General features: G+C 30.6%; 4 protein-coding genes, 1 long non-coding RNA gene and 2 pseudogenes across 5 annotated transcripts; 3 read left to right on the top strand and 4 right to left on the bottom strand.

Annotated features, from left to right (window-relative positions):
* Positions 1-1486: 1486 nt before the first annotated feature.
* LOC100813405 (ubiquitin carboxyl-terminal hydrolase 8) lies at positions 1487-8382 on the bottom strand. The gene is made up of 12 exons (XM_006577039.4): positions 7854-8382; positions 6664-6805; positions 6490-6549; positions 6300-6395; positions 5716-6060; positions 5458-5598; positions 5088-5258; positions 4442-4699; positions 4167-4318; positions 3099-3653; positions 2624-2897; positions 1487-2100 (listed from the first exon to the last, which is right to left on the bottom strand). Exons 1-12 carry the CDS (start codon positions 8336-8338, stop codon positions 1993-1995), a joined length of 2787 nt encoding a protein of 928 aa, XP_006577102.1. The 5' UTR covers positions 8339-8382; the 3' UTR covers positions 1487-1992.
* Positions 8383-18973: 10591 nt separating this feature from the next.
* Positions 18974-22970, top strand: LOC100812878 (uncharacterized; annotated as a pseudogene).
* A 1447-nt stretch (positions 22971-24417) lies between these two features.
* Positions 24418-27433, bottom strand: LOC100812335 (uncharacterized protein At5g39865). Its single transcript, XM_003520672.4, has 2 exons — positions 26418-27433; positions 24418-24746 (listed from the first exon to the last, which is right to left on the bottom strand). Exon 1 carries the CDS (start codon positions 27234-27236, stop codon positions 26442-26444), a length of 795 nt encoding a protein of 264 aa, XP_003520720.1. The 5' UTR covers positions 27237-27433; the 3' UTR covers positions 24418-24746; positions 26418-26441.
* Positions 27434-29362: 1929 nt separating this feature from the next.
* On the bottom strand, positions 29363-31789 carry LOC102660650 (uncharacterized; annotated as a pseudogene).
* Positions 31790-31995: 206 nt separating this feature from the next.
* Positions 31996-33013, bottom strand: LOC100811799 (RING-H2 finger protein ATL70). Its single transcript, XM_003520671.4, has one exon. It carries the CDS (start codon positions 32884-32886, stop codon positions 32371-32373), a length of 516 nt encoding a protein of 171 aa, XP_003520719.1. The 5' UTR covers positions 32887-33013; the 3' UTR covers positions 31996-32370.
* Positions 33014-39176: 6163 nt separating this feature from the next.
* LOC106798339 (MADS-box transcription factor PHERES 2) lies at positions 39177-41264 on the top strand. The gene is made up of 2 exons (XM_014774311.3): positions 39177-40653; positions 40885-41264. The coding sequence occupies exon 1, from the start codon at positions 39424-39426 to the stop codon at positions 40630-40632; it is 1209 nt and encodes a 402-aa protein (XP_014629797.1). The 5' UTR covers positions 39177-39423; the 3' UTR covers positions 40633-40653; positions 40885-41264.
* A 4662-nt stretch (positions 41265-45926) lies between these two features.
* Positions 45927-49012, top strand: LOC121174612 (uncharacterized). The gene is made up of 2 exons (XR_005890800.1): positions 45927-46539; positions 48570-49012. It is a non-coding gene; the product is annotated as an uncharacterized lncRNA (long non-coding RNA).
* Positions 49013-51090: the final 2078 nt, after the last annotated feature.

Raw genomic sequence — 51090 nt, 5'->3', positions numbered from 1 at the left:
GGCCTAGGATCTTCTTCATCAATGAATTCCTTTGCTTCTTGAAAGATGAATGGCAGCGGAATGGAGAAAGGAAGAGAGAGATGAGACGCCACTTCAAGGAGAAGATGAGTCTAGAAGAAGCTCACCACCATAGGAGACCATGGATAAGAGCTTGGAGGAAGAAGGAGATGAATGAGGGGAGAGGGAGAGAAGAGCACGAAATTTTGTGCTCTAAATGAGCTTTGAAATCTGAAGTTTAATATTCAAATGATCAAAGTTGAAAAAAATGCATACACATGACCTCTGTTTATAGCCTAAGTGTCACACAAAATTGGAGGAAAATTCAAATTTCACTTGAATTTGAAATTGAATTTGTGGAGCCAAACTTTGGAGCCAAAATTTCACTAATTATGATTAGTGAATTTTAGTTATGGTTCAGCCCACTAATTCAAGATCAATTCCAAGATTCTCCACTAAGTGTGCTTAGGTGTCATGAGGCATGAAAAGCATGAAGGACATGCACAAAGTGTGACTATATGATGTGGCAATGGGGTGTAATAAGCAAATGCTCACCTCCCCCTCTAAAATTTAATTGGATTGGGCTTCTACCAATTCAATTAAATTTATTTTCAACCACACACATCAAATATCCACTTAGTGCATGTGAAATTACAAAACTATCCCTAATACAAAAACTAGTCTAGGTGCCCTAAAATACAAGGGCTGAAAAATCATATATTTCTAGGGTACCCTACCTACAATATGGAGCCCTAAATACAAAGACCAAATATAATGACATTCTAGTCTAATATGTACAAAGATAATTGGACCCAACCTTGGCCCATGGGCTCAGAAATCTACCCTAAGGCTCATGAGAACCCTTGGGCCTTCTCTTGCATCTTTGGTCCAATCTTCTTGGAGTCTTCTATCCAATGCCCTTAGGGGATAGGATTGCATCAGCACAGCCCTTTTTTGTTGGACAATATGATTGTATGAGATGAGATTAACCATAACGTGCAAGATGGTTATTCGATGAAGTTCTTAAAATGGTGACTAAACATTGGATATAAAGTTCGTAAAAAATCACTACATTTCTGCTGTGACCCATCGTTGTTCGATTATTTCTTCAATTAATATGTAACTTGAATATTTTATTTGAACAAAACACAAACTACATAAGCGTAAATAATTTATTAAAGGTTAAAATAAGACATTTTTTAGATAAACAAACTCCATTGCAAAAACCTATGGACTTGCATTTCTAGAAACTCGCTTACCAAACTGCCAGAGGTGCAGTTTCTTCACTAGCGTTGTTAGCAACCACCGTTTTAGTTCGGAAAGAATCTACTACTCCCACGTCATATTTTGAAGCGTATGAAAATTGCAAATGACCACACAAACACTATTGACCAAAAAATAAACCAATAAATATTTCTCAAGCATTTCAGTTTCAGATATTGCTAATTCAACACTTACAAACAATTGTGAGTAAAAAATTGAAATACAATATATCGACGTTTCCCTACCGAAGATAGGAAATGTATAGCATTAACTGAACAAGTCAGACATACAACTTGAAAGCACGGGCAATTTTGGCCTAACCAAAGAGCACCAAGAAGAATGGGATTGAACCACGGAGGCAAAAAAATGTGTAATTTTCCATATCTAACATAATCATGACTTAAAAAGAACCCAAGCTACATCTGCTTTAAAAAAATGGTTAAATATTTTCAGGATGCATATATACATGTCCGACATATGTAATAATCTATCCTTCCGGGTTTAAAAATTGAAGTCCTACCCTCTTTTTTTGCCTGTAGCTTCTAAAAGCTGTACAATCTTAAATTCTTTGCATTTCTCTTCACTTGTCTCAGTAAAACCCAACTGGTACCCGCTTAAAGCAGCAATTTTGAGGAAATCAGACAACTGCATGTATAGGCAAAAGGTCTGAAAAGCCTCAAGCATCCCATGTTGCTATATCACTAATTACACAATTGCATCTAAAATTTCCATCTAAATTTTCCTGTAGAAAAGAACATAAGCAGCAGGAGTCTTTATCATGTCCTCACTAATAGATTCGACCCTGCTGTCATCAAAATCATACCATTTATCATAGCCATACTGCAAGGGGAAAAAAGTTGGATAAGCATAATTATAACGAATATAATATTGTATCAAGAGATTTAGTTATAGCAAATAACCCGAAAAACACTAAAATTGTATCAACTAAAATATAAATCAATAAGATTAAGGATGGCAAATAAAAACTACATGAAAGTCATAAAATTATATGGAAAGCTAATGTGCGATAGCATCCTCTGGAACAAACTTCTAAAAAACTAAACTACCAAAACATATTTCACCGCCTCTGTTAGTCTGTAAAGCTCTCTTGATATCTAACATATTACATTTGTTACTTTTAAGTAATAATAACAAACACTTTGTTCCCTGATTTTAAATATTTGAATTAGAAATGGTCAAAATTTAGGTAATTATTAGTAAAAACAGAACATAAAAAACAAATGTCTTCTCAAACCAATCAAGCTTAGTTTTTCTATCCCCTAATATTATAAAAAGAAATAGAGAATAATTCATTCTAATGTTTTAACAGAGCAAGAGCCATTACAAATTGTGAGGTACTTACACGGACAAATGCTGTATAGTGACCTCCTCCTAACCCTCCATAATGACAACTAATTGCATATAGCACATAGCGGTTGGAAGACTGGTTATTCCCGTGGGCTACATATGTTGACAAGTCCAGATCATTAATTGGGAAATCAACAAATGTTTCCAGCTTGTTCTTGAAGTATCGGCTGAATGAGAACCTCTTCAAATGAACAACAAGAATTTCAGGCAATCTCCAAAGATCTAGTTTCTTAGATGCTTGCTGAGGATTTTTGCAGTTAGGACAGTACCTTGCGAACACCAAATTGCAATATCAAACATCAGAAAAACTGTAATAATATATCTATGCCCATTTAGAAGATAGGGACATTGATCTTGATTGACATATAAAACATGCTGACTAATATTATTGAAGATATAATGTCTTAAAACAAAAAGAAAACATCTTCATAGATAAAATAACAGACTTGATTTATCATATATCAACTAACCACATGTCTTCTGGCCCAAGAGGTTCCTCTTTCAAGAAAGCTTCAAGGCACTTGTAAATAGAAACTGATTCTTGCATTCTCTTGGCAAATAGCTGGGGCTTGAAAACCTCAGGCAATGAATCAAGCAGGTATGTATCATACATTTTAAGCATCTTATCTGACCACAAGACAACTACCGCAGGCAGCCTTCCAGACGACATTGTGACTTGTGGTAATGGTTTGTTCACTATTATCTTGGCCCTCTCTAATCCTTGCAAGTAGAATTCAAAGTCAGTTGAAGAATGAATGTCATCCTCTGTTCCACTGTTTGAGTCTGCATCATTTACTATTGCTGCAGAGTTAGTAGCATCACCCAATTCATCATGTTCACTTACTCTTTTTTTAACACCATCATTCTTATCATACTCATCTAATACACCTTCAGTGCGCATCAGAAATGGATTGATTAACTTCAGAAACTCCCTTTCAACATCATCATATCCACAGGAAATACTGGACCACCTTGTAACAAGGGGAATACCAAACAACCTGTTTTCTAACCTCTCCTTCCCAAAACTGTAATACATGATACATAAACATAAATTTAGTGCACCAAATAAAATCAAACAAAGGTATTAAGGTAAGAAAATTGAGAAACAACCAACAGAACAACTTCAAAAACAGACTCATCTACCTAATACACATGACATTTAACACCAAAACATGCCGATGTAACCATTTCAGAAGCAAAAATTATTGCAGAAGTCCTGAAAAATGTGTATGTTTTATACTCAAGGCATACAAGCCCAACTTGTATAAATCAATCAAATTAGCAAGCTTAGACAAAAAGGTAGGTTGTTTGGGTATTTGCAAAATTATATGATGACAGAATCTAAAGTTCTTTTTTATTCGAATCTTGGAGTGGTAAGGTGCTCCCAACAGTTGAGGTCATGGCATGATGGCCACAGTGGGATCAGTACGTATTTCAGGTCTTGGGGTACACAATAATTATTCATGACATACAGGTAAGAGTATTGTAGGAATGAAACTGAAAGGAAAGGAATGGAATGGGAGTATAGAAAAACTTACTTTTCCGCCAAATGTTCATGCAGAAAAACAACCAAGGGACTAGGCTCATTACACTTCTGCATTCGGTAAGCGACAAGTTTGTCCTGATCTCTAATTTCAACTAACAAATCAGATGGATCCTCAAATACTCGAAAAATTTTATTCCTGTATATCTGTTTAAACTCCATCAAGTCATAATTTTAATAAGAATACACACAAAAAGTGTTTGCATTAGATAAATTATAGTTAAAATATCTTAATAACGTTTTATTTAATTTCTAACTTTTGCAACATACCTCAGCCACCAAGAGGGTTTCATCATCTCTCAGAGAACAAGAAGCACTTAAGGCCCCAATAAGATCCTTAAGTGTTCCACTTTCAAGCACTGTTACTGTAATTGCGGAAGGTGATGTATTCCCATCAGTGCTTATGACTGTCAAAGTCATGGTCCGTATCGTAGTAGAAGGTAAAGGAAGAGATAGATACATAAAAGGGTCAAATGTGATCGAAACCTTCTTGCAAATAGGGCAAACCAATGTCGACCGAAACTGACCCTACAAGATAATGGAACAAAGTATAGTGTTGTTATAGCTTCCTAATTACTGTATTGCTTTTATCTCTTAAAAAAAAAAGTAATGAAATAATTGTTTTAAACCTCATATTCAATGTGGATGTCAACCAGTCAATAAAAGTGAGCACAGTGGCAGGTGGCAACTAGTAGCCACTTCACCATAACAATATTATGCCAACTCCTTTAATAAATAATATTATAATCTGATATACAACAAATTAAAATATCTCTTTTGAGATATCTATTTGATTGATTCCATCAAAATTTCTAATGCATCTCTGGTACAAAAAAATAGAGGGTACTGAACCCAAAATCATGTTAAAAATCCAAATGATATTCTCACATCACGGGGAGGGTCCTATAAGACTCACTTGGCATAAATCAACTACAATGGAGTCATTGCGAGCAAGGTGATTTCGCCAATACTCTTCTGCCACTTCTTCATCTGGACGACCATCTGCATCCTTAACTTCATGATATGGTTTGCGTTTTACACGATTAAGGTCTTCATGCAATCCATCCAACAAAAAAGCAAGAAGTTCCTGCATGCCGGAAACTTCAATATTTTATAAAATTACTTCCTTTTTTGAGAGGTTATAAAATTACTTCCTCTCATCAAAACAAAGGAAAATTCATCAATGATAAGAGATGCCCATGGAAACCAGAATTGTTTTAATGCATATTTTGCATTACTACTACTACTACAACTATTATTAATATAAAAAGATGTAAGGTATTAACTTGAGAGTCATGCTGGCTATAACCACTAAACTGAGGAGCAAAATTAGCTAGTTTCATCTTAAACGTTCTTGGTGCAATGGGTGCTGCTCCAGGAACCCACAGCTTTCTAAGCAAGTCTCCAAAAGCTAGAGCAAGTTCTCCCTGAAAAATGTTTTTACAAAAAATAAAAAAAGTAAATTAATAAATAATATTACAAAAAAAAAAAACTGTTTAGAAATGAGACTACATAACTTATAAAACAGAAAATAAATAGCATACATTCATTCCCAACGGATTTTCATAATTTATCTCTTTACGATAATCTCCAAGGAAAAAATCAACAAGCTTTGGGGTGTGAGCCAAACACTGAATGGCACTATTCATAAAACATGTATTTCCAAGATTCTGTAGTCCTGTCAAGCCCAAAGATCGAATTGCTCTACAGCTACTGCCTCGAAAATGGTTGGTCACTGATACGCAGGGGATCACATTGTCAGTGCTTCCATTCACTATAACAGAGCCACTATGTGAACATTCCATCTGAGACCTATCTAAAATCATCTCATTGCGCCCATTACCCCCCATAGAATCTGGAAGTCCATGAACTTGTAACTCCAGAACAACCTGAATAGACATGGAGCATCAGAAAGCTATAAACAGACAGAATAACCGTAAATAATAGATAGAGATATTAAAAAAAAATGTGAAAAAAGTTCAAATTTATCAGGTACACACATTGATTTCAACATCCCACCAGTAGTTATCAAACATCTAGTTCCTTACTAGACCGCCACAAAACTGATATTTCTTTAAAAAGATATATATCAAAAGAAAACAAAGAAAAATAATGGATCACCAACTACCTCTTTTCTAGGTTGACCAGGAGAATCGTTTGGCAACCTAGATTTGTCATTCAAGAAGAACTGGGTTGTCTGCCCGGAAAAGTCCCAAATATGCACCTGCAACATCAATAAAATAGAAATATATGTAACTAAGGTATGATAGAAATTAGAAACCTATAAACAAAATAAAATCAATAGATAGCTAACTTACAGGGTTATATGCAGAATTGAAAATGTCACAAGCTTTCTCATAGAAGGCAGCCACATTTTCCTGAAATCATGCCACTTATTATCAATTCGAGCAGCAGGAGTACTGTTTATACAAATCTACTTTAAAATAAAATAGAAAATACAATTCAAGCAACAAGCAAATCATTAATTCAACCTTTTGGCTTATCTTTGCTACCAGTAAACTGGTTTCCCATGAAACAAATATCTTAACTTGCAAGGGGAACAAATCTGGCAAACAGTCCTCTTCATATGGGATGCTTCCAAAATCTTTCACTGCATTATTAAAATCATTATGCCTACAAGAAGAGTGAGATGAATGATGAATCAATTTTCTACTTCTGCAAACAATATGTTCTTCTTAGAATATCTGGCGGAAGATCTTTCATCAGTAGAAAGAAGACTTAAAATATCATTCATTGCTGTTAAATCATTATGCCAGTGGAAAAGCAACAATAGAATATAAATCAATGTTTATAATATACGCATAGAATGATTGAGAAAAGAATAAAATCACTGTTGCCTCCCATTCTGAATAAAACCTGATGGCTAATGTCACATTGGCATTAAGAAAAGACAAGCACACCAAGTGGGATACTCCTAGCAAAGTCCATGACTCGTTTACTGCACCCTGTTGTTCTTGTAACCATTTCTGTCAACTGCCAACATCATATGATAATAACCAACAGGCAGAGTTGGAGGAACATTTATTAGCACCACACCACAATCTGATCCTTAAATAATTATCCACCACTTCCTTTTTTTAGGCTCTTGGTATTTGCTTACCAGCTGCCAAGTGCCAAGGCAAGTGCAGGCAGGTGAAGTAATGCACAAACTATTTGGCCTATACAGTTCCTAGTGTTGAGTTAATAGTTAGTACCAGACATGCCTGGTGCTGTTTCAAGTTTCAACCATGGTCTCTAATGTAAACTTAATAGAGCAGGCACAGCCTGGGGGACACGACACACGTTTGGGCCTTATGGATGGTGACATCATCCATAGAGCTGCAATTAAAACAAAGAGCATGACCATCTCCAATTCGAAATCCAAACTCCATCATCCTTCTGTGCATAACCTTGTAAAGGTTAGAACTTGCAACAACCCCTTAACATGGAATTGGAAACAAAGACATTAACACATTATTCTCGCAACTGCCCAATGGACTTCTTCAATACCACACACACAAAAACAATTATCTAGACTACCCCATTACCTATTTTGCAACCCTAAGAGGAACAACATGCCTAAAACACAACAAAAATTCCTACGAACACATCAAAATTTCAATTAAAAAAAATGGCAGCAACAAGTTAGAACCACAATAACATAATTATTGTGGTGACTCACCGTTTGAGAGCACGCAACCAAAGTCCCTCGGGAACCAAGGCATACTGACGCGCAGAAACCCCAATGTTGTTGTTGTGTGGGTCCTCTTCCTTCCTGAGATGAAGCAAAATCTCGGCTTCGGAATCGGAATTGCACGACACCGTATAAAGCACGGCCTCTCCTCGATGATCAGCTTCTTCATTTTTTTGCGCTTCTTCGAGCCACCAGGTGTAGGGGAGGAGGTAGAGGCGCTCGAGGGCGGCGAAATCGCGGTAGTGGTCGTGGTCGTGGTCGCGGCGGTGGGGACGGTAGGGGGAGGAATCGAGGTCGTCGGAGAAGTAATCGGAGAAGAGGTTGTTATTGTCCATGGTGGCGGGTAGGGTTTGTGAGAGTAGGAAGCGAGCGAGGGACTTGCAGAGATGATGGAGAGTGGAGAGAGAAACAAGAGCGAGAAAACGGGTCGGTTTCGGAAACAAACGGACCAGCCTCTCGGATAAACGGGTCATAGAATAGAGTTCTCCCTTTTCTATTTCTTAGCTACGTCGTTTTAAAACACACACACTTCTTAATTCTTTCTTTGCTCCCTTTTTATCTTTTCCAAAACAAAAACATACCCTAAACTGAACGATTAATAATGGATTAGTCTGTTCAGATTTCTCATAATCTTTATATAATTACTATTGCTTTGTGAAAAGAATCTCTATCCGGAAGTTAAAAAGAATTACCCCGAACTGCTATTAAAGTTCATTGATTATAAGACGAAATCTCTACCAACAAATTAACTTTTAATGTCATAAAAAAAATAACTTTTAAAACAAAAAATGTTTTAACGGTTGGAAAATATTTTGAGATTATTTCTATTTTTTTAGAGGAAGATTATTTATGTGTTTTTAATTTTAAAAAACGAGTCAATATAAAATATTTATATTATATTTTTAAACTATATGTAAATTTTCAAATAATTGCTGAAACTATTTTTTAAATTGAATCCTTAAACTAAAAAAGTATTGGGTCGTGAAGTTACTTTTGGCGGATTAAAATTATTACAAAATAACAAATTGTGTTGATTTTTAAATTTTAAGAATTTAATTAAAAATTTTACATGATCAGTGACCTAATTAAAAAGAAAATAGTTTAAAAAGTTATTTAAAAATCCCAAATAATTCAAGAACCTATTGAGAATAACTTAGCCTTCAATCAATAACCATTTTTATAAAAATTTGTAAGAGGGTTCTTATCTAGAGTTTAATTATCATTAAATGTTAATATAATGTTTCTTTTACATTAAAACAAAATTTGAAATCATTCTTTGAAATGATTTTGAAGATAATTATGTCTTTATCCTGTAATATATATATATATATATATATATATATATATATAAAATAAATTGTAAGTGTATTTAAATTAAATTTTATTATCAAATCAATAATCATATATAATAATAATTTGTGAATAAATAGTAATGTTTTTTTACATTATCAATGTATTTAAATTTTTTTAAAAAAAATGTGCAAGTATTACACAATCTTTCAATTAATAAAAACCTTCTTTATTAAAAATAGTGAAATATAAATTAATGAAATCTTAATTTTATTAGTGATTTTTTAATTATTTAAAGGTAACTTAGTTAGGATAAATAATTAAATTTAAATTTTTTTTAGAGATGGATTTTTTTGGACTGATTAAAAAATGGAAAATATTAATTACTAAACAATTTTATTTAAAAAATTAATGTATCAAACTTGCAGTAAAATTTTCTAGTGGGCAAACATTAATTAATGTAATTTCATTTTATGAATCGTTAGGATTTTACTAAAAGTTTCAAGGTTTGGGGAGTTGTGATAAAGTATCGGTATCTGGATGGTTCCAGCGGACCCTCTTTTCTTTTGCACTTGTTTTAGCAAAAGAAGCAATGCAAGGCCCCTCTTCCCTTCACCTTTCAATGGTAGGATCCATTTTAGCTGTGGACCAATATTTTTTAAGTAACTTTTATTTTTCTGATTGGTCAAACTCGATCTGTTGCAATAGTATATGCTGCTTATGCAGACATGGATCAACTTTGGCGTGAAGAAAAATTATATACTATGAGTGTGTTTGGTTTACATTTTCATTTTTTGTTTCTACTTCTTATTTTTATTTTCTGAAAATTATTTTCATTTTTAAAAGATTAGAATTCTGAAAATATGTTTGGATTGACTTTTTGTTTTCTGTTTTCATAAAATAAAAATATTAAAAATTTATGATATATTGACTTCTTGTCTTTTTGTATTTTTAGATTTGTTTAAAATTACATTCATTATCACCGCAATTTCATTTTACCGAAATGAAATGTTTGTTCTCAACTAAAAACACTGAAAACGAGAATTTATTGTTTTCATTTTCTGGTTATTTCTTGTTTTCATTTTCATTGAAAATGTTTTCAGAAATTCAACCAAACACATTTTCATCACCATTTTCTGTTTTCAATGAAAATGAAAATAGAAAACAATCAAACCAAACACTCCCTAATATTTTGAAATAGATTATCCCATTTATTGAGCAACAATAAAATGGAAATACTAGTAAATTTAAACCCCTCCCTTTTGTCGTTGCATCATACTCTGAAATTAAATTAATTAAAGTTTGCCCACTAGAAAATTTTACTGCAAGTTTGATATTTTTTAAAATAAATTGTTTAGAAATGTTTTAATTAATATTTTCCATCTTTAAATTAGTCCAAATTTTTTTTTGTCTCCATAAGTCCATGGCCCAATCTTTTGAGGAATAAGAATAAAAAAAATAAAAGTTGCTACTAAACCGTTGCCAAATTAAGTTTAGTCCTGGCCCAACAAATTCTTTATTGTTTAACAAGTCCATTACTGCCCTGTTTTCTTTTGGGTCAGACTCATAGTGAGAGAGTAATTATTCAACCCACCTAATTATTTGATTTGGTACACTCCAACTCCAACTGCATTATAGGATTTACAATCTGTAATACAACATGCATCATGGATTGCTCAATCCATAATGAACAAGAAAGCATTATTGTTCTTCTTGGGATTTATTATATTTAAGTTCAGTAATATATTTTAATTATTTTTTTAATTTTTTTAACTAAAAAATTTATTTGATTGTTCGATAAATAAACATTTTTTTAATAATTTCTCAATAATTTCTAATAACTTTTAGAACTTTATTTGAAATAATATTCTTAAAATAATAGTTTTAAATTTTTTATATTTTCTTTTATTTTATCCTTAATATATTTATCAAATTTTATGCTTATCATTTTTAAATAAACCATTATTTTATTTTATTTCAATCATTTTATATTTTTTAATTATTTCAACAACTAATTTTATTAAATATTTATAATTTAATAAATTAATTTTTCAACTAATTTTATTAAACATGCCCATAGGAGAACAACAAACGTTGAGTTGTCAAAGATGTGATCAATTGACTTTTAAATACTCATAAAAGCGAAGGGGAACCAAAAAATTAAAAGGAGCTGTTGTCAACAAAACTAACTAATGGGCAGTTAAGAGAACAAATAAGAAAAAAAATCTATTAAAAAATCTATTAAAGTGAAGAGATATGTTCTTATAAAACAAAAGTGAAGAGAAATGTAAAAAAAAGTAAAAATCGTTAAATGAGTTGTATTTATAGTGTTTTTAAATTAAAATAGCCAATGAACTTAACTTTTAGTGTAAATACTTTTAGTGATTAAACAATTAAAAATCATTTTAGATATAACTTTTACAATTTTTTTCACTTGTTTGTAGTGTTTGGTTATCTCAAACTTATGTTAAAGACTAATTTTATTTGTAGTATGTGATTATTGCTAATACAAGAAAATTGAATATAAATTCTTTTGTTAAGTAAATATTCTCTAACATGTGTCCATAAAGAAACTTTATACTATTGTATCAATCTTATGAGTCAAAAAATTATGCATAAAATAATATATTAAATGAGAGAGTAACAAATATTATTGGTTCTCAGTGATATTTGATTTAATATTTTTAAATAAGATTTTATGTTTAAATTTTATAGATGAAAAAATATGAATAGAAAAAAAGATAATCGATAAAAAAACAAAACTGATAAATATTTAGTACTAATTCTAATTTTAAAGAAATAGTAACAAATAGTTACTTTATCACTCAATTATAATTAAATTCATAAATAATATATATTTTTTAACTTATACACCTGTTGGTGGTTCTTAAAAAATGTAAATTTTTTTTAATAAAATCTCACTTTTTTTTATCACAGCGAAAAAAGTGTCAAAGATGGTGTCATATGATATAATATAACACCTTTGACTTTGAGGGATATTTGATTATAATGACAAATTAGACATGCACTTTAACTAATCCATGGCTTACCCATCTCTTTAATAAAATAAGTCCACAGAGGCACAGCCAATCATGAAATTTCCCCCACGAATGTTGAATACGCTTGTGAACCTCAGTCATCTCCACTCTCCTTTCAATTGGTGCCCCCAGCTCAAATATTCCACTCTAATCAACAAAAAATAAAATGCGTTCACACATATTGTCAACTAATCCCTCCCTCCCTCTCGATCTGCCACGGAAAATTCCTATAGAATCCTACTCCTCTAAACAACATATTATTAAAAGAAAAAAGCATGAATATATATAAAAAATATTTATTGACTTCATTAATGAATAATCTTAATTTATTTTAAAAGAAAGATTATTTTCGTGATATTTAATCATTTTTTATCTATATAAAGCTTTAATATAAGATTTTACTTAAAAATTCAAACACTTAATTTGACTCTGACTAACCACATATTAGTATCTTATTTTCTAGAAGATTTTGAAAAAATGACCTCCTTTTTGCATTTATGACATGGAGAAAAGCGAGCTAACTATAACATCCTTCTTAATTATTCCGACACTGATGGAAGTTGAATTGGTTGATTACCTATATATATAATAATACTTTTATAGCAAAGGAATACAAAGAAAATGGTGAGAGGTCCCCTCATATGTTCTTTTCGACTAAATAACAACCATTACGGCTGCATTTCATGCTTTCTGACTTCTTTTTTATTTTTATTTCTCAGAATTCATTACGGGGAGTTTAGATCCTGTGAAGTGTGAGCGACGATTGAATTGCAAGTAACAAAGCATAGAAAATTAATTAATTAAGTGAAGAAGTTAAAGAAGAAAAGAAGAGTGAAGAGAGCCACAAAAATGTTGTTACCACTACTCATATATTATATATTATCCAATTTGGTGCACTTCTTATTTCAAAGTTTCAAATTACTAACACTGCTTTGCTCGTAGGCAGCTCTGTTCGATTGCTTGCATGATTTGATGGTGAATAATTGCGCCTCTATGTTGAATGCAATAATAACAGTCTCATAACTGGTTAACTCAATTGATCATCTTCTCATTTTAATTTATTTGACTGGTTTTTATTAAGCTTTAATTTGAATTAATCAAGGAAAAGAGAGACACTATGTTTTTAATAACAAAAATAAAATAAGAGAGAGATGGATAGAATTTAAATAGAAAATGAAAGTGTACAGTTAATTACTATGTTTTAGTGTTAACTAATCTTTGCTTAAAAAATTGACTGGACACCCTCATTGAATATCCCTTTTCGATCGGCCAAGTTTTTTTTTTTTTCTCATTAGTAAATTTTGAACCAAATATATTAAGGGCGAGCACATTCCATTCAAACTTACTAATGTCTGTGGTGTACTATTTATTTGAAATCAACTAGACATGAAGTTCAAAATATTTTTTACTTCAATTTGATTATGATCATATTTCCCAATTTAGTGTATCCTTTCGACTTCTATATACCAAACTTTGTTGATTTATCATTACCATATGTGATATTTGGCTTGACTTGTAAACACATTGTACATTCGAAGATGAGCAAGCAAGTTAATTAGCACATGCACATTGATGATTTCACAATACATGACGTACTAGCTAGCAGTTTTATTCGTGTAAAGAATATGTTCCTCTCTTAGTCGACGCATTCCAATTTCCAATAATGCGGGCGTGCGTGTGAATCACTCCGTATACGCCTTTGTCTTGTTGTCGTAAGGCTTCAGAATAAACGACCCTGATTTGAAACCGAATTAAACTACACATTGAGTATTCACCATAAGCATCACGATGCCACTGTTTCATGTTCTATAATTTGTGTTACATTTTAAATAGTAATTTCTTCCTTGACAAACTCTTTATAAATATACAAACAGAACCTAAAAGGAATTAATTGCAATTATATTTTGAAGACAAAGTTATAATTCAACACTTCAACCTCTTTGCTTGTTTTTTTTTCTTTAATTGAACGAGAGATTAAATTGAGTATGAATACTTTTTGTTATAATATACGGAGTATTTTCTCTCTCTCATACACTAATTAATATTATCTATGGATGTGTTTGATTTAGATAATAAAAATAAAGATGATAAAAATAAAATAAAAATACAATGACACCTTAAGAGGGTAGATTAACTTATATGTGGGGGCTTTGGCCCACCTGATATATATATATAACATTTTAATATTAAATTAATTATTTTTATTTTAAGATTTTGATTATAGAAAAACAAATTATTTAAGTTGTACATTAATAAGTTGTTGGTTCAAGTAGTAGTGAATTCAAGTAAAATCTTTAATTCAAGTTTTATGGATAAAATCAAAATGTGATTGAAAAGAGAGACACAATAAAGGTGTACAGTTAAATTTTTGATAAAAGATTAATTTTAAACAAAATTAATAAATATTTCATTTCAATAACTTGATATAATAAAAAGAAGGCTAAAATGCAGATTTCACCCCTACTTTTTAAAATCTACAATTTTAGTTTCTCTCTATTTTTAATTGAGACATTTTATCTCTCACTTTTAAAAATTTTGTAAGTTTAATTTTCTTATTTTTTAATTGAGATATTTTCATATAAATTTATAATCTTAGTCTCCTTTTCTAGTTTTAAACTTGACCGTGTACTTTATTAATTTTTTTTAATAAATTAAGTTTATTAGCAATTAAATAATTTAAAATAACATTTGTCATGTAGATAATAAATAGACACATGTTATTTAACGTTAACATAATACATATTTAAAATTGGTCAGGACTAAATTTGCATAATTTTTAAAAATGAATGATGAAATGTTTCAATTAAAAAATAAGAGACTAAAATCGTAAAATTTTTAAAAATAGAAGATGAAATGTCTCAATTAAAAAAAAGAGAATTAAAATCACATATTTTAAAAAAATAGGGAATAAAAATTGTCTTTTAGCCTAAAAAAATATTAAGCTGTACGAAACATTCATCGATATTAATTTTAATATATTTTTTATTTTTTCTTATAAATAAATAGTTAATGTTATAAAATTATGTAAGTTACCCTGATTTTTTTGGCTAGGTCCACCCCTGCACCTTAGAGTACTTTACATAATATAAAAACTCATGAAGCGCCATCTAATATTTTTTTTGAAATTAAAGTCGAGTGTAAAATTGTGGGTTCTAAAAAAAATGTACAAAAATTCTCTCTAATATTATTTTTCTCCTTCAGTCCAAACACAACTTAAACGAGAGATCATTAAATATGTGTGGATTAATCTTATTTAATTTTAGATTTTCAAATAATATTGATTATGAAATTAATGTTCTGTTATTTAAATTATGTTGATGGATATTTGTTTAAAACTTATAATATGTGAACAAGCCTATATGATGAGTTAAACTCTCACTTGATAGCGGATATACAAATGAAGGGTCACTAATCTTATCTAGAAGCAATAAAATTATCATTTTTTAAAGATAAAATTATCATTTTTTAAAATTAGAAGAAAAACTCTAAGGACCAGATAAACAGGAGTTTTTCATCATTTGGTTGTTTATGATTTTCATCAAAGTAGAACGTATGGATTCAAATTCGTAACTCTCCTAAAATTATTTTCTTATCATTAAACTCTCCTAAAATTAGTTTATATGCTAGTATAAATATATTGTAATTGTACAAAATTATACATATATATATATATATACATATATATATATATATATATATATATATATATTATAAAATCCATGTAATAATATCCCAATTTCTAACACAACCATAGAAACAAAAACAACTCATAGTCAGGGCCCACTAGTGGGCCTACGCTGCATAGTCAAATGCATTTCCTTCATCTCCACCAGAAAAAAAAAAAAAAGATATCCAACAAATATTGCTGCATTTATGATTTTTATAATTTCAAATGCCGAGTTATGAAGTAGCTGATAAATACGTATGGAAACATTAATGCAAGTTCATGGTACCACTCAAATTCAAATTGTGGCCAACATTTTATACGACGTTGGCTTTAGTATTTTAAAAAAAATACTTAATCGGATTGATTGGGTTCATATTGACTGATTTTTTTCTCTCCGAAACATTAGTAAATCAATCCAATTAAATACAGTTAATTATATTCAATTTTATCCTAAACTCGAACCAGTGAAATCCACAAACACAAGATATTTTATCATGATTTGTTTCCTTAATTGACTATAACTATGATTACTATTTTTTTTATCATTGAATTATGATTACTATGAATAAAGGTACCGGAAGTTATCTCTTAATCATAATCCTAACTAATCAAGGAAATAATTATTTTTTTTGTAAAGGAAGAAAATAAATTATGACAATATAAAAAAATATATGACAATTAATCATGAGAAATAAAGAAAAATTATCTAATGAGTGTAGCTCGACAACACTATGAATTTGTCGAAATGACCCAAATTCGAACCCCTTAGAATATATTAACTCCAAATCGAGTGATTTCGGTTATTGTTAGTTTTAAAAATAAATAAAAAATAAAGAAATTAATCATAGAATATTTTTTTTTTGTGCAATTAGAATATACTCTAAGATGTACATTTTGAAATATGTTAATATATTTCTTATATTTTAACATTTTCCTCAAGTTAGAACTTATTAAACTTTTATGCTTGTTAGAAATAAATGTTTTTTTAGGGAATAAATATTTGTTCTTTGGTACAATAAATATTTTTTGGTACAGATTGATACGATAAATATTTTTCTAATACACATAATACAACACAATTAGAAAAATAATAATGTAATTATATAAATTGTTAACAAAAAATAATCTTAGATATTAAAAAATATGACAAGATATTTTCATATACTAGTATTTTAATAAGTGCGTGCTTGTTTTAGTAGTGTGCGCGAGATTATTATAATCTCCCTCACAGTTCAATTTGAATAAAACAAAAACGTATTTGTTTTGACTAGTTATGATTCTTTATTTTGAGAGTTGAATTTTGGATGGGAAAAAAAATGAGGGAGCCTTTACTTTTTCCATTTCTAAAAGACATTTACTACTTTAAATCCTTTATCATTTGTATATAGAAATTAAAATAATTTACAGTGATTTTAGAAGCTATTTTTTTCTTCAACAAGAGCGTATTTTCTCTCCCTTTTCTATCTTTCAGTTTATCCTTTAAATTTTTATCTTCATTTCTAAATTAAATTCTATTTTTTTAGAATAAATTGTCAATAATCGAAAATAATCTTATATCAAGAGAAATGTATACATAATATTAACTATTAAATTTTTTATCATCAATTATTATTATTATTGTTTATTTTATTTAAAATTAGTCTGATGATCTGAGTTTAGATGATTTTAAATTGTTAGGTAAAGTCTCACATTTAAATTTTGTGATAAGATATTTTTTTATTGCGACATCTAATTTTTTAAGTATATAATGTATCACAGTTTAATAATAATAATAATATTTATATACTTTGACTTTAAATTTCAATTTTATTTAAATGTAAAATAGTATGTACGGACAAATTGTTAATATTTCCAATATATTATATGTGTTGTGCATATAAGACCACCAGTTAAAATAAAACTTAATAACTTTGGTTTGGTCAACGCTTTTCAATCATACACTTGTGCCCCTCACTTGCTTATTCATTTGAACCCTTGTTCATGTACTTGTGAATATTAAACAAGAACTTCCATTTCATCCTATTTTGTTTTCTTTTCCTTTTGTTTTCATTGATTCCTGTCATTTCAAAAGAGGCTTCCAAAGCTAAGGTTTATAATTCAAAAAGTCTTTATTTCCTATGTGCCAGTGTTAATATTCATTAAGTCAATGGACTAAATAAATAAACAACTCTTTACAAGTTCGATGTTATCAAACTCGGTTTGCAAAATGTGAATAAAAACAAAAGCATTACTAATTATTTTTTTCATAATTTCTTTATAATGATTTTTCTAGGGTTTAAAGTATATTATGTCTGTCTATTAGTCCCTCCGTGCCTTATATAAGCTCTTTTTCTTATGATAATATATTGTGTTTCTTTTATTATGTTCTAATAGTATAAGATATGATATAATTAGAATATCATTGAAATATGATTAGACATAATATACCTGAAATTTCGGAATATTATTATTCAAGTGGGTAAGTTGATGGATGAGACAAAAGACATTGATTTGAATCTGTCTATCATCGACTGAGAGAATACACAAGTTGTTAAACTCGATTGCATAAAAAAGAATAGATTAAACATAAGATAAAAAAAATGCTAAGTATATGTATTTTTATTGATGCTACAGATAATTGGAGTAAAATGATATTTTAAAAAAAAAATACTCAGACCCTTCTTTTTAAGAAATTGAATTTGTGAAACATTAAATTTATGTACAGTGCATTTTGAACCAAAATTCAAACATAACCCAAGTCATTCTGTCCATCAAGAATCGAAGGGTACAAAAATCAATTAAAATATTTGACATTTTGAATAATGAAAAATGTTTAATATAGTATAGAATTAAATTCATTTTAGGATTTCAAGATTCTCCCGCAGATCGATAGAACGGATATGCTACTAGTTAGATAAAAATATATAAAAAAAAATGTAAATGTAATGTCTTGCATATCACGGAGAAAGGATAATCTATATTAATCTTGTAACAACTTACAAGTGAAAAAAAAAAAAAAAACAAGATAGAGTTGAGTCAACCACTGCTTATCATATCATATGACGTGGTTACTGATTTAACCTTAATCCGTTCAAAGTAGTAACGAGTAACAACCAAACCAACAAACCCCTAACTCTCTTAACCCCAAAGCACACGGTTTGTAACCCAAGTTAACTTGTTAGAGCCACCCACGCTTTCTCTGTCTCTCTCTTCTTATAACAAGTCTCTAACTAACGGCATATTCTCTTTCTCTCTCCATGCCGCAGCGCATGCTTTGATCGACCAAGTCACCTCTCTCGCATTCTTCGTAGTTCCAAGATCCGAACTCCGAGATTCCGGTGAACCCTCCTTTCTCTTTATCCTTAAATATATCAACAACCACGACAACAACCTTGACCTTTTTTGTTTCCACCAAACACCATTTTTTTTACAACAGACTCTGAGAAAACGAGTAATGGTGGTGAAGATGATGAGGTGGCGGCCATGGCCGCCTCTCCTCTCGAAGAAGTTCCAAGTGAGGCTGCTCGTGCGGAGGCTCCAGGGCTGCGATCTGCTGCGGAACGCTGCACGTGAAGGTTCCAAATTGGTTCTTGAGATTCGCTGGAAGGGTCCTAAGTTGACCCTTGGCTCTCTGCGACGGAGCTCCGTCGCGAGAAACTTTACTAAAGAGGCGGAATTTGACGTCGACGGCGGTGGCGCCGCCGTGGTTCACTGGGACGAGGAGTTTCCGACGTTGTGCAATTTGAACGGTTACAAAGACAATGTTTTTCACCCTTGGGAGATCGCTTTCACTCTCTTTAATGTCAGTCTCTCCCTCTCTCTCTTAACCTTTTTCCCCCTTACAGCGGAATTTGTTTCAAGAATTTAAAAATTGGATTGTCAAATAAAAGAACCCATATTTTTTTATTTTTTTATAAAAAGACTATTTGAATTGGTGCAATGTTGTTCCTCCTTGAAAATTGGGGGATTATTATTTGATTAAAATAGAAGGATTATTGTTCTAGGTTATTTTTTTGATGGGGTATTGAAATTTTGGATGATCGGGTTCTTTTGGGTTGTCACCGTCCTTGTCTTTCATCTATTTCTTTTTCTTTGTAATATTTAGGTTTGCACGTTTCTTTGTGTGGGAGTATTGTTCTGTCTTATCTTTTATCTGCCCATTTAAATGAATGTCATAATATTGAATAGGTGAGCGTTCATTTGTGTTCCGCGTTACCAATAATGGTGTTGACTTATTGTTTTCTGACCCACTAATAGGAGATTTTTTTTTTTGGATTTTTCCTTCCACAGTGGAAACTTTTGTGCAGTGGTGGACTTTTTTGTCCGTATGATTTTTGTATTTTATTTTAGTTTGTCATAGGTTAATTAAGGACCAATTTGAAATGTTTTTTTTTTCTTTCCAGTTCCATGGGTTAATAGGCATGGCATTGTGTCATTTTTTTTTTCACTGAACAGAATTTGGATTCATTCTATATTGCAGGGATTGAATCAGAGGCCGAAAAACAAGGTTCCTGCAATTGGAACCGCATTATTGAATATTGCTGAATTTGCATCTTCAACTGATCAAAATGATTTTGATTTAAACATTCCACTCACACTAACTGGAGGTTCTGGGGAGCTTTCTCCTTTACTCTGTGTGAGTCTCTTTCCTGATTTCTTTTTTCTCATGCCATATAGGCATCACTGTATATAGGCTGGTCCAATTTCCAGTCTTTGTATTTGTTATAATAGATTTTGAATGTATGCAGATATCAATAAGCTTGACGGAGGTAAGCGTAGCTCAAGAAAGCGTGGAGCCAATTCAGAGATCTATAGTGCCTGGGCCATCGCCCTCCGCCAAGTCGGGAGAAACAGCCTTGGTAGAAAAAGATGAGCTTTCTGCTATTAAAGCTGGTATTAGGAAAGTAATGATTTTGACGGAGTTTGTATCTTCCAAGAAATCAAAAAAGGGATGTCGTGAGGAAGAAGGAAGTGAAGGTAGGTGCTCTAGAAGTGAGGATGGTGAATACAATTATCCTTTGGATTCTGAGTCAATTGATGATTCTGAGGAAGGTGAAACAGATGAGGGGAAGGAGGATTCCAGCATTAGGAAGTCATTCAGTTATGGAACACTGGCCTCTGCAAATGCTGGGGGATTTTTTCATTCCAATATGAGAGTAAATTGTAATGATGAAGACTGGGTTTATTACAGCCATCGAAAGTCTGATGTTGGGTGTTCACGGATGGAGGATTCTACAACTTCTTCTTCTGATCCATATTTACAAAGTTCTAAGCGCAGCATACTTCCATGGAGGAAGAGGAAGTTGAGTTTCAGATCTCCTAAAGCTTATAAGGGAGAGCCGTTGCTAAAGAAGTCATATGCAGAAGAAGGTGGTGATGACATAGATTTTGATCGCCGTCAACTTAGCTCCGATGAATCCCTTTCTTTGACTGTAAGAATTCTTTCTTAAAACTTGTTTCCTTCTCATTTGAGTATCAGTCCATGCCTTGTTTGCAAACCTTCACAGTTGATTTTTTCCCGGGGCGGTTTTAGCCTAGCCCTCATTTGTATGGTAATGATTGTAAACTAAATCTAGTGTGCATAAATCTCTCCATTGTTCTATGAAAGTATGATACAAAGCTATTAACTTAGACATAACTTCTGAATACTTTTGAAACTTTTGTTGCACACTTAGTTTATTTTATTCATGTTAATGGCTTTATATTTTTTGCCAGTGGTACAAGACTGAGGATGACTTGTCTGCACATCGATCGTCAATCTCTGAATTTGGGGATGGCAGTTTTGCTGTAGGGAGTTGGGAGCAGAAAGAAGTCATGAGTCGTGATGGTCATATGAAGCTTCAAACACAGGTCTTCTTTGCTTCAATTGATCAACGCAGTGAACGTGCAGCAGGTGAGAGTGCATGTACAGCTCTTGTTGCTGTGATTGCTGACTGGTTTCAAAATAATCGTGATCTTATGCCCATAAAGTCGCAGTTTGATAGTCTAATTAGAGAAGGCTCCTCAGAATGGAGGAACCTATGTGAAAATGATGCCTATAGAGAGCGGTTCCCTGACAAGCATTTTGACCTGGAAACAGTCATTCAAGCAAAAATACGTCCGCTTACTGTGGCTCCTGGGAAGTCCTTCATTGGTTTTTTTCATCCTGAAGGGATGGATGAAGGCAGATTTGACTTTCTGTATGGTGCCATGTCTTTTGATAATATTTGGGATGAGATTAGTCGTGCTGGACAAGAGTGCCCTAGCAATGGTGAACCTCACATTTATGTTGTTAGTTGGAAGATCATTTTTTCATCCTCAAAGTTGAATATGATTGTTATTACATCATTGACACTTTGGGAGAGAGACTTTATGAAGGGTGCAACCAGGCATATATCTTGAAATTTGACAGCAACACAATGATGTACAAAATGCCAAATGTTGCTCATTCATCAGATAACAAGACATCCAATGACCAGCAAACTGTAGCAGAAATATTAGATCCTAATAATAGTCAAACCCAACAAGTAAATAGCAAGGAGGTGGATTCTGTTGCAGGGGAGGAAGAACAGTTGAGGAGTGAGACAGAAGAAGTTATATGCAGAGGGAAGGAAGCATGCAAAGAGTACATTAAAAGCTTCCTAGCTGCAATCCCTATCAGAGAATTGGAAGCAGATGCCAAGAAAGGCCTCATTTCTTCAGCATCCCTTTACCATAGACTACTACAAATTGAGTTTCATTACACCCAATTGTTAGGTGAAACATCAATGGCTGAACCAGAGACCTTAGCTCTTGCAATAACTGAGGCTTCTACCATAACCAAGCTGTAAATTGAAGAAAATGCGTCTATGCTAACTTATTTTACTACTTTAACCATTGATGTTCTTCTGATTTTGAACTGAATTTAATTATAACATATGGAGGCTCGTATAAGCTTTTGGTGCGAGCAAATGAGTGAGCTGAGCTTTTATTTGCGCAGTTCTGTTTGGCACTTGCCTTGTTTTATATTTACCTGTAATCTTTCTTGGGAAGGTTATTCTGTAAATGGCTATGTAGTTTCCTTTTCAAGTCAGTGCATACGTTTGGCATCTGAAATGTAAGTTCTAAACAGATTCTACTCTTAAATGGCAGATAGCTTTTAGTTTTTACGGACACCTCAGACTTGTTACTTTAGTTTTGCACTCTGATTCTTGTGTTTTTTTTCTTCCTTTACCGTTTGTTTATTATTATCTGCTTATTAGTATTTTATTATTTGATGTAGATGTGGTTTTTTCTTGCTTTGTTACTCAACAATGAAGTCCAAAAGAGAAAACTAATAATTTTGGGCACAGAAATGAGTTGTAGTTCACTTTTGAATCATAGGAACATAATGAATCATAGTCGTAAATTTGAACTAGAGAAGATTGTTCTCTATCTCCTTAAATTCCTTGTTGACTTAAAGACCATTCTCATATTCAAATGATTAACCATACCTACTGAATTATATAGTATAGTGATCTCTGGAACACATCATTCCAGAGAATCCTACATCAACAAAACGTTATATGGAAGGTTTAAGTGATTTCTATTTTGAAGTATCAAGTAGCCCTTATGTTAAAACCCCGTTAGTTCAATGGACAAGTTTATGGTATCGTGAGAATGAAATCAATGATTTTCCGTCTTCTCTCATTTGCATATTTCTTCGAGCCTTCCTCGATCCTCTTGTATCTGTCATAGGCTCCTGACTAAAATAATCCCACATCCATAGCTCAGCACCCACCATGTCCAACTTCAGTAGTCTTGGGGTTGAAGTAGGGATGCTAAAAAAAATTAGTTTAAAAAAAATACCTGTAACTATAACTAGCTTTATATAACAAGTTATAAAAGTAGGTATGAAATCATAACCAATTTTATAATTATAAGTATTTCAAATAATTTATTTTTATTTAAAAACTAGTTATAATTATAAAAATATAACTAGTTGTATAGAAATGGATATTTCAAATGATTTATTTTTGGTCATCCATAATTAGTTATATAATTGATTTTAGACATAATTAGTTATATAATTGGTTTTATAATTAGTTTATTCATAATTAGTTATATATCCATATTTTAAAAATAATAACTAGTATCAAATTACTCATATTTTAAAAATTAGTTATAATTATAGTTATAATATCCACTTTCAATCTAATTATTTATTAGATATGATTATAATTATGTAAAAACCCAAATTATTAACATCATGGGGGGAAGGCATCTCCAGCAACACAAACGTTCCTTGGGATTCCTATGCGTGTGTTTGCGAATACGTTCGAAACATGTTGGATGGGAAAATTAGGCTTTCCAATGCAAAATTCGTAAAGCAACAAGACTTGCTTTGGCGTTGCATCAAAATGAACGCAAACACATACATACGTTTTATCTCAATGGGGCTGATAGGAAACCTTGTGCGTGTTTGGACTGGCGTCATTGATCTACGTTAAGCCACTTTGTAGCTTCTGCTTGATCCACGCTCAGGAACTGCAAACGTGTTACCAAACACGCTATTTATCTAGTTCAATTTTTTCTATGAAGGATCTAACATGATTCTTACCAACACATTATTTCTGTTTGAGTAAATAACTTTGCAGTTAAAATTTTCTCTATTCACCTAGCATTGTGGTATTTAAAGAAAAAACGAGGAATGAATTCCTGATCACAAACATTCATAGACAAACATTTCCCTCATGTACAAACAAATCACGGCTGAAACCAGTAAGACAAACAATGATATCAATAGCCGCAAAAATTTAAGAATTCCTGCATCTACTCTCCGCATAGCCCCAACATCTAGCATAGAATTTTCAAACTATACTTCATCATCATTTGCAGATAAAATCTAGCATAGAATCTTCAAACTATACTTCATCATCATTTGCAGATAAAATTTTGAGTCTTGCTCACCTGGAAAAGACAAATAGGAGCAGCAATTAGCTCAGAGCACACTTCTCTTTTATTTGCTTTAAGTTATTTAAATATTTGAAACCTCTTTTATGAGTGCTAACTGTAAACTTTTATAGGCTTCAGAAAGTACGTAGAAATTGTCATCAATCATAAAAATTTACATTTACTCTTTCAATTAATAATACATCCCCTAAAATTAATTAAATAACAAAATGGAAGTTTATCTTACTTTGAAGTCATTTCCATCATACCCTCTATGCTTTTGTCGTGGGAAGATCTTCATCAATAGATACGAGCGTGTGTATATATATATATATATATAATATTATGTAAAATAAATTTTATATCATATTTTAACCCAAAATTTTAACACATTAGGCTTGTAGGTCTTTGTTATTTATATGTTATTCAATTTGTAAATTTTTATTTAATATGAAATTTTTATATTCACACTTGCATTTTAATAATTTCTTTTTTTTTATTATAACCCAAAGGAAAAATATATTTGACATAAGAGATAGAAAGAAAGAATATATAACTGATTAATAAGATTGATGATATAATATGATAAAAAGAAAGAAAAAAAAGATAAATGAGATACATTGGTGGAGAGTGTTTGTAATTTTTGGGTTCAAAATATCATTATTCTAACTCAAAATTAAGACAAATTTTGGATAATAATACATGAATACCCTTTTATAATAAACACTTATTTCACACTTTTCTTTTGTCTGTATCTTGCTTCTTGTGATATCCTATCTCCTATAAATCCATCACTTTTTTCTTTATTTATTCATCTCTCTAGGTGTTGATGGGCATATCAGTGTCCATCAAACATTTTCCAATCATTTTTACCTGAGCTTCTGTTGAAACTACTTCTGCTCACTGTTAGGCCTAGCACACTGGAGTCTGGAGGAGTTTCCTCGTAACTCTGTTGTGTTTTTTGTGGAATTGGGGGTTCATCATGTGAGGATGAGTTTCCTCGGTATCTCGAGAAGAGATCAATTCACAAGGATAATACTACCTTTACACAATTGATAGCACACCTTTTCCATTTCATATATTGTTATTTCTTCAAAATTGTTTCTTTTCTTCTTTTATTTTAGTTTCTGCATATAGTAGTAGTTAAATCTCCAGTAGTCTCTTCTATATTCTAACGGAATAACTTCTTGTCCAACTACTTTTTACGAAGTTTGGCTTCAAAAGCCATGGATCCTAGCTCCACTTAAATTAACATTTCTTTTAATGTAAACATCGAATTCAATTTTCCCATTCATCAATCACTGGACAACACTAATTATAAACGAGCAACATGTTTACTAAGGACTCTACCAGATAGACAAGGCTGGTTCGTTACAAGCCAAGAAAAATTAAGACTAAATAGAAGAAAAATCAATATAATACAAGAAGAATCATATAATTATGGCCACCATTGATTTGTTTTTTTTTTCTTTCTTTTCATTTTCAGTTGATACCAATAATTATAAAAAATAAACATCATTTTATTTCTTATTTTCACAAATTTATAAAAAAAAAGTGACAACAAAACTAGATCAAATTTGTTGTCACCTTTTCTTTAACAAATTCCCGAAAACAAGATATAGAGTAAAAATAAAAATGAAGCCTTTGTAATAAAAAATATATCAACTGAAAAATGAAAACAAAACGCACCAAAGGTGAGATAAATATCTCTTTCTAGCAGCAAACGGGGCATTTGACAAGGCCGTTCTCGTTGCACTGAGAACATCTAACGAAGCATTCATCGTTGTTGTCAGTGAACACTTTGCAACTTCCACAACAGTTGGAACAAATAGCGAATCTCATGTTGGCGCAGCCAGAACATGGAGAATCACTTGAGTGAGTTGGTGTTCCTTCAAGAAACTTCCCAAGCCACCCCATCTCATGCAACCCAACCACTTCATCAGCTCCTCCAATGTACCTTCCCTTGATGAAAAGCTTTGGAGGAATCACTTTCCCTCCCAAGATTTTCCACAACTCCTCTCTGAACTCCAAGTGAAGAGACACATCCCTCTCATGATACATTATCTTGAAGCTCCTCAACAAGAAACGGATCGTGTTACATTCCTGAAAGGTTTTCCTTATCCCTCTCAAGCTTGTTGTGTAGAGAATGATTGAATGGTTACTCCCCCCTGGTGGACATAACTCTTTGAAATCACTGAGAGATGGGTATTCATTATTATTGTTGCATGATGGCATTTTAGTTCCCACTAACTTTTCTTCTGCGACTTCTGTGATCTTTTTGGACCCTACGGTGGTTTCTTCCTCCTCAAAATGATTATCATCCTCAACTACTAGCTCCGACAGGTTGTTTCCTTTGTAGTCATCATATGGGGTTGGGAACTTTTTTTGAAGAACTAGGCCTTGTTTCTTCAAGTTGGTTATGGTTGGGACGAGTTTTAGTTTTCTCACAAACCTTCCTCTCACCGTTATTCCTTTTGTGTTTTGTAGGTCTAGAAAATTGGATGGCATGTGATTGGTGTTGGTGTTAGTCACTCAAAGATTCAAGAAAATAAGAGGGTGAGAATGAATGAGCTAGCACTAGCTCAGTGGGGTTCACGATGAGTTTTCTCTTTTGGTTTCAAGAGAGTATATAAAGTGGAGATTGTAAAGCTGTGATGTTGGGTTTGCTTTTGAATGAGAAAAAATGATAATGACACTCTCTATCTGATAGTCTCTTCCTAAAATTTTCTATATATGATTGTTTAAAATTTATTAAAAATTATCATTTTTAATAAATATTATTTTTTAATTTATATTAAATGAACAATAAAATCTATTAAATTTAATGATTTTTAATAAATTTTGATCTGGTGTTGGTGTGGGGGCAAGTCTATACCCACTCCCCATCTTTTATCCGGTTAGAGTGGGACTGACCCTTTACCTACCAATTTGGTGCCTCAATCACGGTGTGTAATATGAAGGATATTTGTTAATTGAAAACTATAAAGTGGCTAATATTCCCTTATATCATTTGCCAATTTGATGGGGGAAACTATACCAACCTTATGTAATCTCAATTGGGCACATGATTCAGTTGGTTTGATACCAATGTTACTTGGGGTGCCCTTGGACCACACTAGCTTCTTTATTTGCCGAATGCGAAGGAGACAAAGTGTGCCGGTGATCATGATTCGACACATTCGGGTAAAAGCCGCGTTGTCCTCAAACTGTAACAACCTTTGGGATAAATATTTAACATGACTATGACTTTGTTGGAAACTAAATGAGAATAAAATTGAATATTAATTTACATGCATACGATTCGTAGCATCTCTAATGCTGCAATCATGATAGAGTTGCTTAACTCACTTTTTAATGAGTCCTACAATTATATCACGCACAATTCTTAATAACCCTTAAGAACTAGTACTTGTATAAAAACTGCTATATATTGCTCAAACGATGAAACTAAATAATAATAAGTTCTCAAGGATAAGAAACCCTATATGCAACTTCCATTACAGTACGTATGATCTGACTGATAATCTTGTAGTGACTCCATTTCTTTGTTTTCTTTTGGTTAGTTACTTGTTGCTAATAACACGGAAAAAGACACAAGTAATGGAAAAGGATTGAACATATATAGGGCGAATTCTCAAATTTGCTGATAAAAATTTAATTAGTAACCGACACGTTAGTCAGTAACACTGTAAACGACAAACTAATTAGACTATTAGTCCTTTTCGAGAGAGCAATATCTGTAGTTCCTTGAGTCATGATAGAGGTTTTGCATTAAAGTAATGCCTATTGTGAAATTTCTCCTGGACAAATTTAAAGATTTATTATTGATTTTAGTAAGATCAAGTTTACAATTTCTTCTCAGTTTCGTTGCCTTTCATCCTTCCCAACTTTAACTATCATCTACAATTTTTTATTACTCCAAAGTCAAAATATATTCATTTCATCTCCCTTTTCAAACAAAGTTTACAAGACTGGACCTTTTCTGCACAGAGACAACATATTTTAAATCCTTTCCCATTCGCAATCAAATGCTGTTATCACGCACATAAAGTGGCACACTGGAAAGACCTAAAGATTAATTGATGCAAGTATAAATTAAGTAAAGCACTAGACATTGCAACCGATGATATGTCCATTTCCAAAAAGGTGCATCTCTAATTTGTCCACCAAACATGTTGAAAGTTGAAACACGTACATTTGTGGCTTTGCATATAATGCACCCTTATTAAGTCCTTGCATGATCTATAGACATAGGTATAAGATTCTCTGGATGCATTTTATATATCAAGTACATGAATGCAACTCACCTTGATACTCACTCACACCAGACCACAGAATCACCAGCAGTAAGCTTTAAAGCAGAGTACAACATGTGTGCCAACTTTTCCATGCTCCCTCCTGCAAAGGCTAGTCCTTGCTCGTGGGTGTATTTATTATATGCAATACAAGTTTAATCTCTGCAAGTACTAGAAATATATATATGTAGTATATGATTTGTGTACTGTAGCTCAGAATACTGTTCATCAGGTTGGTACAATAGAAGGAACTAAGTATTAAAAAGATTCTTTGCAGTTTGTACAAAAATAAATAAATTATGACTTATGAGCCTGATCAAGACCTATAAGTGAGTTTACTCAGCTATCAGCCACAGTGGAAGTAAACCCAACACCAAAACCAAATCCAATTCAAGTCAAGTCTCGTTTGTTGCCATCAAACATCTTCATCTTCAAAGAGCAAACGTGAAACACGGTGAGAAACGTGACACCGCAAATAAAAACTAACACTAATTTTGCAAGAAAGGAGACATTATCTTTAAATTTAAACGTCTACCCAAGATGTCTTTAATTTGGCAACTAGACAGTTGAAAGAACTGAACATGCTACGTCAAAATCCAATTACCAATCCCCTCCCTCTAGTGTACAGTCATGGAAAAGGCCATGAAAGGTAACAAGGTCATGACACTAGTTAAAGACATCAAGACTTGATTCATTGTGCTTTTGGCAGAAAGAATTAATTTATGACAAATGACTATTGTGGTATTAATTAATCATGGATTTAAAGTAATTAACAAGAAAGAACAAAATATGATTAACAGTGAGAGTTGGAGTGTATATGCGCATGAAAGCGAGTACTCAAACTAATCGTACACACACAAGGGGGAAGATATGAATAAAGAAACCTTGTCAAGTCTTTTGGGCAATATTAACATGTATGCAGAAAAGGATAATCATATGAGCTAGGAATTCGTCAACTTGGATTTGACATTTGAAAAAACTTGTTTGTATGGTTGTTGCTGCCTTGCCGGATTAGGAAACAAAGCTGCGATAGCAACAAAAAAGTAATGTAGTTTTCTAATGGCAGTAAGCACGATTTCAACACACTAATAGTGTTTTTTGTATTGATTGTAGTATTAGTCTATGCATTCTTATCACAAAGTTAACTACATATATAACTCACCTCAATTGTAATGAATTACCCCTCTAATTGCCACATATCAATGAAAAACATTGCTAATGATAATACAAATTAAAAAGTACCATCCAATAAATAGGTAATTAGTACATCAATACTAATAGCCATAATCAATTTCATCTGTCTTCCAAATTCCAATTATTATTAGAGAAGAAACCAATAATTTAGCTAGTAAATTTGGGATCAATTGAAAAGTCTCTTAAAGAAACGAATAGAATAATAATGAGTTACAGGTGGAGTGAATCCTGGTGAAAGTTGTGTATGAGCAACCACAAAGTCTCCAATTGAAACAGGGCAAGATGTCTCTCCACAAAGGCAATGCTGCCCATAAGATGGAATAGAATAAGATGAAATTACTTATTATTCTGTTGATTTATTATAAAATTACTTTGCTACCCCTAAACTTGACATATATTTTTCATTTTTACATAGAAATAAGAATAATATAAAAATAATAATTAAAATTATAAATCATAGTATTCTTTCTAATTTTAAAAATTAAATAAACATTTTATTTCCTTTTATTATAAAGTATTAAAACAAAAGAATAATAACTTTATTTTACTTATCATTAAATTTCTAAATATAACTTTTTCTATCGCTAAATGTTGGTATGTTCAGTTGTTCACCGATACTTTTATACTCTAGCCGTTGGCTTTTCGTTGTTTTCGGATGATTGTATTATATTGGCCTTTTTTGGGTTCAGTCACTTATCTTTTGGCTAATGCAGAGTTTTGTTAACTAATTATTGGGAGCTTTATGAATTTATGATATAATTAAGCTGGTTGAAATTGATGCTAGCGGTGGTTTAATTTGTATTTAGGATCATATAAGTTGTCTTTGAACTGGATACGCATCTACCTCTTTTAGTTGTTTTGGCTTTTCAATTAACATTGAAGTACAAGAGCTTTTCAATTATTGGCAACTGTTTTTATTGAGGTTGTTTAGAATTGCATCCGTTCTTTTTGTTCCTTGAACTTTTATATTGGCTTCTTAGTGCTATATTTGAAATTATTTCACCTTTTTTATTTTTTTTTATTGTGTGATGTTCACTTTTCTGATTTCCTATTTTGTGAGACGTAGGATAAGAGAATATTTCTTTAAGTTAATTTGATATTGAGTTGAATTTTTTTTTTAAAGAAGGTGAAATATATTTTTGAGAATCATAAATCACGTATCAAATAAAGAATGAGTTTTCTTATATTTATCTTAAACTTGAAAAATATAATATGTTGGATTTTAAAAGACGACATGTTTTAATATTAATATGGTTATTAGGTTGAAATGTTGAGCTATGTATACGAACAAAAAAATATACAGGTTGTGGAAAGAATCTATTTGCTCCTCGGTGATAAATGCTTAACCGCCAACAAAAGTAACAAAGCTTAACCATCAAGATAATAACTAAAATATGAAGCCTAGTCACTCAAGACAGAAGCATTAAAAAGAAAAGCTTTACCAGTTAAAGTTGATTAATGTTCATTCTATGAATCGAAGAACTGTACTACTGTTCCATTATAAGCCTTACCGGTTACGTACTTCAGATGCTTTCTCCAATTGACACTATGATTTAATGTTTCTGCAATCATTCTGGAATTTTTAGGCATTTTAAATAAATATATTATAGGATTTTTCTTTCGTGTAAAAATAATAAGTAGTTTTGAAGTTCTATGAATCGGATATAAGCTTCGCAAAGGTTGTAGCTTAAATCCTTAGATAGGCTTTTTAAGGTGTCACGCACGTTCAAGTATTGTGTATAAAAAAAAAAATCACAGATATAGCTAATTTTACCATATTGTAAATGAAAAACTTGGATTGAATTTCCTCATGTTACAGATATTTTAGGTTTTGAAACATGAAACAATTGGTACGCTGGAGCAAATGGTGACTCAGTTTTCTATGCAGACCCTCCTGAAAATTAGAAAATGAGGCATCCCCAAGAGTTTGTACTCTTGATAGGCCAATATTTGAACAACAACTTTAACTTTTACCATACGAAGGGTATACAAGAAAAAATTAAGTAAAGGATCAAGCAATTGACAACAAAAAAAATCCCCTATGAATACAAACAAGCACCTTTATCAAATTGCCAAATCTGATATATTTTGTGAATCAATGATGACTTGTGATGAGGACATCAACTTGAGTCAAAATTATGCTATTGCCCTACCTATGAATCCTGTCTGCTAGCTAAAGGAACCACTTCAGCAAGAGGAGTTGAGAGTGGTGTTGGAATCGGAGAAGTTCTGCAAACTGGACAAGTAGGATGCAACCTCAACCATGGATCTATGCACTTGAGGTGGAATTGGTGCCCACAATCTGGTAGCATCCGAAGCATATCCGTACCCTTGTAATCTGCCAGACATATGGAGCAACATGTAGCAGTGGAATCAGATTTCTTGAGCTTGGCTTCAGAGTACAAAAGGGTTGGATAACTCAGAATTGTGGCTTCATCTAAACTTACATCAACTATAGAGTGCTGTGGTTCAAGGACATTTGGGGTGCGTCTCCTATTCCTAGTGGCTGGAGCAAATGACACCTGTGATCTGGTGCAGAAGTAGGAAGTTAAAGTGATGGTTATAATGAGCAAGAGAATTCCAATGGAAATTCCTATGCCATAGCTATAGCCACTGATGTTGCTTGAGCCAAGGAATCCAGGGGAATTAACTGTTGTGTTGCTACTCATCTTATGTATGGAATAGTAGTGGCTTGTTCTAGAGTTTAGGAGATCATAGAAATGGTTATGTTATGTCATAGTGAAGGTTAGCGGTTTGGAAGATTATATGAAAGTCAACGGTAAGATAAAATAGAAATAGAGATTAGAAGATAAGTAACCATGTTAACCATCAAGGTTGATACAATTGGATATCTCTTAATCAAATAATTTAAGGTTTCAATCCTGATTAATTTTTAGGTATAAAATTAATTTTGTTGGTATACAATCCCAATAAAAATCAATTTTTGCTTTCCACAAAATTTCCTTTATACCAATACATCATCAGAAGAAAAAAAAAGTATTATGGTTGTTAGATGCTTACGTCTGAATCAAGGAAAATTGCATTTGGGATAAATATATGGAGACAAGGTAATGAGGCATTGCATGTGGAATTCATATAACTTTTCTCGACCTAGTTTATGGTTACCCTCTTGACATGCTTGTGCAGGTCAATGATCCTTGTAATAAGCCACATTAATATACTCCTATATGCGTGCTGATATTTCATGATTTGAGTTGACGTCTCTCTTTCAACTAACGTTACTAAATTTTATCTCTTCCAATCCAATCAAGTGTGTTGATGATGTGCGGGCTCCACATGATGCTATTCATTTTTAATCTCACTGAAATTAAAATCAAATGTACAAACAAAAATATTAGCAGTTACACTCTTGTCTCTGTAAAGTTTTTCCAACAAAATTTTTTAACATAAACATTATTGACATGGTAATGCATTATATTAACATAAACATTTATTTATCCAAACCCTTATTTTTTTGGATGGAGAGGAGGGGGGAGAATTGAAGACGGTTAAATTTTAGAAAGAAAAAGTAGTTTGTATTAGATAGAGAATAATGGTTTTTTAATTTAATGTAAAATCAGGTTGTTTCTGTTTCGTCCTCAACAAAAAAGTAAAATTCGTTTAATAAAATAATCATATTAACTAACTTGTTCAAGTAAACTACAGTACGTGGGTATTTGGTTCAAATATTTTGGTGCATATTATTAGCATGGGTAAATTAAAATTTGGATTGAGTCATATTAACAAAAAAAATAATTAATATTAATTTGCTGATAAAAAAATGTGTGTGCGCAAAGGGATTAACTTATATTAGTACAAATTACACTCACATTTTTATTTAACATCTCATTTATGTATATCAAAATTAATGTAATAAATATTTTTGAAATATATAAAAAATATAAAAATTGAATCAATCAAAATTACATTTTATACAAAATTATTGATCAGGTAAGACTAAGTGTAACTTCCAATGCTACAAGTCAATTCTTCTTCTCTATGTGTATATACATAATTGTGTTGGCATAATTAAAATTTCTGTTAGACAAAGTATATATATCGATGAGAGCATACTAACAAATAACAATTTTTTTTTCTATACAGATTCTAGCTAAAGAGAAATTTTTATATCTAGTAACAAGAAACTTCTTGTTTAATATTGATTATCTCTTACTTTTAGCAGCAATCTACATTTTTAATATTATAACTACAAGAACACTCCAAAAACTTGTTAGAATTTTTCTAATTCCACATTGCGCAACTTAAAAAAAAGAAAAAAAGAATGGCAAGTGTAGACGTCGTCTCCTTCCGTCTTTCTCATTCTGACACACACAAACAGACATATAAATGTATAATTAACAACGAGATGATTGTCTGCATTCACTTGTTTTGGGTTGGAACCGCCACCAATCAGCTCTGTACTATAATGTTTAATTATGTAAATATATATGTAATCAATTTTAGAAGCATTAGAAAAAAGTCAAATTCCCCTAAAAAAATAAAAGAAGTCAAATTAATTATATTAAAACACTTGAGATTAAATAAAATTGCGATTGGATAATCTATTGTATTCTAAATTAAATTAGAGAAAAACCTCGCTAATTAATGCACCTTGCGTTAATAATCCTGAATCAATGCATGTTTTATTTCACAATTAGTTTTTTTTTTCAAATGAAGGTGGGAGTCCGAAGTACCTAAATAACAAAGGAAAATAAATAGTATAATTTACTAATAACCCTATCGGAAAGTACTTGTTGATTACAACAAGAAGGGACCATCCTACAACAAAGATCATTTTTTTTTGGTGAACAAAGGGATCATCCTACAACAAGAAGTCATCAAATATAAGAATTATAAGATTAACTTGATGATTAAAGAAAAAAAAGAGAAAAAAAAATTATGTTAATTTTTTTTAATTAAATACTAATAATTAATAACTAATATTTATTGATAAAAAATCAAATTAATGTCGGAAATGTGAAATGAAGTAAGAAACTTCCAAATGAAAACAGGATCAGATGGTACTCAATAACGTTCAATGTCTTAGTTAGTTGGCCTGGTATATATATCTATATATAGCTACTCCGCTACTAACAAGTACAAGAGTTCAGAGGTCTACCAACATGCATGTTTGGAATCTTCAAGGAGACAAGGATCATGGAAGGTCATCATTTGGTTTTCAATCATTTGTTTTATTTGGTCACGAATCTGGTAAATTTAATTTTCCCTTAAAGAAAACAGATAATAATATTCAAGATATCCTCAAGTATGTGAAACTCATGAGCTCATGGATCTAACCTATTCTACCTAGCTATGAAACTTGCTATAAATGATTGAAACTCTTTTTCAATCATTTGTCTTAAAATTGTTACAATCTAACTAACTATTCTATCTTCCTATGAATGGCTCCTCCATCTTGCAACTTGCTTGAATATATGTATGCGGTTTATCAAATATTTAATTTATACCTTCTGTCAAGGTTTTTAATGTGGTTGCATGCATGTGATACATTATTATAGGCTAAATTAAGCTGGTGGTGAGAGAGATGTTGATTGGTGAACCGACCTTTAATTTTTGTATAGATCGGTTCAGGAATTGATTAGTAGAGGTGATATCAGAATCTAAATTGTGATATCTCTGATTCTTAATTCATTCTTGTTTTAATGAATTTCATTTTGATGGTATAGAAAAAAAATCTCATAAGTTGTTAAATGAAATTTTGTATCATTTTTACACCTTTTTTAATATTATATTATTATTTTATTACCTTGAATAATTCAAATAACTTTTTTATTTTTACTAAATAACTCTAAAAATATTCTTAAATAAATGACATAATCGATACGAGTGTATTATCTAAAGAACAACTAATAAGAATACAATTAAACCTTTAGCCTCTGGAACATATCAAAAGTAAAAGGGAGAGTTAGTACTATTTTCAGTTATCATTTTTCTTGCCCTGTACGAAATGAGTTCAAACTTTCTCAAATTATTATTCAATTAGAGTTGTTTATAAGCTAAGATTTAATGAAAGAGCAATTAATTTCTTTTGGAGATAGATTAATGCCAGAGTTGTTAAAGATAACATGGATAGTAGTAGCATTTGTTATTGGTGTGAATAAGTACTGAAAAAAAGTAGCCTTTGTAAACCCTTTGATCGATGATTATTCTAGTCTTTTTTTTTTTATTGATTATTTGGTCTTAAATAACTTTCATTTGAAAATCAATTTACTATCTACATGTTTACAAATTTTATGCAAATCTAATGGCTCTTAGGTGTAATTATTCACGCGTAAAAAAAGTGTAATTATTCATTATATATGAAATTTAGTTAGTTGTCTTTTTTTGTTGTTAATAGAATTAGTTATCTTTTAATTGCCTTTTTTTTTTCTTTCAAAAATTGGAATGTATTAACCTTATTTCTTCTTCGTATGTTTAATTTAGAAATTCTATTCTAACATATAAGCTCAAATTGCTTCTTTTGTGATCTCATCAATATCTCTTAATTTTGCTAAAAACAAATTAAGAAAGTGATAATGAGTGATGTTTGTTTTATCTTGGCCTTTTTATTACTTTTAGGTTCATCTAATTTTAATATCATAAATATATTTAAACATAAAAAATCAATAAAAATAGAATTAAAAGTTAAAACAATATCGTTCATCAATTTTCTTTAAGGAAAAATGTGTAAGATTTATAAATTAAAAATGTTAATTTCATTATTATATTTATTCTATAAAAATAATGTGACTAAAGTTATAATATACATACTGATAAAAAAAAGTTATAATATGCATATTATACTAACAAAATGTTTTTATATAATTAATTAAATATAAAATAAAACACACACTCACACAATCTTTTTATATATAATTAAATATAAAATAAATTATGATTGCTTATTTTAAATAATAATTAATGATATAAAATAATTGGTAAACTATTGTTAATTTTCAATATTTATTTAATATATATGTGCGTTAAATGTTGTATAAATACCAATAATTAAGTCATTGATTTGAGTAATATCAAACTCGATCCGTTAAGCAAGGTATCAAATTTAAGTTTTATGAATAAAAAAAAGAGTAAATCTCACTAAAGGTGGACAACTTAGATTTTTGAACAAAATTAATAATTGATAAAATCAATAAATATTTCATATAAATAACATGGTAATAATCTTTTATACAAATTTATTTTTATTTATTACTCTTTTTTAAATGCATGTAGATTCACATAAAAAATGTAACATATTTAATAAATATATTGCATTTAATAAATATAGTAATTAACAGTATCATAAAACTTATTTATATGTTGTATTTCATAAATAAATTATATTTATATAAAAGTTACTTTAATTAATAGCATTAAATATCCATGTTCAAGACTAAGTCTATTTTACTTGTCAATAAGTCATAATAATTTTTAAAATAATAATTGAATTGATGATAGAAAATATTGATAAATTATTATATTTATATTTCAATTTTCATATATTAAATGATTATTAATTAACTAAATTTCATTTAATAATATATTTTAATGTATATGCATTCACATGAAAAGTTATACATTTAATACACAGAAATTGCATGTATTAAAGTTATTAAATGTATTCTATTTAATAAATTCATTTTTCATATATTAAATTATTATTAATTAATTAATTTTTATTTAATAATATATTTTAATATATATGCATTTACATGAAAATTTATACATTTAATAAACATAAATTACATGTATTAAATTTATTAAATATATTGTATTTAATAAATTCAATTTTTTATATTAAATGATTATTAATTAATTACTTTTTTTATCTAATAATAGATTTTAAAATATATGCATTCACAAATTAATTTTTAGATTTTAATTAGGTTTTTAATTTTTAGATTTTCATTAGGTTTTTAATTAATAGATTTTCATTAGGTTTTTAATTTTTAGATGCCAAAATTTTCTATTTTAATTAAAATTTTCACAAATTATCAATATATTATTATCTATTTAACGCATACTTATGGGAGGGGATAAAATGAGCAATTTTCATCATTGAGGAACTAAAGAAAAGCAAATTTGAATTTAGGGACAAAAAATTAGGATGCCTGAAACTGTAATTAAGTTTATTTAATTGTTGCTAATAAATGAAATATGATGTTGAGGTTTTTTCACACACCAAAAAAATTCACACAAATTTATAACTAAAAAAAAAGAGCATCTTTAGGTCTTCATATAAGCAATTTTATGTCACCTTAATTTTAAATAACTCGACTAATTTTCTCTCTAATAGAAGTTAATTTTTATTAATAAGTTATTTAACTCATGAATATTTTATTTCTGTTTCTCATATTTAATATAAAATTAAACAACTAATGAGCAACAATTATTTATATAAATATCTCTCTAGTTTAAAGTAACTCAAAATCACTTGATACACCAAAATATTTTGAATGCTCTCTATTTTTTTTAAGGAACTCATTAAATAACTCCCATTATGAATGCTCTAAGTATCATTCAAATTGTTCCTATTGTGATTTCGACAAATTAATATATATCAGTTTAACTTTTTTGTTTATTCCAAAACCAATTAATACTTTATGTATCTTGATCAAATTCTGATGCATCCTACATTTAAATTAAGAAATTTATATAACTTACCAAATTATCAAAATACTAAAATATATCAAAAAGGTAAATTATTAATATTTCTTTATTTTCTTACTTTTAAGTCCTGAATTTTTGTTAAAATTTCCTTGATGTCTCTCCTCTTTTTTTAATCTCTACACTGACTTTTTTTTTTAATGATTTAAAAAATATTACGCTTACATTTCTTATATATTCCATAAATCTCCCATAATTGATTTAAAAACGTTATACTTTGTACCCTATAAAGGGATTGCTATAAACGTTTAAAAAAGCATGAGACCATGTGAAATCTCAAGATACCTAAAAGAGAGTCAGTTTATGTACTAATTTTTGTATTAGCACCTCCTTAGTTCTAAGTTTAGAGTTAAAAAGAACTAATGAGAACCAAATCATCACCAAACACCCTTTCATTTTTCTTTCCTTTTTCCCCCATTTAGTTTACTTAGCTTATTTATACCACTATTATCTTCAAGTTTAAAGCAAGAAAAGTCTCTGTGTGTGTGAGAGAGAGAGAGAGGAGAGGAGAGAACCATCACCATATCAAAGCCATAGTCATGCCTAGGAGAAAGAAAATTACACAAAAACCGATTGAGGATTTTGTGAAAAGAAAAGCTTGCTACAGAAAAAGGCGAGAAATTTTGTTGAAGATGGTGGAGGATCTTACCACCCTTTGTGATATAGACGCATGTGCATTCATCCTTGGTCCAGGGGATGATGTGCCTAATGTGTGGCCATCCCATGACAAGGCTAAAGAGATGCTCGATAAGTTTGAGAATGCTCCATTGTCGACTCGACTGAAAAAAAACATCACCCCACAGGTTTATATTGAGCGAGCCAATAACAAGGTTGAAAATCAACTTGTCGAGCTTAGGAAGAAGAACGATGAGATAGACATGTCAGATTTAATGCATCAAATCCATGATGATGGTAGGTCTTTGTCTGATTTTGATGCTAGTGATATATCTCGTTTACTTTCGTATGTAGAGGAGAAACTGAAGGGTGTTAGAGTGAAAACTGGCTTTTCTGAGCAGCAGTTGCCTCCTAAACCTCCAACACCACAAGTTTCTTGTCCTCTACAGAATGATAAGATTGATTCTTGGGATAACATAGATGAACAAGTTCTCCAGCAACAATCATTCATCGATGATCTGAAAGAAGATGGTAAGATAAATAGTGGTTTTGATAACAATCTAGGGAGCAACATAGGGCTACCACCACCAAATACACATGTTGGTGATGTTGATTTTGAACCTTTCAATCAGGGTTATGTTGATATGATGTTGCCTCCAGAAAATTTTGGAGGCCTCGCTAACGAAAGTGGCTTAGGGTTTGGTGTGTTGCCTCGAGATTATTTTATAGGTAGCAATGGTAATAATGATTCAGAGCTTTTGTATGGAAGCTATTATAGTGAAATTGGAGGCAATGACATATGGTCATCTTATGGAAATTTTGGAGGCAAAATTGTTGGAAGTGATGATGTGATGTTGCCTTTCAACAATAATTCCCAAGGCAACATTAATGAAACTTGCCTGGGAATTGGACAACATGATGAAAATCAAGGAGGATCCATTAACAATGTCGGGTTATGGAATCATCAAATCACCCTTGGAGCCAGTAATGATGGAGTTGCCTTGGAGAGATCCAATCCAAACTTTGTTGGCACTACCAGTGGCGAAAACTTGAACCTTGGATTTCCTTCTCATGCAAATCTAGCCAGTAGTGGTGAAAGAAGTGATATTGAATTGCAGGAATTTTCTCCTTAAAGTGTTTGGTATGCTACATAGGTACGATATATACTGAGACATGGTCAAACTGCTTCTCTTCATGAATATCTATTTATTTTAACGGTTATATATTTTTCTTTCATGTTTAGAATTATTTGACAAACTTATAGTATAGTATGCTGCATCCTTCTTTCACGTAATTGTGAAACTCTTTTCCTTTCCCTAATTTTGTTTCATTTTGCAAAAAAAAAAAAATATATTGTGACGTAATATAATTCTCTTTTACTGCAGGTGAAGAACACCCCATTTCATGGAGATCGTTAGTTCTGAATTCTGATCATGCCATGGGCATTCGAATTTTTTAGTCTATCTTTCTATAAGAATATCCATCCTTTTTTTTTTTTTTGAGAATAAAGAATATTCATCCTTGTTCTTACTGATAATGCATGTTGGTTTTATTCACCTGTTAAGGATATTTTATCTCTGTATGTCAGTTTTTACTTTTTAGTGTGTGATTCGCATTGTAATGATCATTCATTTCATGCTAAATTACTTTCCATAATATTGAAATTTTTAGCTTGCAAGTTGTAGTCAATGTTATTTTGGCAATGTTGTTTTATGTTACTAGTAACATTTTTATAAATATTACGTACAATAATGTTACAAAATGTTAGATAGATATCACTGTAAAAATATTGTCATTAATCTCTAACAAGTATATTAATTTATTTATTTTTAGGTTTGGCGGTTTTTTTCTTCTATTTTAACTCCCCAGTTATTAAATATACATTTTTCCTTGTTTTTTCCCCAATAATTTTAGTTAAATCACCTATCCTTTCTTCTCTTTCGGAGATTGGAACTTGCCTCCTCCATTCTGCTACACCGATCAATCCATCACAACGCTTTTAGCACTTGCATAAATTTAAAACTAACACAATTGTAAGAAAACAAATGCTGGTGCAGCAGGCAAGTTGGGTTTAGGCGGTATACTTAGTGGTGATAAATTCTTAATGTTGCAGAAAAAAGCTCTTAATAATTAAGTTAAAAATGACAGTGCAATAGCTTTAGGTGAAAAGCTTGATTTAATTTTACCGACAAATTACTCAAACAAAAAATGGTTTCTGAAAATTACTTTCCGGGATAGTTAATTAAGTGAAAAGTAATTTTCAGAGGGATACAAATTACCAAAACACCGTCATAGCGCATTAGAACTTGACTTAGAAATTTAATTAGGAAGAACGATTAAATTGTAACAACAGATTTTTAGTTAAAATTTCAATAGCTTTGATAGAGATGGAGGTGCAGAAAGTTTTTATACTAAAGGGTATTTTAAATAATAAAAAAATGTATATATAAAAGGAAAGGATGTATGTTGAATATTTAGGGAAGGTATGAATAACAATTGCCGGTTTTTCTCAGAATGGGTTCAATTAGACCAATTTCCTTTTTTTTTCTTTCATATTGGACTAAATGGCCCAATCATAATTTTACTGTTTTTATTCAAAAAAGGATAAATAAATAAAATCATAGTAAAACGCTCAAATAATGATGGTAATAATAAATAGGGGGACAAAATTAAATGTACACAATTCACATGTGATATCTATGTTTTTCGCCTTTTTTTTCAATTTTAATTTGTTAACTAATAAACAGAATGTTGTGTTCCATGTTATTGTGACCTATTAGTAGAATTATTTTCTTGACATATTGGTGTTTTATTAATTTAGTGTTTTCCACTACATGTAAAAGCCTTTCTTTTGTCAAGAAATCTTGTAAAAAAAAACTTTCTTTTGTATAAGATTTGAAGAAATTACCACTCCAAGCTTCACACACATGATCATCCTATAGACATGATAGACATGATGCGAATGCTTATGTAAGTTGCTTAATTACTTATTCAATAAATTAATATGGTCGATCATATGAGAGTTTTATTATAAATTTTAAATTGTGAGGTTTAGAAAATAAAAAAAAGTGAGTTTATTTTAACAAGTATTTTTATTAAAATATGTTAAAATAAGCTTAAAAAAATTAATAAGATCACAAGTCATTTATATAAAGTTCAAATAAACTCAATCCATAGTTTTTTTTTTTTAAAAAAATACTTATCCTATATTGCAATTCCAACTTTTCACTTAAAATTTTTGTCCAAAATTGACTTAATTTGTGTTGTTTTGTACGTTTTCCAGCCTTGCTAGGGTTTTTATTCCAAACTCCACGCCTCTTTATTTTTTATCGATAAAACAAAATATATAAATTAATGATCATACAAAAGTTACTCTTACCTTTCTTATTATATATAATTGGTAATCACATGACGTGATCTTTACATCAACGTATCTTTATCTTTATATACTACGTAGTAAATTAATTTGCCAGTAATAGCTCTATACCAAGCACCTATGCTTGGTAAACCAGTGAATAGTTCTATACTAAACCCACTATGGCATTATAAATATTATATATTTGCTAATGTGTGGATATTTCTTGTCTAGTTTAACTTTATAGGAATTCATTATGCATTTTTTGAAAGTTCTTTACTGAAATAATGGGAAGAAAAAGTTGAAGGCATTCACTTTTCTCTCCTATTGTTCTTCATGGAGCTCAATAATTCGAGCCTTGCATCTCATGACCTCATCTAACTAGCATTATTTGTTATAAAACCGTAGCTAGACTAACGAACACCCTAGAAACCATGGTTAGGGATGCAAAGGTTACAAAATTGGGTTGTGCTTTTCAGATGACTTTCAGTAGAAAAGGAAACCAACATGTTTAATTTACCCTTAAAATATTATCCTGGGTAATCCTTTTTTCCCTAGCCTTCTGATGTCTCAGGATAATCTTAGAGTGCAGCGAAAGGTTGATGCTAGCTCTCATCGTAATAAAGTAAAATGTGATTTCACAGTCTCATTATAATTTGCGCTTAAATTGTTTAAGTCTAAAACTTTGACTTCTCAGTTATCACATCCCCCATTGACGATTATATAAGAAACTTAGGGAACAAGTTTACTTGTGTTCATAGTTATTTTCTTAGTGAACTTTCTTTTCCACTTAAACTATAAGCTTATTCTGAATTCATGTCTTTCATGCTTTTAATTATATTTAGTGATTAATTGATTTTTGGTTAATAATTAGTATACTCTTGAATGTAAATATACAAATTTAATGTATTGATCGACTTTTTTTTTTACCAAAAGTATTGAATATTATTTAAACGTCCCTTTACTCTAATTATTTATTCGATATTGTTATATACAGAGTCTTGATTGTTTATGTTTTTTGGAAACATTATTTTAATACGAGAAGTTATAATTTTTTAAGAATTAATTTTTTTTCTTATTTATTTCTAAGGATTAAGTTAGTATGCACTTTAGAAATGTTGTGCACATAAGTTGAAAGAAAAATAATCATAAGACTAAAATATCTGTTGCATCTCACATTTGCATTTTTTTTGAAAAATTATTTAATAATTTTTAATCGTAAATTAGATCAAGTAACTTTTTTATGAATCGAATTAGATATTTTCTCTATTTCAACTTTTTAACTTTAAATTTAGGATGTTCTCATCAATATTTAAAGGATTGTGAATGGTGATCCTCCACGAAGCTAGATTGAGAAGACCGACTTATCGAAATGCTCATGTCTTTTAAGCTCAATGTTTGAAGGACGTTGAACTATTCTCTTACAGGAAAAAGCCGATTGGACATAACAAATATGAGAGCACACTAAGAGCTCTTGTGACTTAAGCTTTAAGCTTCTTGGTGTTTTTATTTTTTACATGAACAAAATTATTGTCCATCCAAGTGATTTTTGGTTTAGTAATTCTCATAATTTATTATATATATATATATATATATATATATATATATATATATATATATATATATATTAAAATTTTGAGTTATATTATTTATATAATATTTTTATGAGTTTTTTCATCGCATTATTAATCTTATCATGCTTTATTTTTCTCTTATTTTCCATGGAATGTTTTATACAAAAGTACAGCTAACATTTGTCTAAAATAAGTACTTATATTACAAGGATCGATGTTGCGCATATATAAGATAATATAGGGAAAAAATTATTATATAAGGTATTTTTTAGCTAGAGATAGAAACAAAAAGAAATTAAAAATCTTTTACGCGTGCATATATAAATAAGTGTATACAAGTAATATTATCTTTTAAACAAGAGTATATGAATGGTGTATCCCAACTGTTTTCATCACAATATATTAAATTTGTTTATAGATGCTTGATTTAATAAATAATTATGAATGGTGAAAATAATATTACTACTTTTGTATATAAAGCTTCAAAAGTTATGTGTACGGGTACGGACAAATTAAACGTAGAAACAAAAATGCGATTAGCATACCCACTTGAAAGCAAATGCAAGCCAAAACTTTTAGGAATGGACGTCTCTTTCTCTACACCACAACCTGATTTCGTTTTTATTTTAATTTTTAACACAAAAAGTAAGAAAAGGTCTCTTGGCCTATCCACACGAAACTCGTAGTGGTAATATGCTAAATGCTAATCTTTTAGCAAGTGCAATAGCTGTGGATTCACATCCTATGTGGAATGCAAATGTATAGTAATAGCCAAAATAAAAGCACCCACCTCTTTTTTCTACGTGCCCTTACATTAGATTTCCACTTGGAACTCCATTGTGCTTTTGGGTCACCACGCGCAAGTTTCATTTAATTACACTTTTATTTTTTGGAGTATAGTGTTTGGGTAATTTTCTAATTTTTAATATTTCAATTTTAGTCGCCACATTTTTAAATTGTGTAGTTTTGAGACATACTTTGATTCCAATCTTAATTTTGAAAATCATAATTTTTTTTTTAAAAAAATCATTTCTCAAAATTACAAAAGTAAAAATTGTTTTCTTAAAAAATTATATATTGAATTAAACATATATTAAGAATTCATTTTGAGAACGGTGGAAGAAATAAGCAATTTCCTAATTTACCGTTAATATTTCTGATTATATAGCTTTAGACTCGTGGATAAAATTAAATGAAATGAATATCTGTTTTGTTTTCTATAATTTTACCTCTTGGTAGAATTAAAATATATATATTTTTTTAATTTCATGGCTGTTCATTTCTTTCTTAAAGAATTTTCTTAAAGTATATTATAAAAGATTAACTATGTTTTTGCTATTTGAAACTTTTTCAAAATTTTACTTTTAATTCTTAACGAAGTTTTGACTGAATAATACAATGATGAAATGACAGTAATTTTCTTATAAGTTCATTTTCTGACCGTTAAAATTTGATAGAAATTATTTTGTCAAATGAACTAAATAATTACTGACGGCTAATAGCCTCCAAAATAACTTTTGCCTTTTATGATTTTCCCATTTCCCATCAATCAACGCAACCTCTGAGCCTCAGTTCAAAATCAAAGATCCAAAATCAAAGTAAAAACACAATCCATATCAAAATCCAAAAGCATTTCTTTTGTTTTAACACTGCAAAACGAAAGAGAAACAAAAGCTCAAAATTTTAAGCGTCGGTTGATTCTGAAGAACACTTTGTGTCTTAATCCTGCGGAACTCAATGTTACAGCCAATCCGACACAATACCCAACCCGGCCCACTTCGCATCCTTCGCCGGCGTTTCCTGCTCCTCTGTCGTCTACGACAAACTCGACGATGCCGGCTCTACACCATAGGCACACTCGCACACGAAACAATCATGTTGGGCCGAACCGTGATTCGGAACAGCGCCATCAGGTGCTAGATCTGGAATCAAGGCATGTTCGTCGGAGCGATGCCTCTGGGAGCTGCATGGGTCCACTCATACCCAACCCCTTCTTCCGTAGTTTCTACTATTCGGATTTGGATCTAAATATTCACGCTGCATTTTGAATTGTCGTGGCCAAGGAGTATGATACTTTAGCCCCCACTCCCCTTCCGCATAACAAATCCAAGGTTTTTTAGAACTTTTTTTAACTTATTTTTTGCTGGATCTGTGTTTAATTTTGATATTGATTTGTGTTTTTATTTTGATTTTGGATCTGGGTCTGTTGTTTGCATTGATTAAGAAGAAAGGCAAAACTAATTAATAATTTCTGGAGGCTAGTAGCCGCCAGATAATTTAGCTCAATTTAGCAAAACATTTTTTTTTTTTACAATTTTTAGCCTCTGTATAATAAAGCTGCAAATGTCATATCATCAAGGACTAAAAATATTAACGGAATAAAAGTTAATAAAAGTTCAGTGATTAAAATCGATCAAAATTTTATTGTTGGACTAAAAAGAAAAATCTTGAAAATTTTCATATATAAAAAACATAACTAATCCTATTATAAATCTTGCATGTTATGTTTCTTAAACTTCTAGTATGTTTATCAAACAGTACTTTAAAAATTAAAAGACAAACATTATGTAAGGTTAGATAGTATCGCAGAATAGTTTACTACATAGTACATGTGTATGTAGATTTGGAAATTTCGCTTTCTTGTCTGGACTTGGTTTGAAGAATTAATTCCTCTAATTGCTGAATTGATGAATATTCATTTTTTGTCGTTGGGCACTTGGGCTACTATGATTGGATCTACTCTGTCTTTTCATCATAGTGAAAAGATCCTCTATATCTTGCTAAATGAAAATATATATTTCGTGCACTGCATAGAAAGTAAAAGGGATACGTAAAAAGAAAAGAATATGGAATACACCCTATACAGCAATTTATATGCGAAAAAAGAAAAAAAGGAACAGCAATCACTAGCAACAACGTTGTTGGTTTGGTCCAAATATATTTTATTTGTCCAATATTCTTCTTTTTATAAAGTAGCATTTATATATAAACACTTACCCATTTTTTTTTCAGTCAACCTGATTGCACACAAATTTATATAGTTAATGTAACACTTAATAAGTATAATTTAATTGACAATATATATAAAATTTGTAGAGAATAATTTAGATTTAGATTCCGTATAATATATCTAAAGATGAATGATAAACTTTAAATATAATTAATCTCAAATCAAAGATTAATCTTATAGTTAATCTAAAAAGTCGTAAAGAGTCTAAATTTGTAAGAATAATTTTGAATTCTATCAAAATTAAAGATTCTAATATATTTTAAAAAATGAATAGTTTATGCAATCTTCTTTTGATATCAACATTCATATTTATTTTATATTTCACACTTATTCCTCTTTTCTTGTTAGATAAAATTACACTTTTTTTTTTGAAAAAATAATTAATTTTTTTTAAAAAGTAAAAAGATAATATATATATATATATATATATATATATATATATATATATATATCATTTAAAGAGTGTTTGGTTTCGCATCAAACACTCAAAGACACTATGATGCCAAAATAAAAAATAAATATTACAAGCTTCTGTGTTACTTATAAAATGTAAAACTAAATCGATTTTGGATAGACTTGATTTACTGTACTTAGTCTTTTTGTTACTGTATTATTTTAAACATTCCAAAAGGCAATTACACTAATATGAAAAAGAAGCTGCATTTTTATATTATTGCACGCAACCAATTCCACGAGTAATGTATTTTAATTACGCCCATAACACCCAAAAATCCTATCTAAAAACTATCCAACTCCAATGATAATCATATGACCCAAACAAAATAAAATCACAGAATCATATGCATTATAATTTCTTAAGCTTTTCCCTTCTATAAATCCCACGCTGTACAAAATAGATTTTTCCTTCAAGCTGTAAAACTAGGCTTGCAGAAATCATTAAACACAAATGGGTATTAACCATACTAGCCCACTCTATTTTGAATCCATTTTACTGTACTATTTTTTCCCCCATCCAAAACCACGTCTTATTTACCAATTGAAATTGGAGTATGTAGATAATGTTATCTTTCTTAGAGCTTCTGATCATTTGATTTGATCATCTTCTATTTTGATGATTCTACTTATATTTTATTTTCATGTCATTTGTTCTTGTCTGTATTGGGGGACTAGGAGAAACCAGAAGTCCAGAAAGGAAGAAACCAGAGAAAGAAGGAGAACGAGAAATAATGGCGTGCGCATCGTAATGTATCCAAATGTAACATCGACCAGATCAATACTATGTTGATGGTAGAACATTAATGCATTTGAAACAAACGATATAACTTCCATTTTTTTGTCGACTAGAATCAATGCTAAAAAAGATATTTACCTAGCGTCAATTTTGCCGACGCTAAATTGGAAGCTATATCATAACGATCAAATACATTAATTTCATAGTATTAGTTAAACTGCTATGTAAATATCTCTTTTAATGCCAGCAACCGCCAACATAATTTTGTACTGAAATTCACGTCATTAGGAACCTTAATTCATTGGCATCCGTATAGAGTCGGCTAGCTGATACTAAATATTATATTTCTGTTAAAATAAATAAATTTGAAACTTTGTTTCCACTTTGCGTCAGTCCGGCCAACACTAAGGTTAGTAAGGTGTTGACACTATTTTAGTCGTTTTTTTTGTAGTGATACTGGCATTAAGGTTTCTAAATCTATGATTAAAACATGAGACAATTTATTCATGACAGGAAGTGGTGTTAATGTACACTTATTGGCTTTTGCCAAATCACGTCTGTTAAAAAAATATTAAACACGGTAATTTATAAATTTAACACTTAATGTGAGTTCTGACCTATGAAAATGTGGGGACACATACATGGAATGGGACGAATGTTTGAAGAAAGAATCTAACTATGACATCTCATAGAATTTGGAGATGACGAGCTAAAACTCCAAGAGTAAAGGGTATTATCTTCCAAGTGACACCTTGGATATCCCTTTCTGATTGAAATTTTAAAATAAGGAAAATAACCTTTCATACAAAAGAAATAGGGAAGAGTAGGAAAGCAAGTCTACATACAACTGTGAACCTAACTATATGACATCTCATAAATTTTGGAGATGATGAGTTAAAATTCCAATAGTATATATATAGGTATAATCATTCCGGCGACACCTTGGATCCTTCTCTACTAAAATTTTAAATTGAGGAGAGCAATCCTTCATCATAGAAAACTAATTAAAGAAACAGGGAAGAGTGGGAAACAAGTATACGTATAACGGAGAATATATACGATATACATATACAACAACAACAACAACAACGCCTTATCCCACTAGGTGGGGTCGGCTACATGGATCAACTTCCGCCATAATGTTCTATCAAGTACCATACTTCTATCCAAACCATTAATTTCGAGATCCTTTTTTATAACCTCTCTTATAGTCTTTTTGGGTCTTCCTCTGCCTCGAATTGTTTGTCTTCTCTCCATCTGGTCTACTCTCCTCACTACAGAGTCTACCGGTCTTCTCTCTACATGCCCAAACCATCTAAGTCTATTTTCCACCATCTATATAAATAATATGGAAATCAAAATAACATTGAAAATAAAGAGCACAATCTATTAACTATACTTCAAAGATGCTATATATAGAGAAAGTTTCTCTTTAAAAAATGCGTACGTTACGAAAACATACAACACGCGAATATTCTGTTCTAAATATTTTCGGATTCCTTTAGCAGTTTCATGTTTAAATTTATCTCAAGCAACAAAAAAAAAACAAAAACAAATAAGAAACAATAGAGAACATAGTGAGAGGATAATAGAGATCCATAGTTATTTCTTGACTATAACGAGAAAATGAGAAGTTTTGAACACGTAACCATTTTTTTTTCTTCAAGACAGTATATCTATTGATCCAATCTTAAATCTAATAAACAAATATAAACAATGACTGTGCATTTTTTTTGGAGGGAGCTAAGACATTCCAACAAATGGATATTAATGTGTGGTCCTTTTTCTGTACCTTTTTCTCTCTGATTTTTTCCCCTTTCCGTTTCCCTTCACATCTCTTTTTAGTCAGTGGTTAATGATTATATATGTTGTCATTGCATTTAAATAATGTATAATTATTAGCTGACAAGGTTCTTATCATAAAGACAGAAAGAAACGAAGGGGGGAAAAGTAACAAAGGCGAATGAAAAAGGAGCCAGATGATGCTACAAAGGAGCTCTTGCTAATTAAGTAACAGTTAGCTCATGAGCTATCTTAATTTGCAGTATTTTCAACGTAGAAATTAAATAAACAATTTAGGCGGCTAATGAAGTGTAAGGTGAAGGGAACATAATCTTCACATGTCGCTTAAATTCAAATGGCTCGACAGGCTCGTAAAGACAACTTCTAAGTACTTATAAACCATTTTCCCCCTTACTATATTTTAACACTAAAAAAGCTATGGACTTAAGCTTTACTCTGCTGATTGTTTATTGTATGGGGATGGCTTAAATTATTCAGTCAAAATTAAAATTGCCACAACCTGTACTTATGTATACTAATGATAATTTTAAAATTCTACCACGTACATATGCATACTTATTCCGACCATATATAGAAATAACATCTGGTGTTGTGACCTTTCCACCTTGTAGGTGGGTTTCTATATGTTATACGTGTACGTAAAATTATTTAATCTAC

The sequence above is a fragment of the Glycine max genome, chromosome 3, assembly GCF_000004515.6.
Source record: "Glycine max cultivar Williams 82 chromosome 3, Glycine_max_v4.0, whole genome shotgun sequence".
NCBI classification, from domain to species: domain Eukaryota; kingdom Viridiplantae; phylum Streptophyta; class Magnoliopsida; order Fabales; family Fabaceae; genus Glycine; species Glycine max.
Note: the sequence above shows the minus strand (reverse complement) of the source record. Positions and strands in the feature narration are given on the sequence as shown.

Coding starts and splice junctions, on each gene's coding strand:
- LOC100812335 (XM_003520672.4), bottom strand. CDS start 27,236: ATGCCATCCAATTTTCTAGACCTACAAAACACAAAAGGAATAACGGTG.
- LOC100813405 (XM_006577039.4), bottom strand. CDS start 8,338: ATGACCCGTTTATCCGAGAGGCTGGTCCGTTTGTTTCCGAAACCGACC. Junction 6,396..6,489: donor TCAATTCTGCATATAACCCT/GTAAGTTAGCTA, acceptor TTGATGTTGCAG/GTGCATATTTGGGACTTTTC. Junction 4,700..5,087: donor TTGTAGTTGATTTATGCCAA/GTGAGTCTTATA, acceptor ATTATCTTGTAG/GGTCAGTTTCGGTCGACATT.
- LOC100811799 (XM_003520671.4), bottom strand. CDS start 32,886: ATGAGTAGCAACACAACAGTTAATTCCCCTGGATTCCTTGGCTCAAGC.
- LOC106798339 (XM_014774311.3), top strand. CDS start 39,424: ATGCCTAGGAGAAAGAAAATTACACAAAAACCGATTGAGGATTTTGTG.